The sequence below is a fragment of the Anser brachyrhynchus genome (genome assembly GCF_964034855.1).
Source record: "Anser brachyrhynchus genome assembly, chromosome: 12".
Classification (NCBI taxonomy): domain Eukaryota; kingdom Metazoa; phylum Chordata; class Aves; order Anseriformes; family Anatidae; genus Anser; species Anser brachyrhynchus.
The window spans coordinates 6,838,675-6,910,763 of NC_137707.1; the positions used below are offsets into that span (position 1 = coordinate 6,838,675).

At 38.9% G+C, this 72,089-nt stretch overlaps 1 protein-coding gene and 1 long non-coding RNA gene across 2 annotated transcripts in view; one reads left to right on the plus strand and one right to left on the minus strand.

The window, feature by feature from the left end:
• Positions 1–3,644: 3,644 nt before the first annotated feature.
• Positions 3,645–57,612, minus strand: VAT1L (vesicle amine transport 1 like). Its single transcript, XM_080552303.1, has 9 exons — positions 57,214–57,612; positions 52,210–52,339; positions 48,237–48,452; positions 36,387–36,529; positions 35,330–35,433; positions 34,007–34,062; positions 32,181–32,375; positions 8,739–8,822; positions 3,645–6,681 (listed from the first exon to the last, which is right to left on the minus strand). Exons 1-9 carry the CDS (start codon positions 57,441–57,443, stop codon positions 6,583–6,585), a joined length of 1,257 nt encoding a protein of 418 aa, XP_080408429.1. The 5' UTR covers positions 57,444–57,612; the 3' UTR covers positions 3,645–6,582.
• A 13,325-nt stretch (positions 57,613–70,937) lies between these two features.
• LOC308176586 overlaps positions 70,938–72,089 on the plus strand; it is a 7,482-nt gene continuing 6,330 nt past the window's right edge. Inside the window, exon 1 of the long non-coding RNA XR_013938423.1 lies at positions 70,938–72,089. This exon is cut by the window's right edge and continues 5,064 nt beyond it. This is a non-coding gene — a long non-coding RNA (uncharacterized lncRNA).

Genomic DNA, 72,089 nt, shown 5'->3' on the forward strand with positions numbered 1-72,089 from the left:
TGCTATTTCTCCTAGCTCTGTTATTCTTTCAGGCTAATTGTAGCATCTCAGCATGGTCACTAAGCAAAAACTCCTCCAGACTTCCTAATCTCTGAAGGAAGACAAGCAGGCCCCCACCCCTGCAGGCTCCCACCCAGCCACAACACAACCCTCTCCCCCTTCTTACAGCTTCCTAAACTAACAAGTGCCGGTGGCATCTCTTAGCCTACATGTTTAATCCCAGGGTGCCCAGGCAGCAATTTTGTGGGGCTGCAGGGAGATGAGTGATGTCTGCAACTGATGTTAAAACATCACGGGTGCTCACAAGTTGCAGGATTAAAGACTCTTCCTCTGCCTTTTCAGGTTCTGTTTTCTTTCAATCAGTTTTCAAGATTTTACCAACAACTGTGAAGACTGTACCTTTCTAAATGAAAGCTGATTTCCCATGTTGGCAGGTGTTTGAGTTTTTAAGAGAAATGCCAATCACTATGAAAGCTGGTGAGGCTTGTTTCTGGCCTTCTTTCCTCATCTTGCCCAAAATGCCTGGGGGAAGAGAAGAAAGGTTCACGTAGGTAAAGGGTTAATTACCCATGTTATGTCCTCTAGGATTTTGTCTGTCACTGTGGGGGGTGAAAGTGGACATGATGCGGTGTTCTTCAGGAAGTAAAAAACTACTTTTCCTGAGGCACTAGCAAAGAACAAGATCAACAGTCAAGTGGTGCAGGGCTTCCAGAAGCCCTGCAGGGAAGGCTGAGACCCCCATGCCAACGTGGGGGCGAGGCTCCAAGGAGGATAGGGACTTAAGCAACAGCGGTGTTAGTGTCAGGCAGCCCTTTACATGGCAAAAAGAGGCAGCCTTTGCGCCTTCCCCTTTTCAGCTTTGTGCAGACCTGGCTGGCTGGAGTGGGGAGCAATGGTGCAACAGCAGTGGGCTGTGCTGATGGGTTGCTCTGCAGCTTGCCAAACCTGCGTGTCTTTATACAGTGGCAGGAGCTAAACTGAGCTCTGACCACTTTCCCCGAACTGAGTCAGATTTCCAGAGATGTAGCAAATAAGAGCAAGAACAGAAGGCCTTGGAGGCTGCCACAGGAGCATGCAGACAGGGCAGTGACCGACACACACCGCTCTGCTACCTCCCTGTCACCTGGCTCTGCTTCGCGGGAGCATGGGCTGCTCCACCTGTCCATCTCCATGGAGCATAAATTGGAATTTATTTAAAAAAAAAAAAAAGCAAAACACAGTAAGTATGCCCTCATTTATAAGCAATATACAGCTCCTGACATGAAGAGACTATTATCTCCAATACCAACCTTGAATAGGAGAAGATCCCAAATAATAAGTACCAAAATTTCAAACACCTAATACATACTCTTACCTGTGTTTTTGCAGTCAAAACTTCAATACAAGAGAATCTGTGTCCAAAGCATGATTGTATGTACAAATTTAAGGTAGTACCAACTCTTTCTCAGCTTTCTCTCCTTAACCAGGGATGCAAAGTAGCTACTGGAATGTAAAGTTACTCTTACCAGAGGAAAAGTCTGAACTGCTTAGCAGGCTGTTAGGTTTCCTGAAAAATGCTTTTGATGAATGAAGGAGGGCAGGAATCAGACTGGATGAAGAAAGTGTCCATTTTTACAACCCTGGGAACTGATGGAGAAAGTGCTGAATGTTTGACAAACGGCTTCTTCTTCATCATCCTTAGAGAATATGGATGTGGTCTTTAAACACTGCTGAAGGAGTTTAAGCATCCTTAGAAGAGAAATATAATCACCACAAATATATATTAATCAAATCAGGCATATGGTTAATAGATGTAAAACATACAAATAAATCAACAGATAGTATTCTGCAAATTCTACTCATTTGTTACTCCTGGGCAGAGCTGTACATGATTAATTCTCTTCCTACATTTATACTCTAATTGTGTATTATCTTCACTGTGTTCACACCTTCCAGTTACTGAACAGTATCCTGGTGGTGAGGTGCCCAACACAGCATTGTTAGAAATGGCAGTGATCAGGCCAGTGTTCAGAAAACCGTGCCATTTGCTGCATGTGTTTGACAGAGAGAGCCCAGGTAGACACAAAAGGAATGGTTTAGTTTGGATCAGCTGAAGGCAATCAATCAGCACGACAGCTCCGACTGAGGAGATAAAGCTACATTTGCATTTATCCTCTAACCTGTTCTCTCAGAAGAAAACATTAATATGTCTGCCTAGATGTTAAAAATTGCTTGGAAAAGAGATGTCTTGATGCAGATATCAGTTATAGGGCGTTGATTGTTTTGGCTCTTCTTGTAGTGAAACAAAACACTTGCTCACACCGAGGGACTCAGGGGCTGCAGGGGACACTCCCGCACGGTTCTGTAGGAGCCCAAGCTGTTGTGCTGTGTGTGCTGGATGTCACGTCCATAGTAGGGGAATATGTTTTGGCAAAACCCACCAAGATTAATGACTAAGCTCACAGAAAATGAGTGAAGCACAAAAAGAGGGAATGAGGTGAAGACCTGGGATACTCAGCATACTAAGATGATTTTTTTGCATTTTCTCTGGCCAGATGCCATGCAAAGTCTGCATCCCTGCTTGCCTGGTAGCAGCATCTGTGTGTATGACAATCTTGTATAGATGGCCCAGAGGGAAAGCTGGTAAAAGGCAGAGCTTTGTTAGTAATCACAGAGAGTTGTCAAAAGGCTGTTTGCTTTCAGCCTTATTCTGATGCTATGATTAGGGATGCACCGATCATTATTTGCTTATTAAGACTGGAAAACAGAGGGCAGAAATTTATTCTGCTCCTTTTTCTCCATCAGCATCTTTTCATGCGTGCTTTTAGATTTAGAACTGCCTTTTTTATAGGGCAGATCCAGTAACTACTGAAGTGAGATTTTTCAGGGACATAGGCTTTAGAACAAGTCTGGCATGACAGGAATTAACCAAAGCTAACATTTTCTCTTTGTTCAGATATTAAACTGAAGTTCATCGAACCATTTCTTCCTTTCATGCAGGGAGATCTCTGAAGACATGTACTCAAGTATAAACTTGAGATTACCTGTAAGGTATGGTAACCATAATCAGTTCTCTGAAAGAAACTGTAAGAACTGTCTTCAGGAGAGGTAATCTTAGATCTCATGTGAATTGAACCACCTCCTTGCAGCCCTGAGTTAAGTAAGTCCACGACCCAGGGATAGCAGGATTCATGTCCTTGTGCTTTCTACCAGCTCATTTGGTGGAGGCTGTTTGGATCCTGTTTTTATGATTATTTCCTTAGGGAACCTTGACTTCTACAAGGAACTTTCACTCTGAGAATAACTTACGTGTTCAAGCCTTTTTCTCAGTGCAATCTGAGTGCAAAAATTCTGGATATTAGTTTTAACCCCTATCAAAATAATACTCTTCACTGAACACTTCATGAATGGTGCCTATATAATGTTTTGAAGTTTTTAGATTGTAACATTTAATATTTTATACTAAATTGTTAATGTTCTGTAAAGTAGCACACTCAGCCATTTTAATAACCTTGATGTATTCTGTAATAAAGAAAAATAAATCTTTGTTTATCCCTCAGTGACCAAAACAGAAAATGAAACCTCAGATTTTCCTCTTAACCAATTCCAAGTCAGTTCCCTAATGCGAACATTGTATTATAATAAAACATGTAAGCCACGGATAATGCTATGCTCGATATTTTATTTATATTTTTATGTAAACATAATTTGCTTTGTAGGCACAATATAACAAAAGCTCTAAAGCAACAAATACAGTTAAACAGTGTTTCAGTTCACTTCAATCAGGCTTAAGTTAAAGAGAAGCTTTCACAGTTCCTTTAAGGCAAATTGAGAAATACTTTGTTTCACTTGAAGAAACTATCCAATTGTCTTAGAATTGTTTAAACAACAATGTTAGTAGTAAACACGAACCTTCATTTCTCTTGCAATAAGACTCGTTCAGTAACAATCATTCACCATCATTTTGTATAGCATGCCCTCTACCGCTTCAAACCTGTTTGTGGTACTCTAGTATTTAGGGCTTGTGGGCCAAATTCTGCTAGCTTCCAGAATAAGTACCTGAAAACTTTCCATTCATTTCAGTAGTAACCTTCATATACACCCTATTAACACCAGGAAAACACAGAGTAGAGTTTAGCTTAGTGATTGTAATACTGATCTGTGTAGTGCTTAGGTAGATCTCGAAGTACTCCTTTGTACTCACTGCAATTACCTGACATTCTGCTGATCAGAAAATGGCCCTAAAATTGGTATGAATTAGCATGAAGAGTATTTTTGCCTTGCTAACAAAACCAGAAAGAAATAGCCAAAATGATTTCATTTGATTGTTGTCCCTATGATGTCTGTGGCCATGACCACCCATCTCTATATATCTTGAAGGGAAATTTAACTGTAGAGCCAACCATACTGTGGTTTATAACAGAAGAATGGATTTGCTATTCTGCTTGCCCTACTAATTTAAGGCCTTGAGAATGCCACTTTACTGCCAGCTCAAAGGTCACCAGCAATATTGCTCACTTTGGCGTCAAATCAAAGCTCCTAGTTATGTTAAGGTTTGTTGCAGGACAACATCATTACACTAACTACAAAACAAAATTGGGCATGTTTCCTACTGTTGTCAGCTTATGAATTGTGAAAACTTAATGGCCTTTCTTAAAAGCTCAGTTGGCAATCCCAAAACATGGAAAACTCTCATTGAATATATATATTTTCTGTGTATAGAGTTCCTGTTTGGGTCTGATATGGCACTGGAAGTGTAGATAAGTCCAACATGAAAAGAAAATCAACTATAATGAAGTTCTGCATCAACATCTATAGAAATCTGTTTTTTTTTTTAACTAATATTTCGACAAAAGCTTTTTTGACATTTTTCTCCAGAGTTATTTCTTCTTGTTATTTTTGAATTTGTTTAACTCAAGGGAAACTTATTCAGAATGACCGTTCTGCACAATTATCTAGTATTAGAACAGCAACTTCATGAGCACAGTGTAAGGAGATGGACATTAATACTCAGGCAGCAAATATTAAACAAACGAAAAACAAAACAGAACCAGAGAGAGTCCCCTAAAACCACACATAAAAGTCATCCAGACTCACAATTCCTTTCACATTGAGAAAAGCCTGAGAAGCTCTCCAACTTCTCTTTTCTAATTATTTTTATACTTCTATCACTATTAGATACTTGTAGATTTAGGTGAACTAGCCATGCTTGGAGAAATACTTAGTTTTGCTAAAAATATATTAATTCAAAGATACATGGCATTATACAAGGTCTCTGGTGTTCTTTTAGCATTTCTACTGAAGGTGGTTGCAGTCATTTTAAAATAATTATTTTAACAAGACCATTGAGGACCTGAGTAGCTGCTGCTTGGATAGGTGAAAGACAAGGAAAAATATTTACTTTTGTCATGTATAGACATAGTTTCCACTAGTGGGAGGTAGATAGACTAGCTGGTCGTTGAACACTTGATCCTTCAAATAATCACAGACATAACTGTACATATGGAGCAGAGCTTTTAATGGAATTATTCACCTAGATAAAGTTACCCTGTGCATAATTTCTGATGGGATTAAGGTGTACAAGTAATTTTTTAAAGGGTTAACTGCTGTAAGAGTTCAGCTCTAGCTCGACAGTTGATCAATACATACTGATTTCAGAGCAGTAAACTCTGCCAATAAATTTCTTTCCACATACTGAACAGTGATCCTTACTGATAGGATTTAAAAATGTAATTTAAAAATATTTTGGATTTTAAACACAGATGAGTCAATGTGTCCTAAGCAGAAGATGTTGTTGAACTGTCAGTAACAACGCTAATTGTTCAGGGTCTAAAAAGAGCGCCTCCCTGACCTTTCGTTGCCTAGAACATATGGGGCGATAACTCAGGAGATCAACAGAAAAGCAAGGTAGCTGGCACTTTGAATGAAGTGTTTACTGCTGCTGACGATTAACATGATTATACAATACTAATCAAAGTCTCTCAATTAATGATTTCTTGCACGATTTCAGATTCCACAATTCTAAACGAGGTATTTTTGAAAATGAAGATAGGATTGCTTATAAGATGAGGAAGCATGATAAAGGAAAATAACCTCATCTTTTTTTTTTGCAACTTTTATCTGTGGTTCATAAAAGGAAAACTATTTTAACACTGAAAATCCACAAACTTAAAATCCTCTCTCCATTTAGAAGAATTTTCCAGACAGCAAGTGGGGGATTTTTGTTGTTACTGTGGTTGTTAACTTGCAAAAAAAACCCACCCGCCCCCCTCAAATAACTTTATGCAAAATGTTGGAATCTGCATGAGAAAGATGCCCATCTAAAATTACACAGTATATTAATGAGGCTTTTAAACTGAAACAAAAATCCATGGGACTCCTACAGGGAAAGTGGGTATTACACAGGAATGTCATAATACTGCACTGGATGAGAATGGCACTTGAGTTCAAAACAACAATGATCAACAGCTCATAGCTCAGCTGACTGCAGACAAATACAACACACACTGTACTACAGCATTTGTTCACTGATGCACAGAATAGATTTCCCAGTCTCGTTCCCTTCTACTTAAACAATCTTTCTGCGTCCATCACCTCTGGCTGCTACTGGATGAATGGCATGCGCTCTTTATTCTCATTGTCCCCTTCGTGATCTTCCTCCTCTTCTCCAGCCTCACTCGTCTCTGTGCTGTCATTGGCCATCTGAAGGATGAAAGATGAAGAAAATCAGAGCATCTATCACATTGCTTTATCCTATCTTATTTCAGTTTGATTCACCTGAAAAAGTGACTTTAAAAATGAAAGAAGACAGGGATGCAACAATAAAACAAACGTTCTGTCTGGGCAAAACTGTTGTAGGCACTGTATTGCTTTCAGCTCAAATTTTAAACTGTTATCTCATGGATTACAGCTATATTATGTAACCAAAAGCTGTTTTTTAGGACAATTGTACAAGTGAACTTTGATCTGCATACCTGTAGCAAAATAGTATTAAGGCTCTCAAAAAGAAAATTCAACTGTGTAGGAAGTCCACAAAATGCACGGAACCCCTGTTTCACAAATCCTTCTGCGCTTGCTCTTTCAGAAATAGGTACTATGGTTCTTTAATGAAGCTCATGGATGGGATCTGGTCCCACATGAGGCATGGTGTCATGAAAACTAACTAACTAACTAAACTAACTAACAGCAACTGCTTAATACAAAAAATAATGACTTAAAAACTTTAAGGCAGGGGATATGCAGATACTGGGAGAATCTACCTGACTATTGACATAGCGCATAGCTTGGATACATGAGTGAGGAGAAACTGCATTTCCTTATTTGATTGAAGATGCCTGTACAAGTGGTAGGAAACTGCAGAAATTAGTAGTTCATGACAGCATATAAGGAGAACATCATATTTTTTTATACGAGAATATCTATTACAAGCTGTGTAAAGGTGCAAGACCCTCTTGTACTTCACCTCATCAGTTTGACTTTTATCTGGTGGCACAAGAAGAGTCTGGTTTACTAGACAGGTGATGGTTACACACTAACATTATCTGTTAGGACACAAGAAGATTCTTGTATTACCCTACAACTATTTCACAACCATTAAATTTATTTTTTAATGAGAAATGCAGTCAAATTGTACCTTCTCTGTTTCATTGCTACTAGCCTTTGCTGGAAATAAAAATAAAAATCTCAAAGACAACCTGATTTTAATAGAAAAAAAGCAATGCTCTGAACTTACCCATATCTTTAATTAACACCCTTTCATGGAAGTGTAACAGATTTGTTCTCACCTTCTAACCAATGGCTACTGTGAACGTACAATAATAAGAGGACAGACGGAATGAATGTATTAATGTTGTGTTAGGGATTCTCTTTACAGTTTTAAGGTGCAACTGAGCCACAAAATAATGCCTAACTTTCATATGTGAGGTCCCCAAAGCATTCCTCTTCCTTGCAGGGATCTTGTAGGGGATTTGGGGCCAATTTCAGAGTAAAAGTGAGCAAGAGCTTAACTGTAATTCCAGGTTCTTTTCTGTTCTTTCAGAACAGGAGATATTTCAGGTCTGAAAGCAAACTTCATACTTCAGTGTCCATTTGAAGTCAATTTTTCATTACCTTTTTTACTGTTTTTTTTCCACATCATCAGCCAAGACTTAGGCGTGGGCATGTCTTTCCTTCACAATAGCTCTCTGTAATATTTCACTAACATGTCAAACGCTCCAAAAGCAGTGGAACAGAGCTCCATCACAACTATCCTGCTTCAGAACACTTCCAAAAGAAAGTGTTTAGGTATTATACTTCATAAACTGTCAGAGAAGTAAAAGAAATTCCTACCAAAGGTATTGCCTGACTTTTGTATGGCAATCAGAAAGCACTTCTATGTTCATACACTGAAGTAATATTGATTGTGTCTTTTTCTGTTCCATCTACTTATTAAGACAGGAATTTTGTGTTTCTTGAAACGTGTATTTGTTTTCTGTCACAGGGACAAAAATAGATGTGGTGGTTTTATCCTGATTTAAGACTTGCAGACACTTTCTCAGTGAGGCAGACAGCCATACTGCATAGAAAATTAACTGCTGGGACTGGAAGAATTACAACTTCATTTTACCTTGAGTTAAAAATATAAATTATTATTATTGGTTCTATTTAGGATTTAGAAGAAAACATTACACAAAAAAATTGTGAAGGATATTTCTCCAAAGGTCATTACCACACTTTACCTGGTGTGACTGTATGCCATGTATTTAGTGCTTTGCACTCACCAGGGGAGTGGGTGCTTTCTCCACATCCAGAATTAGTTTTCCTATATTACCTCGGTCATGGATTCTCTGCATAGCCTCCTTCACCTGAAAGAAAGATAACATATTGATAATTTACGGGTACACATTCATTGAAAAGACTGAATTCCATTCTTCCAAAGAGTATGTTTAATGCCACTCAATCAGCTGCTTTAACAAAATTAATATACAGTTATATGGTTTTTAATGAATTTTTAAGGCTTGATTTTTGTATTGTGTTTGCCAAAATGGGATGCAAGTCTTAATGATAGTTCCTGAATAGTGTAGTATGTAACTCAGGGAGTTAATCCTTACAGGGTTTGGTTAGATTATTTATTTTTTCTTTGCAGAATATTTGTGAAGAAATTTTACTTTCACTGAAAATATAAAATGTTTTTTTGAATTGACCTGTGATGGTCAATTAGTATCTTCTGTCTTCCTATAGAGAGAACGGCATGTCCAGGCAGTAGCTGTAATTAATGAAATATTTTGGTTATCATTGCATTAAGTGTGTATTTCTTACCTTTTTTTCCACCCACTTTTTTTTTTTTTCTAATAAGTAGTGTCTTACCAATACCACTAGACATTTAACAGCTGGCAGCAATTAGCACATGCGAGAAAGGAACAAAAACTTCTTTTTACTAATGCTCTGGAGAGGAACTTATTTTTACATGGGAAGTTTTAGAACTCGTGGGGGCTCAGTGTTGATGAACTGAAATTGTGTGTGTGTTTCTCACTATCATGGTGGGAAACCTCAGGAATTGAAAACGTACACATAAAGGCTGTTTCATATCCTCATCACATAATTTTTTGCTGGCATAACAGGATATGTTGAGACAAGAAAGAGTTTAATGTTAATAGGATCTGCCATCTGTGACATAGTTTTATTGAATATTTTAAGAAAAATGACATAGAAGTTTGAAAAAACGTGCTGACTTGGGAACATGTGGGTCTCACAATATACTTAAAAGCTTGAACTGGGGTCCAGGCACCCAAAATCATTATTGAATGTCCAATACAGAAAGTGGTGTGAGATGTTTAAAGATACTAAGCAAATATGGCTTTCAAGTTTCAATTAAATTTAATGGATGCTGGGCACAAAATGTCTCTACCATCTGTCAGCCTTATTTTAAGAGCTGGCTGCAGTGAACTCAATATTATAACCTTAATTTTGCCAAGTGGTTCACTCAATTAGTAAACACCAGACTTAAAAAGATCTATCAGAACAAAAGAAAAAATGCACTAAAAAAAAAAAAAAAGACTTTCTGACTTAGGACATAATTGTAAATTAACCTTGGAGAACCCTGTCCTATGAATCCTACTGGTTAAAAGGTTGACCTCTGAATGTAGACCACAAGATAACAATAACTTTTATTAAGTTACTTTACCGCATAAACAATACCTAACTATCCTATAAGAATTGTTCTGCAATATGGACAATATTCTTTCAAGAATATCCAAAAGAGACTCTGAAACAGCAGCAGGTATTTTTTTTTAAATAAATCTCATTAGTCAAATCAAGCTTTTAGGAGTCTACAGCATAGCACGAAAAACCCTCATGGATAAGACAAAATTGGAGAAATTGGCAAATACATTTGCCTATCTTTGAAATTTATTACCATAACATCATGTAGAAAGCAAAGCATGCAACATTTACTTTAATCTCTACCATATCACAGTTAGCAAGGCAAATCTCAGAAAATGTGCTTTCCCTGCATTTTTTGCGTGTACAGTATCAAGTTTAAGACTCTGGAGAAAGGTTCAGTTGTTTCCAGGACACTCATAAGTAGCTTGCAAATGCAAACAGCAGGCAGAGGAAAAGGGAACAATACGATTTTTAACCATAGTAGTGACTACAGGATCCAGATGAAACTATTAAAATATTTAAAAGGTTGAAGAGCTGATATAACATCTGTATACTTTAGTGTCATTTGCAACTCTCTTACCCTGTTAGTCAAATTTTGTACTAGTGCAACACCATAAGCTATTTCATAAAAGAGTCATTTTTCTGTTTTAAAGTTTACGGCTGCTAACAGTCCACTTATTCAACCATGACTGCAAGTACTTCTTTCCCCAATGTGCCTGAATATTAAAACCATTCCCTCTTCCACTACAGAGAAGAGAGAACATTAAAAAAACCTTCTTTACTAAGCAAGTATGGTTGAGGTTTAAGTTGTTCTACTTAGACTATAAAATCATTTGCTTTTCCAAGTGAACATTTAAGTGCTCAGCATAGTCTGCCTTTCCTGGAGTGCAGTATGGAGCTTGGGCTAAGTCTGTGTCTGAGTGTTTGCCCGTTACCAATGAGGATGGTGGATCACCCCTGCACTTCGGAAAATACTCCAGGTTTCATCAGTAGTACAGTGAGGCATGTGGTAGCCCTGAAATTTAATGGGAATTCACTGAAGTGACTGAGGTTTACTTCAAAAAAGGTATCCCTTCCAGTAGCAAGGATCAAAAAGGTTTCCTTCTTCTTATAGAAGCATGTCCCTACATTACTTTTCACCAATTGTTCTATATTGGTTGTTATTCACATTTGTCAGTTCAAATCAAAGTAAATGAATCAGACTTTTTCTAAATGGATGAGTTAATTCAATTTCTTATGCAGTCGCATCAGCAGAGGACTCAGATTGAAATAGTGCAAGGGAATGCTTATCAAATTTAAACAGTATCTATTGGAATAAAGGACAAAAACTCTGTTGTCCGATGAGTGTAACTCAATCCTTATAGCGTTTGTGTCTAAACTAATGCTGAACTACGGATTTAAGACTTGAGAGGCACCAACTACATACAATATGTATCGTAGAGCTCTGCACTGGAATCAGAACTGTTTTTACACATTAGTGGACAATTGGAAAATGCTTCCAACTTTGTGTTATTTATGTATGTAAAGAAAGTTGGCAAACCTATCACTGAAAAACAAGAAAAAAACATAATGCTGCACAGCCATGCACTGTTCCATGAATCAAACATAAACCCTCCTAGGCAGTAGTAGAGGAAAATGATTAATAGCAAAGGAGAAGTAAAAGGAATCCCAAGTTTGCCTTTTCCCTCAAATGCACTTTTGCATCAATACTACTTTAGGTTGACGTATTGTTTTTTTAAACATTCTCTAGAGCAGAATTAGCTTTCACTATCTGTTCAGTCTAATGGAAAATGATAATAAACACAGGAAGAGAAATTTTCTAACCCAGTTGGAAATAATTTGCATTTGCTTTAGGGAATATCCTTTTATAATTGAAGAAACAATTTTGAACAAGTGTGTTTCTCCCATCCCTTTCAGCTAAACAAATGGCACGGCCGTGGATATGTCCTCATTCGGGTATTTTTCAGCAATGACAATAAATCTGGAAATTAAGACCTATGCAATAATGAGGTCATCTGTAATACAAAAAAACACAGCCTAGACTGACTAAACTAATGTACCTCGAGGTCCTTTGCAACACATGCTTACCAGGCCCTGTAAGAAAATTCAAAATTCCTATTTGCTGTTAAACTCCCCAAGTGCTGCATGGTTTCCGAGTTCTATGAACCATCCTTCTGCTCCTTACTCATACCATTCTGCTGGACCCAGTATATACAGAATATACAGTATATAGAGCTTAACTGGGAATGTACAGAACCATTGCATTGTGTTAGCATTATAGGCAATTGAGCAGCGTTTCCATTTCTTAGCAAATTTTAATCTATTAACACATACCTGCACATTTAAAGAGATGTTATGCTCCTAATGCCCAAGCCGAATTCTTCAGAGAAGTCTTGATACAAACACAGGATAAAAACAACAAAGCTGGCAAAGAGAGCCTGCTGTGACAAAGCCAATTCATGTATATTTTCCTGAGGGGATATTATGGCTGGGATCTCAGAGCTTCTCTTGGATTAGAGCCATTTCTGTCCAACTGCATTGTGTACCACACTGAGAAGAGCAACAATTACTGCCAACAGACCTTGGTAGGAGAGGAAGGGCAGAAATGCCTTCATGTGACTGCTCAGAGAATGTTCTATATACAATCCATTTGCAAATTTGGCTCTGTTCAGCTCTGTAGTATAAGTTTTATCAACATTTTTAGTGAAGTTATATATTTATTTTAGGAAAACAAAATTGAGAATTGAAAGACACTGGTGAAGTAGAAGAAATGATATTCTTTTAACTCCTTGAGGTTTAACCCAGTTTATTGCTCAAACTGCTAGCTACAGGATCACAATTTCATCTTTGCAGGCTTCTTCCTTAACCTTTCACTCCAGCATGTTTACTGGATCGTGGCAGAGGATTGTGTACTTTCTTTTCTTGGGCCTCTCTACTGACAGTAGGTTTCCCTGAAATATATGACATGATTTCTACTTACAGCAAAGAAATCCTTTCCTCTTTTTGGTAAATTAGGCCATAGTATGGAAGGCTAAAGAATCTTATGCCAAAGATACAAATTTCATCCAAGCCACAAGAGTAGTTCAATCATCTCTGTAATCTACCCTGCTCACCAATCGTTCTACCCTCTATATCACCGTATGTTGTAAACAAGGTGACCAGTACCCAAAAAAAGGGTACGTCCCTCACTTCCAGATGGGCACAGCATCAATTTAGTCTATGATCTACAACCGTAATTTTTCCCTCTCATTAGTTCCACACCTTTAGGTTCAATATCGCTGTTTATTTCCACACACCATCTCAAAGAACCACCTTTTGTCCTCTGTTCATACATTGAAAATGTACAAACCTTCCAGCATGTCATGACTGTTCCACTCTAGCCCTGAAATAGTGCCTTCATCCATTGAAATCCATTACTTTAACCGCCCACATATTTTTTCCTGTACTGCGTTTACACATAGGAGATTGTCCAGCAAAGACATCTACAAAGATGCTGCTTTAGTGATTCTGAATAGTAATCCTCAAATTGGCAGTGTCACTACCCCCTTCAAACTCTTCCTAAATTTCTTTTGGTGGGCATATGGGAGGCTGAAACCAGCTGATGATTTGAGAAGCAGACCACAGATGCCATAGTCATTTGTTACCCCATGCTCCCGCACTTACTGGCTCTTGGACAGCTTCTGAAGGAGGGACTGTGTCTTCTTAGGGGTGTGCACCCCATGCCCACAGAGCCCCCACCTGCCCATAGCCCAGCATGCCAATCACAGCTGTACTATGCAGCAATAGGAACGGCACCGTACAACCATCTGTCATTGTACAGCCAATTTCACAGATAAAGAAAAGAGGTGGAACAAACTATTTTGCAAAAGCATAATATCCTTATTCAGGGGCTCTCTTAATTCCGGTCTCCAAAGAATACTGCAAGAAAGGAGGGATCACACATACTGCCTGTGTAACCACCAGAAACAGAATCACATCTTTTCTCTGAGGTTGTCTGCTTTTGGTTTTGTTTGTTTAAAAACCAAACAACCTCTATTGTCAACTTTCAAGTTCATGACAAATAAAGAGCAATAACATAGGGGCCAAATACAAGAAATGCAGGAACTAGTGAAGAGATTTAGATAATTGTCTGAACATACACGCATATACTAGAACTTAAAACGAGAAGCCTTGGTTTTATACCCAGGAAAAGAGAAAAGAGATTATCTCAAGGAATCTTTCTAACATTCAGCAGTCCTTAATTTGGTACTGTTCTGCAGAATAGATCCAAAATATACTTTGAAGTGCTACTGTGAGTTTTGGTAGATGCTGGAGAGGAAAGCACACAAAGGAAATGGCAGCTAGTTTTGATATATTCTATGTATGGGAACAGATTTCACTCCCACTCCTTGAAATTACTGGTGTAATTTCCCTGACACCACTAGGTTGCACGTGCATGAGAAGGGCAGGTATTGGGAGAGGCTGAAAGTCTCAGCTGATAAAGGAATATTACCAGTGTTCAACAGGCTTTGATTCCCTGAACACGCATTCTGTAAATAAGTATCATCCTTCAAACATGTTTTTTGCATGGATCAGTACTTTGTGACCACTTCTCCGATCTCAGCAGAGAATGAACTTGCTGTTAGGAGAATTCAGAATTTTCCTTGTGAAAGTCAAGAGAGCTTCCTCTTAGTACTCTCACCCTACTCTCTTATGCAGCTAAAACAATAGGAAATTTAGCTTCTGCGGTACATCTGTGCAGGCTTGCTCTCTGACAGGGAGAAATGCTGCCTGCAAAAGCATTCCTTACCCCTAATTAATTCCTCTCTATCTCACTGTCGCGTGTCTGAGGAGCCTGCAACTGCATCATGTCTGCAAAATCACATGGACGGGATCTCCATGGTGATAGTGTCACACGGTGTGCAAACATCAGCTGGCTAGTCAAGGTTACTTTGGCAACCCAAGTGTCACAGGTAATGATCCAAATCTTGTTCAGATTTATGAAAGAATAATCTGAATTAAAAATGTGCCCATTTTTCATTTTAAGACTGGTTCTTTTCTGTTGCTGTTCATAAGAGCCACTATTTCAATGAGCCCAGAGCTATCTCCATTAGAATTACAAACACTAATATCAATAATATTTAAGCATCATTTGTATGCAGTAATGAAGAAAAAGATGCATGCTGCAGTCTGTTCTAGCTGAGCTACCCCATAAGCAAAGCTTTAATACTACAGCTTTCATTAGAGCCATAAGGCAAGATCATTTTTATTAGACTTACTGCTGTGGTCTATTATAAAGCTATGGTCTCTTTAATATGAACTGTGAGCTGCATTATAATTGCAGAAACTCTTCTCAGACCAGAAGAGTTTGCTTTCATGTCATTGGAATATAGGGCTTTTTTTCCTGAACACAGCAGTCCATCCAAAGAAAAACCGTATGTAGTTTGTGTCTTCTGGACTATGTTTGTTTAGCTTTGGTCTGTGGAAGGGAGGAAACCCAAGTAGCCAAGGACAATAGTTTTTTAGCTTTCCGGCCGCTCTGAGGCAGGTGAACTGGTTAGTATACTACTCCATGCAGATTTTACCAGTGTGTTAGGGCATGGAGTGCACAGAGGAAAAGTAAACCCCCCTTTTACGCTGCACTTGCCACAGCCCTGTTAATTGGCTCAGGCTAAGCCAAGGGGCCGAACAGGCTACCTGGATGCAGCCCCCCGGGGATGCACACATGGTGAGCAGTCACTGAGCTCCTCTGCACTAATCACTGTCTGCCTACTGCTCAAAGTGACATCTGTCAAAATTTAGTCCTATTGTTTTGCTGGCATATTTCCTCCTCCTCACTAATCTCAAAATGTCTCTCTCATGTTTATGCAACATGATAAAATAGTATTTCACTGGGAAAAATGCTGACCTTTTTAAGCTTCATTTTTTCTGTATTGGTTTGCAATACTTTCTCAGGTTAAGTCTTCTATACAAGCTTTTGAAGAAAAACTGTTTGGGTGCAATTACTGACAATTGCCCTGAGTTATTCAGACAAAAACATCCATTTGCTGGCAGGAATTATTTTATTTGGGGGTGAGTGGAATAACCTGTACAGACCACAGCACATTTTCACAGGAACAATCTGCATTCATGATAGGAATATTCTGCTTGCACCATAAGTCACAGAATCATGGAATCATTCAGGGTTGAAAAGACCTCTAAGATCATCTATCACAACATTTAACCTAGTACTAAAGCCCACCACCACACCATGCTGCTAAGTTCTACATCTACACGGGCAGCAGAACAGCCAGGAGAAGTGCTCAGCTAACCTAACTGCTGTGACAAAATCCTCTCGGAAACTTTGTGCCAATTAACCATTTGCATGGGAGCTGGGTACGTGGATGGCTGGAAAACCCACATCTGCAATTGGCCTGGACTGTCTTCTTTCCCGGGCAGATTCTCCTCTGTTACCTACAGCACTAATTCTAAAGAGACCTCTCAAATTCTTGTTGTTCTGCCTGGAGCTTGAGGGTGTGCAGCATCTCGCAAGACCGTTAGAATAATAATAAAAGTGTAATATTTACAGGATTTTGAATAGGCACCATTCCTGCCCATAGTGAACACAGTCAGTTTCTAACACAGAAATTGAGGACTGACCACACTCAGGAAGACACATCGATCTTAGGGTATTTGGGGCCCAATTCACATTGAAAAAACATGGGGAAAACAGAGATACAACCAAAAGTGTAAGAAGTTAGTATACTTAGCAATGCTGCTGACCTGGTAAGAGAACAGACACAGGAGGAAGATAACCTGGTCTGTTTCCTTGCAACAAAGCTAACAAGTCACATCATCCTGCTAGTATCCCTCTGAAACCAAAATTATTTTCATGACTAACCTGTTTTTTGCTGTTACACTGAACTTTTGCACTAATGGTTTTGCCTGTATACATGCAAATAGAAAGCCATTTTTTGATCCCTTTCATTCCTCCATTGCTATTCACAGCTGTACAGAGCAGCTCTGGCCTCTTCTCTATTCTGCTGCCTGTCAGCATGGAGAGACCTTTTCTCTGGAATACCTTTCAGCCTCACTGTATGTTGCCATGGCAGCAAGACTAAAACCAGACCCAAGATGAGAAAAATGTCAAAGGAATAAAAACTGACACTATAGGCAAATTCTGACTCTTCAAGTCCTCCCTCGGCTACTGAAGATTTCTATAACATTATACATTTTTTAGATGGAGAGCTACAGTTTTAGAACCGTACTGTTTTCAGTCTTTCCTTATTCCTATAAGCTCCTGCTGATGTCAATGAGTATCTGTTTTTGCCTCAGTGAAATTCAAAGAAAAAGAAATTTAAAGTCTTGTAATTACAAAATAACTGTGCCAAATCTTGCCAGCTTTTACTTATGAAGTCAACAGGAATAAAGCAGAAAATAGACAGAACCAACATCAGATTAAATATTCAGAACTACTAAACAGGGCCTAGATTATCAGTTTGGTGGGAGTTTTCTTACACAGTAAAGGAGAAAAGACCTTGAAATTTGATCCCCAAACACAGAGAATTCCTGCTATTTAGGACACCTCAGGGGGTATTCAGGACTTCAAGAGTTAAAGGCTACCCTGTTGGTTAAAAGTGAAGTACTGTAGAAAGGACATCTCTATAAGACTATGTGAAAAAGTAGTTTTATAAAAGACTATAGAAAAGCCTGCAGAATGAGAAGGCAAGCAAATACTGGTTTGAACTAACCCAGAGCAGCTTCTTTCATTATCACTTGTTATTAAGATATGCTTGAAGAAAAAGGAAATCTTTTTGCAATAGCAATTAATAGAGTAAAAAATTACCTTATTACTTTCAAATTCAAGGGTGGCTTCTCAAGGGTAGTGATTTGGTGAAAAAATCTCTAGAACATACTCTAGAAGAAAAGCCACATCTTGTGAATCAAGATGAAGCTTTTGGGATCCAGCAGCAGAATTTCTTTTAGAGCAGCAATAAAGGCAGAACTCCTGAACCCAAATCCAAACCCAAATCTGCAGCAGTCCATCTAGTCGATAGCAAAATACAGTCATATCAACTCCAGGATGAGATAAGCCACTCTGAAGATGAGCATGGTGTCGTGTGGAAGGGACACAGAACTGTTGTGATAAAGTTTAAAAGTTCCCCATACCCACCAGCCATTGATCCCTCCTACATCACACTTCTGGTTGCTGCTATATACCTGTGAGACTCCCAGCTGCTGCCTGACTCTTTGGGATTGCTGGCAGAAATTCAGGCAGCATGGTCCCAAATTTTACTAGGGAGATGGCTTTAAGCACATCGAAGCCCCACATAAAGGATTTTAGAACTGGTCAGCTTTATGGTCCCTTTCTCCATTCTGAGCAGTAACACATTTTATACTACGCTACAGACAACTGTGCGTACAGGGATGCCCCAGCCACTCCTGAACTTTGGGATATTCAAAAGTGAAGTGGTTCACATTCCACTCCAGCAAGAGTCTGGTTTGGTCTGCAGCAGCAGCAGCTCTTACACGGGAAAAGTCCTTTGGCTGCAAAGGAGCTTTGGCAGCTGCAGGCAAAAGAAGTAAACCCTTTGTATTTGGTTAAGATGCAGCAGTCCCCTGCCTAAACAGAATTCACAGATAAAGTTCGGTTTGGTGTATTCCTGTACTCCATCACAACATTTTCACAATTTATGGCATGAAATAATTTATGACATTCATTGCTAAGCAATTAAAAATAGATACGTTACTATTGATTATCAAGCTCTATCACATCAGTTTTTAAACCCTTGCCTAAGCCATGTAGCCTTGTGATCTCTGAAAAAATATTTGGAGGAAAACTGCACCAACCCACAAATATGCCTCATTTTTTCTCTTTCACATAAGCATGTTCTAAGAGTTAGAGAGTCATTAAACTCTCCCCCTCCACCACTCTCAGAAAATGCACCCTTAATTATAAGCATACCGCTTTGTGTATTGTCGTCTTTCTAATTATAATGCCTAGACTACAGAAGGTGAATGTTGTTGATTTCCTCTGCACAGCCTTGCAGCAGCAATCCCGTCTGCTTACTTCTCTGTGGGAATCTGGCAAACAGAGATCTCTCTTCACACACAAGTGAAAGATCAGAGACAGGCTTTCTGGAATTATATTGTTTCATAGCCATATGAGAACTCCCAAGTCTGAAATATTTCCAGAACCACAGCGTTTCACGTGGCCTGTCTAGACATCTGCAGAACACTCTCCAGAGACCGAAGAATCTTTTTCACCATATTCTGCACTGCCTCTGACAGCGAACTAGCTGCAAGGTGTTCCAAGTCAATGCATGTCTTACTCTGCCTCTGGGCAAATGGACACAAACATTGCCACTTTGGGAAAAAAAAAATCAGCTTGCAAATTATTATGTGATTCTTGAACATGTGCTAATTCTATCATTTTTGTACATGTACAGTTATACCAGAATATAACTGAAATATGAAGGACTAGGTTTTGCTGAAGAGACTTTCTGAGCAACACTTAGGACTGTCTCTTTTTTGTCCTGCAGTAATTAAGGATTGTTGACTACACATTGCTTTCTTCTACTTCTTGAACCTTGTACTAAGATACTGTCTCATGAAAACATATGCTGCTTCTCCTACTCTTCCCGAATGGGAGACGATTCTTTTTGGGAGTCAAGTGCAAAACCTGTTACCTGCATCGCTTCTGCCATTGTAACTTTTCATCGTATTTTATAAATATTTCAAGGGAGTTCTGTACGTTTACTCCTGAAGACCTTAATCCTCAGACCCTTCCTTTCTAACGTTGAGCATTATTTCACAACATGGGATGGTTAAAAAAAATAGAAATTTCTGTAGTACCTCTGTCTGCTTATCCAGAGGAAGTTTGAGTATTTGTTTATTACTGCTATAGAGATGAAATAGTGGTCGATTCCAGAACTATGGTATCAAATATTCCAAAACTTAGGAACTAAACTTACTGGTTACAAAATACAGCAGACATTCAGTCTTCTAGACAATAAAGATGTAATCAGTAAAATGCCTTGACACTATCATTTCCAAAGTCTGGGAAGCTTCATATACAAATCCACCAAGTAGGATCAGATTACAAGAGCACGTTAATTTTGTGTCAAAAAACAACTCTGCTTTTTCATAACAATGGATTCTCTCCAATAAAATCCATCCCCAGTCAGTAAGCCAATTATGTAGGTTCTTGAATTTCATCAAGGTAAATACCAAAGGTCTCTGAAGATCCAAATGAGAAAATATTTCTCCTTTGTTTTCTTGTTTAAATTTTTTTGGTTTCAGAAAGTAGTACCATGAGAATTGCAAATCCAATTACTCATAAGTCATTGTCATATTTTTCCATTATTCAAGGAGCTCTCTAAGCCAGATCTGACCATTGTGTGCTGCTCCGTATCTTCATTAAAATTCTACTTAAGTAAAACCAAAAACCACAGATACATTAAATTGTAATATAGTTGTAATGTTAGACAGTATGACTCATGCTTATCCTTAGTTTGAGCTATATCAGTTTACAGTAAGATTGAAATCATTCATCTAGGTAAGATGAAAGATATTTGAGTTTATTTTGTTTACCAGTTGAGTTTTACAATGTATTTTTCAGTCCTATTTGCTTTATTAGTTGATATTTCTTTTGGCACAGTTAAAAATGTCTCCTTTGGAGACTATATTAAAGGTAACTCTGCATAAGTATTGTACCAACATGACTGATATAAAAATTGATTTAGCTTACAAGTTTAATGCCCATGTGTGAATGCTCATTCAGCTTTGCGTTACATTGACTGAAATCAAAATGCTATGTAATTCATAGCAAGGAAGCCAAAGCAGAAATGTTCATGTGATGCCACTGGTTCAGCTAAGACAGTTTCTAATCTAATTTAATTAAACTTGCATGTGTAGATGCACCATAATAATAATAATAAACTGTATAAAAATAATAAAAATGTATAAATAAAAATGTAATAATAATAATAATAATAATAATAAAAACTGTAGCTGTATACTAGCTACAGTTCAGGAAAATAGGCAAGAACTTCAAAAACACACATTTTGTTAGCTGTAGGATAGCACAGCCTTACCTGTAGGAACTCTTACAGTTATCCTGGATGCTACTCGAATTGAAAAAAAAAAAAAAAAAAACTTTTTTTTTTTTTTTTACTTCCACTAAAGAACTGAAAAGTTATGCCCATTCTCCTCAGGAAAGTTTAAGATCTTTAAGATATTTACCCAGGTTGTAACCATAACATATAATAGAGTAAAATTCAGATTCTTCTAAAGATTGGTGGGTTTTTGGCGATGGTAGGGAATTCACTTTTTTATACTAAACTGTACTTTATTATACTAAACCAAATGGTCATAAACAAATATTTGGAGTTGCCTGTGATAACCTGAGGCCTAATTTCTTACATATATGGTCTACATTTTCAAATGCATGCACTTTAATGCCAAATTCAGAAACTGAACATTGATACTCAAACCAGCATATTCAGTAAAATCAGAACAGCTGAAAGTCAGTTGCTCAATTGACTATCTTATATTATGCTGCTTCATTTTAGTACGATTTTCTTTAAGTCAGTGAGCATAACATATGGATTTGCCCTACAAAATATCTTTATGTTCAATCACTCACAGCAAGCTATTTATATGGAAACCTTTTAGTATCAACTCAACATCTGCTTTGCTGCCTTGGTGTTAATTTATATCATTATCTGTCGTGAGCAATAATATCATTATGAAACTGCAATACCAAATAAAACTCTCAATTATAACATTAGCATTGGATTATATTATTCTAAGAGATGTCTTTAAGCCCAAGAGTAATGTTGCTTTTAAAACTTGTCCTTGTTTAAAATGACTGAAAAGAATTTATGAGCCATTTTCATTAGGTGAGAACGTTCATCTTGATTAATGATTGTTGTTCGCTAACATAAAGTTATTTAAAAATTTGGTTTTGCTGACGGAAATAATTTTTCTTTAGCTACTATTACACAGATACAATAATAAACAGATCCTAGAAGAAAAACTAGAATGTTCCCTTTAGAAAGATATTTCTAAAACCAAAAATACCTAATTCATTTCTATTACTCACATTTTGTATGTCTACTGACAGTTAAACATCCTCTAATACAGCTAAAAGCTTATGTTTACCTTATCTCTTTATAGGCCAAGCATCCAAATAATAATAATAATAATAAAGAACAAAATCAGAAAAATGTGAGCTAAAATATACTGAAATGCAGAAAGCATATTATCTACTGATGTTTCTCACCGTAGTAATTTTGCAGTCTCACAAATCGTTTCATTCTCTTCTGCTCTATTTATCTTTTTGGTCACTATCAGCCATGGAAAATGGCCACAGGGACCACTGCTGGCAACAAAGCATCTTTCAGACAAAGTGGACTAGTACATTTAAATATAAGGAGGTATTTTTATTCTTATCTCCCACTCCCTATTGAGTCTTTTTTATCTATCCTTGGATAGCTTTCTAGGCATTCTTTAATCAATGAAGTATTAGACTTGTAGATTATAGGAAAATAAAAAACAAACAAAAAACCTAGTCTGATCTACTGCAAATCAGAGGCCCAAACCTCATAAGAAATCACCAGGGATTCTCTTCCTAGTCTGAAAATGGGAAGGTTTCAAAGGCAAGGGGAGACTGAATTATTTGTATTTTATGTTGTGCCACTCAATGATGACATCTCTCAGCTCTCTCAACGTTACCAACTAGACTTCAGTATTTCTAACTCATTTTTTGTTGTTTTGTTTTTAAAAAAATCCTTATCACCTGGGAAAATAGACTTTTCAAAAATTTGAACAGAGACCAAAAAGTTTCTAAGAGAATGAAAACAATCACTAACAAACCTTCACACAAACATCAGATTGCTCCTTCATGATACTCTGGGAGAAAAGCTGAATTTCTCACAGCAGCAGTACATGCCAGTTCAACTTCAACAACTGAGAGCTTGCTTTCTGAACTAATTAACAAAGAAGTGTGAGTGGCATTTTCTGACACATAGAAAAATCCTAGGTTCCATTCATAGGCTTTGAGGCTTAAACTAAGCACACTAACAGTGTACAACACAAGAATGATATAGCATCTCAATGTGCCTTTGAAAACTTAGTGTCTAATATTTTTCCCTTTGGTACCTGCTTTTTACTTAGTTTTTCATCCATGGCATCCAACAGTCAGTTCTCTGAGTGACAGAAAACACTCACTGAGTTGGTATTACCAACTCTACAGAGCAGGAGATAAAGGAAACTTTCTATGAGATTCCATTTAAAATTATTTCTACTGGTGGATGTAATGTATTGGCATACATTTAATCAACCTTTTTGTAAGAGAAGGCAGGCAGATGTTTCATTGCCATTATTCAGTAGAAATAAAAGGGAATGGATTGCAGCACATGTTTAGATCGGGGTATAAAACATGCAGCTTTTGTTCTCTAATACTTCATAAATTAAAAATTCCAGAAATTGTTTTCAAATAGGAAAAAGCCTCCATGAAACCGTTTTCTTGACTCTTGAGAATAGCTTAAATTCTATGACACAGACAGTAAAAGTGAATTGTACAGCAAACATGCTTGAGTCAAATACTCAAGATAAATACAGAAGAAATAATACTCTTATCTCTCATAGTTCTGTCCTTGATGTCTAAATATATCCACTTTGCTTTGGTAAAACTCTCCCCCAGCTAGGACTCTCATTACTTCCTTGCAAGGGTACAGTATGTCAGTTTAATACACAGGGACTGTGTGCCAATTTATTACTTTAAAGCCAGCTAATGGATTTCAGTAAGCAGACTACTCTTGTAAAATATTGCTTCTTCACAATAATTAATCAGCCGCTTGCTCCATTTAACAGGTTTGTTCTTATTTTCTCAAATAAGTGACAAACTAGTTTAACCCGTATACAATCTCCTGTTTCTAATTTAATTAACTGGAAGCATGTGACTAGTTTATCTTTAATAGTGCACATTTTCTTCAGGGGAATCTATCAGTGCTTCCTATGTTATTTTCCTCTGAGTGCTTTTTTTTCCTCCCTCACATTATCCATCAGGAACTGAGTCTACATGTTGTTTTCCTTCGGCCTGCAGTTACAGCAAGCTATTATCTCTGTGGCACACAAGGGCAAATAGAAATGACAATCTGTCCTGACCCAAAAACACGTATCATGACTCACCACTGTACTTTCAATTTCCAGTGTCTCATGGCTTCTAGAAAAGTATTTTCGGCCTCTGTATCTCCATAACTAATTAATTCTTAGCACAGCACTTATCAGGTAGATTAGAAACGTGCTGTATCTGCGGGCTGTGTTTATGTTAATTGAAAGTGTTTTAGTCTCACACTAGTCTGATTCGGTGTTCAAATATTGCTGTTACAAAGGTTAGAACCTATGTTCATCAGAAATATTGCCAAAATGCTTTTCCATGTCTGGTACTTCATTCCGAAACATTAAGATCTGGTTTCCCTGCAACTAAAGAGCTGACTGAGATTTGGTAGAATTCTGGGATTGCAGCCCCAACAAATGCTTTGAATCACAAAGGCTCTCAGTGATGCTAAGACACAGCCCAGGGGCTTGGTTGTTAAGGGACATAACTGGAAATTAAAGAATTCAAGCTGATCTTTCCACTAACGTGCTACATGACATCAGAGAAATGAAGATATGCATCATGTATCTTTTGTTATCCATCTATTTAAAGAATAGTCTAGTATGAATATTCTCTGCATGCATAAAGCAACATTCTGAAGACTCTAGAAGGCAAAATTGCTTGTTTATACACACAGGTATTCAACTGGCAGGCTAGACAAAGCAAACAATTTCAGAAGCTCTAAAGAAAAAAAAAAAGAAAAGAAAGCAATGAACTAAAATAAATTACTTGTTTAATTAGATTCCATTCATGTAGCTTGAATTTCATGCAGTTTATGAATAATATATAGCAATTGAAAATAATTGACTTCTGCTTACATATTTAACTGACTCGACAAGTGAAGTATGAGTTTCCTAAAACAGCTCATTTACCCAACCTGATTTTGTGCTAATCACAGCTAATGTCATGTATCTGAGGCGTTATTATGGACCCATATCTAAGTCTTGTCTTGCTTCTTTCTATCTCACTCTTCTAATAAAATCATAGTCATGTTACATTGCTATCAACAGCATATAAAGCCAAAGAGAATACTGGGTTACGTTGTCACTTAGTGATAAAAGCTAGGAAGGGCAGAATAAATTATGAAGTAATATAAGTCCTATTAAACAGCACTAAGTGGGGAAGAAATCTAAATGAAATGTTATAGGCATTTGGTAAGAACTTAATAATTCACATAAGAGCAGCAAGAATTCCATGGTCAGGTATGCACAATGTTTTAGAGGGAGAAAAAAAAAAAAAAACAACACAGTACCTTACTGATCCCCAGTACTTTCACGGTATATATTTTCCTCCAAGGTATATTTTACTCCTCTATGCATATTGCACTGATATTACTTGGAGCTTTAATTAATATTTACTTAAGATAAGCATCTTGGGAACAAATTATTTGCAGAGTCTTTATTAAAAATCACCTTATTCATGGCTCCATTTTCATTCATTTAGAACTTGTGCTCATTACACTTAAATGCTACTGAAGTAAACTTTAAGTGGAATAGCTTTCCCTTACCCTAACTTTGAAAATTTGGTCGTTAACTGTGCATAATTTAATCATCAACACAGAAGCAAGCTGCCCTTAGTAATTCACGTTTTTCTTCTCAGTGTGCCTTTCTCTCATTTATATTTTGAAACCTACTGCAACAGTACAACATAGCTTCTTGCAAGATCTGATATGTGCATGAAGCCTGTATTAAACTTGTTGTGTTGGATTTGTTTGTACACAGAGAAGCAAGGGTGATGTACAGATAAATCACCTACCTTTACTTTGATCTATGGATGTTTACTTTATACAGTCAAAGGGAACAGAATCTCACGCATAGGAAGAACAACGGTCTATGGCAGTATCACAGGACACTATACATGCATAGCTGATACCTGCACACCAGGAAAGCAGTTCATGAAAAACTGCAGTTGAAGTACTGTCAAAGAAATATTTGTGGTATCAGAACAAGCAGACTTTGTGCGTTCTAATGCAAGAGAAGCAATTACAGAAAAGGAGACATTGATATGTTCGTAGGAGTTTTCACATAATTAGTTTTCCTCTTTCTCTGATATAATACTGCAAAATAAGTTGTTTTATGCTTATGGAAGAATGATCCTTTTGTTTATTTCGTGGTGTGTTAATGCTTTGGTTATTAATGAACTTTCATTTTTATCATATTACTCTAGATTACTTTGCATACCTTGAAGAAAAAACGCAGGATGTAAATGCTATATTTGTAAATGCTTTTGGCAGAACAGAAGGCATAGTTTCTTCAGGTGAAGAATTTGTTTTCATCTAGCATATAAAAGGGAAGAAAAAAAAAAAGCCTGCACAAGCCACTATTATACTGTAACTACAAAAAAAGAAAAGCACAAGATGCCGTTTAGTATCTATAACAAGGTGCCAGCCTGATCTGGTATTATCAGATTATCCTCTTAATATGTTAAAAGTAACTAATGGGTCAGTTTTCTCTCTGTCTTACTACACTGACGCATGAAAGGCATGACTAGCTTTTGATTAAATTACAGACTCTGGTTTTGAGGGGAAGGTGAAGGGTATCACTCTTTCTGCTAGCACGAACAGATTTGTTTTTTGTCCTTGAATACTATTGATAACTAAAAGCATGCATTGTAATTTATGCCAGAGGATGCATTCAGTAGAAAAAGAGATTTACAATACCTGAATCCTTTGAAGCCAGAGGGCAGTGCTAAAAACAGACATACTGTGGTAGCTCTGCGCCACACCCCCCCCCAAACATAGTATGAATTCTGCATGAAAGTGTTCTTTTGTCCTCTTTCTCACCTCACAACTTGGTAAAACTGTGATATTAGATGTAAGGTTTCTACTGTTTTCCTTTGCATGCTAGTAACATTGAAAGCTAATGCAGAGAATGGAAAGTATGTGAAAACAGAAACATATGAGGAAAATTATTCTTTTAAAGGAAAATATGGTATCAGCAGGTATTCTGTAATGATACTACAATGTGATCAGTTGCACTGCATTCCCTTCAGGTTTAGATTCTTAAACACAGCTTGATTTTGTCTTAGTAATTTACTACAGTGAAAAGTTCTGGCTTCAAGACAAAGGAATCTCACTTATATATAAAAGTATATATATTTACAGATAGCTAGACCTTATAATGATTCAGGATTAAACAAAAAGTGAGGCTGAGGGTGCAGTGATCCTTACAAACTAAATTAATGTGCCCCCTTCCACTCAAAAACATTCTGTGCAGTGACCATGAGGCACAGGAATTAGAGTCTGTGGAGGCTGATCCATAAATGCATGCAGTGCCTTGATTCCACTGATTTCAATCACAGCTGAGTGCCAAAGTATATTCCTAGACCTGAACTACGGTTGTTGCATTACTATTTTCTATGTAAGGAGTTACTGAAGACATTAGTACATCACCACTACAAACCAATGACACGGAGTAACATTCAGTGCCTTCTGCCAGGTAGCAGCCTGATCTAGTAATATAATGGTAGTATTATCCTCTTACCTTTTTTTAAAAAAAGACTAAGTAATCACCCCATTCTATAGGTTTCAGGCTTATCATCATTCTTACTGACCCTAAAGCCATACAAGTCTTTGATGCCTTTATTACTATATAAACAGCACACTCCTTTAAATCATTTCAGACAGAAGAATGCAGTGAATCCTTTGGTACACAAAACCAAACTGTAACAAAGATGTTTTTCCACAATCTCACTGTTCACCCATATGTACCAAAATAGCCCAGATCTGAAGACTTTCTGACACACTGAGTCATTTTTCAAGCAGGTAGCTCAGTGTGAGGAAAAGGGACCTATGGATAGTAGGAAAACACGGTGCATATTTTGCACTGTCACTTTCATGACTGGCAGTTCATGTGCAAGAATTCTTGGCAGTTTTGTTTTACATGTTATCAGTGCTACTTTTAACTGCTCTAAGTCACCTCGACGATGTGCTTATACCTTCTATCTCTACAACCTGTTCTACCTTGAGTATGTATTTTCTTTTACAACTACAAAAAAAAAAGAAGAGAAAACAGAATTTTAATAGAAAAGTGCAGCATGTACGTAGTTATTCAATACAACAGATTTTTTATAAGAACCTTCAGTTTCCATTCTGCTTAATAATCTGGAATAATCTAATGCGTAGGGCTGAAGACTCACAGACCCTCAGGAGAATGCTAATTCATAAATACACGCTACGAATTGATCAGAACAAAGAGGAGTGACTAACTGCAAATTAAAGGTTAGATATGTAGTTACTGATAAAGAAACAACTGCAAATCTCAACAAGTATGCACTGAATACTAACGCTGTTTTAAACTCTGCTATTCCTACTGAAATGCAATCTTACCAGACAATCAACGTTTTACTACACAACAGTATTTTAAGTATGCACCATCTATAAATTATCAAGTCTTTTTAAACACTTGACCTTATAAAGAAATAGCTGCAAAACAGCGAGACTTCTCCATGGCAGCTGCTTTATTGTATGACTTTGTTCATCTCATAATGAGTAATTCCTGTTAGACTTCCATTTGGAAATCTCTGTGGATTTTGTCACTGTTTTTCTTAGTTAGATCTTTCTTGCATTAAAATCATAAAATGGCCCTACTGGCCTACTTAACATACTTTTCTTTATAGGCTTTATGGATGTAAGTTTGAGATAAAAAATTAACCTTTCTATGCCAACACCAACTGATAGTACACCAGTGCAAATAGTTTTACTCCACAGGAGTAGTCAGTACTCTAGAACCTGATCTCCCCTGTGTCAGCAATAATCTGAAGCACAGAAGAAAATGAAGTCACCTCCAATTCCATCCAGAATGATTTCTGTCCCACACTCCCTTCAGTCAATTGCTAAATTTATTTAAGCAGACTATACTGAAAAGGCAGGGTAATCCTCATCCTAAAACAAAGACCAGTGAAACTAGGAGCCCTTTGATTGACCTCCATAGCTTTTGGATAGCGCCCTAAAACAGAAACACTGGATGGGATCATATCCTAATTAGAATGATCTCACTGAACAACGAAGATTTGTCTGTGTCAATGGCAGCAGTATCAAGCTAAGTCTACATAACAATTCTCAAACACAAACTTGAATATTAATTGGCAATCACCTAGTCATCACTTTATGTGCTCTACAACTTGACAGAGAAATGGGCATCTAGCAACTTTCTCTATACCCCATATTACTGCCACTTGAAACACATTAAAATGCAATACCTCATTCCAATTACAATATTCTATAATCAGCACAATCTTACAAACTTAAATTGTGTAATCCTGCAGAAAGTATGTAAAAACAGATGCTGTTCAAGAAATTATACCAGGCCTTTACAGCAATTAAATGTTTTTTTACCATTCATGGGGACCTATTACAATGGCTGCAAACCTTCCTCTGACCGTTTTCATAAGGCCTAGAACATAAAGCTCTGAATTTTGGGCTTATCGTACAGCAAGTTGTCCTGTGGCAACCAGCCTTAAGCAGCAAAGAGGAACACCACTCCAGATATAACATCCTCTTCTAAAGACTGCAAAGATGCTTTTCAGCACTGATACACAGATGACCATTGCAACTGATACAGGACTGAAAAGATAAATGTTTGTATTGTAATATAGTTTTGAACAAAAAGCAGGTGCCTTCCATGCTGGCTTTAGAGAATCTGCATTCATTTATGAATTTCCAGAAAGAAGAAATACATGAGAACAAACACAGATGCAGAATGAATAAAGAAGGTAAAGAGGCATGATAGAGATATGTCTTTCATATATAGATCAAAACTTTTAAGTATGTGATGACATAAATAGGTGATGAATATTATTAAACATTTGGAAAGGTGTCCCATGGTTAAGTCTCCTCCGAGATTTTTCCTTTTAATATTTTTTTATGTCACTTACAGGATTCAAGCTTAACTCTGGGAGACAGTTTCTAGTCAGAGGACAAATGACTCTCCTGTGATCCTTTGAAGAGAGTGACATTCTGCCACAGAAAACTATTCAAATCATTCCTTTTCAAATGCCATGCAGGGAGTACACATTTCTGCCGCTCTCTAGTCAAGCACAATTATTCTCAATGCTTGTGAGGGTCAGGAAATTTCCTCAGGAAACAGCAGTGGTAAAAATTGGTCATATTGATTTACTGTCTAATGAATAAGCCTGAGAACGGTCAAATAAAAGTGGACAGTTCAAGAAAATCAGGCTTACTCAACAGGAAATGAAAAGCAACTAAATATCAAACTGAAGGGTAGGACGATATACAGCTATGGAGTTAAATAATAAATAAATAAACAAACGATCTTTCAAAACAGAACAAAAATATATACCAACCTTTCCTAAGTCTGGTTCCATTTAGTCCTCAGCTATGATAGCAAATTTGTCTATGCATCATATTATCTTTATCTTGATAGTCCAACCTAAGTTATTTCCATACCCACAAAAATATATCCCCAAAACAATAATGCCCAGAATGAATAATAATTCAGTAATACTTTGCAATCAATTGAGGACACCTCTGGCACTGTTACATCCCTGAAGACACTAGCCAGTAATTTCCTTTGTAAATTGCCAGACAGCTCATGAAAAATGAGCGGGCGTGATAAATGAGTTATAGTTTTGTAGACTGCACTCTTTAACAGATGTATTTACACATTTCTCAATCTAATGGTAGGAATGGTGCATGTTACTGCCAAATGTTAGATGAAATGTTATCAAACAGAAGTCTCCCAGAAAATTCCCATCATGTTGACAATTAAGATTGGCCTGCCATGTATAACTTTTCACGTTTGAGCCCAAAATATCTTGATCACGGACACCATTACTATTTTAATGATCCTTTTCTTACTAATACCTGAAAAGTACCAGAACAAAAAAATAGTAGAATACCTCTCTTCAGCCTTGTGCCATTTACCTTTTTAAAACACTCTGTAAGATTATTCAATTCTGTGATTCTGTGAAAACATATCAAAAACCTGCATTTGATCACAGTTCTATTTTACACTGCTCTTCAAAGTGCTCTCCCTTTGACAGGGACAGAGCAATTTCGTCCTGCCTAAGCTCTGAGCCAGCTGCTCTTTATCACAACATCTGATTTCCCTTAAGTAGTTAGACTTGCATTTGGTGATAATTACCAAACAGCTGAATGCCACTCCCATGCCATGGGCTGGTAAGGCCAAGGTGTTATTTACTTGCCATTAGCGACAGTGCAGCCTTAGACAGACATTTTAGAGAGATTCCTTGGGGAAGACACAGATAAAGGCTTCCTGGTCAAAGTGTCATTCCTTTCCATTTTGCTGGAGAGGAACAAACAGAGTCCACATAGTGCTAGACCACCTGCATCTCCTGTACCACAAGAGGTGCCATGTTGGAGTACACTAGGGGCAGATGTAGTGATAGGATGGAGTTACTTACAGTTCCTTCACCAGCATGACCTGACGCAGTGCACACCTTCCTGCCATAAAACCTGGCCGAGGCACCTAGAAGCCCCAGAGCACCCTGCAATGCATCCTGCTCCAAGAACTGTCGCAGGCTGTGGAGTCCCACCACGCAGCCCAGGTATCTTACCTGCATCCATCACAGTGGTGGTTCTTTAGTGTCACTTGAATAAGCAACAAGTTGGCCTCCAAACCCTGACCACAGACCATTCAGAACTATAATACATTAATACAGTATTTTGTTAAATCTGATGATTACTGTTTCCTCATGGATGCATGCTAATACAAGCTGATGTGTTCAGACACAGCCACTAGTTAGTCACAAGTTCCATGCACTTAGGAAACAGGAACAATTTTCTAAGATTGAAAAAAACACATTTTAATTAGTATTTTCAAGAATGTAGCACAGAATATTTGAAACTCCAGAAATATTTACTGAAGAAATGTGTGAATAACTTTTTAGAACTAATTTTACATCTAAAAATGTGTATATTCAAAAAAATCAACACGGGGAAAGAAATTTTTGCTCCTACCTCTTCCAAAGCCCATAATGAATCAACCACAGGCTTGATCTTCTTATTGTTATATAGATTTAGGAGTTTGTCCATTACACCCTTGATCAGGCCACCTCGATTCTGTTTGAAAAGTAGATTCAACAGAGAAAATCCAGCAATGACTTTGTTCTCCTCGTACAGCTTGATAGGATTTACCTTCTCAACCTGCCACCACTGGAAAGGAATAAACAGCAGCAGGTTTAGAAAAACACTCTTCAAGAACTGTACTAAAAAGTTGACAAAGAAAACTGTCTATGCAGATATGATACATGACTCATCTGTCAGTTCTCCAGTAAAAGCCAAGAGAAGCGGTAAGGATTTATTTAACAGGCAAAAAAGCAGGCAGCTGCTGACCGACATGCAGAAATAAAACACATTTTTGTTGTCAGGTTTTAGGACTTGGTGCTAGATATAAAGGATCTGGAACTCCCTTCTTAGATCTCCTGTCCTTCTTTGTTATTTCAAGAGAGCCACGCTAGTTTCCCTAACCTTTGCAAGCAGCTGTTGACTATTCTCAAAAGAAAGCCATGCACTGCTAGCTTCCATTTGCTTTTCATCCATTATCACATTTGCCATTTTTAAGCATAATAGATCAGAAAATTATTTTATCTCATTTAAGCCCAAGAGCCTGAGATTCTGTTTTCTAGCAAGTTTTATTTGAATGCATCAACTTTAATTAACATTGATATAATTTTGATGAGTTAGTTTTGTGGTACTAATTATATAAATATAGAAACTACTTATACTCTATACGAAATTTTATGCATATGAAATTCATTTTATTGACATTTATTTACTCAATAAATACGAGTACTACCTGAAAATTTCAGTTGAAATTTATTTCCTTGGGCCAAGCTACCCTACAAATTATACACATCTGGATACGTTTATATAAATAGTAAAAAAGGCTGAGTAGTTAAGATTATCTTGATTTCATTCTCAAAGGTGTGACAATAACAAAGATTGTGCCACTATAACTATTAAGAAAATGCAGGAAGCAAAAAAACATACACGCTTTTGCTAGAGTCTTTGATTTATCTTGTTTTCAATTACATAGAGACTTTTGAAGTTAATTTCTCCTGGGAAGGGGTTGTTGCTGGAAGCTGTAAATGAGCTCTTGGCAGAAAGATTATATGATAGATATTCAGCAAAGACGTCTCCCTCTGTTTTTCTAATCTGAAGGAATTTCTTTCATACCTGGTTAAGTTATTTCTCTCTAGCAGTTTATTTGATATATTTGTCACCTTTACAGTTTCTAGAATTTCTGAGCAGATTTTTTTTTCAATACACTGAAAAAAAATTCTTTGAAATTTGTGTTTGTTGACATCGTCAACTAGAAAACAAATGTAACATCATAATCTCTTTGATGTTACTTGAACATGGAGACCTGAAAAATGCATTTCTGTATAGAACTAACTTTTGAAAAGCTGGAAATGACTGGCAAGCCCAGTCTTAAGAGAACTATCTCCTTTAATTCACTGCAGTGTTTTCAGAAATGAGGAACATGCAGGGTACGCTTGTCCATATCCATGGATATGATATTCTGCCGTAAGTGAATAAACAATGCAGTCTAGCTAAACTTAGCTGTGATAGGAGATACATGTCTGATAGCTAACAATTTAAATACGTACTGCACACAGCTCCAATTCCTGTCTAGTTGTCATATCAGAATAAAACATGTCACACCACATTGCAGTCATAAAACTTTTTAGCAATATCAGAAGTAACAACTTAATGGAGATGAAGTTCAGGAAAGACTGAAGTCAGAGGAAAGTAGAGCAGAATCACAGCACTAGAACACTTACTGATTTTGCAAAACTGAAGAAGCTTTTTGTCTCCCCAGTAACCATGTTAGATGAACCTGTAAAAGATGAGTACATAGACACACGAGTTAATACATGCTGACAAGCAGACCATTTATTATAGGTAGAATTGTTTCTATTCCAAGAAACTGTTTCCATTTGCAAGAAAAAAAATTCTCCCCAGGTTGAAAAGGGATTAGTAGATGTCCTTTTACTTTGGGAATAAATAACAAAGAGGCCAAGGGACAGAACCCTAGAAGTTAATAGATATTCTGGGATGACAAAAACATAAACTATTAAATCTTTCAAAAGCAAGAAGAGTTTCAGTGCTACTAGGCATTCTGACACCAAATCTCTTCTATAGCTCCCCATTTATTTCCAGTAAAATGCCATTAGTCTCAGACAAATAATTAGCACTGGTCACTACACAGATGTCCTCTCTTTCATCAACAGATACAGTTATCTGACTATCAAAGGCCTGACTACCACGTGTGAACATACATACATCGTACATTTTAACCTGCTAACAAATATAAAACAAATATAATGGCAATTCACTGGCAGGGACTTCATTATAAACAGGCAGCTTGTACGGTCCATGCAGATATTTAAGTCACAACATATTCTTTGTTACTGCCATTAGATGAAAGTCTAAGGAAGCAGGTATGCTTATCAGTGATGCCATTGCATTTTCCACTACAATACGGATGTGTTCTTCATTTGCAGAACTGAGCGATCCCTTCAGCTGTCTCCTACACACAGAGGCTTGGCTGACTGTGGTTCCACCATCAACAACATGGCAACCTGGCAGAACTGCAGGGACAACACGTTTACTGGGTATGTGATCACTCAATGTACATGATTAGAAATTTGTGAACAGAAACCCGAGCTTGAATTCCTCAAAGTCATGTTGAATAGAAACAATAGGTTTCCTCCTGAAAGCTTCCACTAAGTTCTCCTCCCACAAGAACTATGTTAAGAGTTTCCTTGGCCACAGAGCAATTCCTATGATGTGAGGAATGAGAGATCCAAGTTTGCTCCTACATTTCTCTTGCATTATCTAACATTTAACAATCTGAAACATACATTCATTTTCATTTGTTGGATTTATATTTTTATAGACTTTCTTTGTATTAGCTATTGTTTCTCAATAATTTAGTCCATGCTTATCTTCACTAAAATCCTTTACTGGAAATGGCTGAATTGATAAATTATCACACGGTAGCCACCTAGATACACGTCCAGTTTTGGAAGGGGTGATTTTAAGAGATTCTAAGCTTAGCAAAGTTTTAGTTTTGAAATATGTACCTGGCTGTTTCCACTCACCATATAAAATGTAAGTCCCAAGTGGTTTAAGAAGACTGAGGCCTTTCCCAGTATTTTCTCCACACAGACAATCCAAAACAATATCTACTCCTTCTGTTGAGATTCTAAAAAGCAAGAAAGAAATCTCACTTTGCAATAGGAGACATTGCCATCATTGTGAGGAATGAAGAAGTTTGACAGGAAGTCTGTGAACTCTATTACCTTGGGGTGCCCCTTTGAGAAATTTCTTTGTCATGCCCAGTTAGATAACCTAGTATTTTGACAGATACGAGATGCAGGGAAAAACATTCTCTCTTATCTATCTGACAAGCAAAACAAAAAAGACATTTTTTTTCCTAAGATCTTCTTATTAATTCCAAAGTTTGCCACCTTTATCAACGTCAGTATCTAAAAGCAGTTAGACGGACTTGAAAACAAAGTATCTGAAAGCATGTAAATAGAAACAGAAGCACACAGGACTTCAGAAGGCAACAGGATGATTCTAATCTGAATGCAAACAAACAAAATCTAAGGATCTGAAATCAAAACAGACATCACATGCTGTGGTATCAGTCCCTGGCAGAAGGCAAAAACACAAGCAGATGGAATCATACCAGAGAATTCCTCTAAAACCTGGATAACTTACAGATCCACTGAAAAATTCTTACTCTGAATTGAGTACTCTTCTTACCTTGAATTGAGTACTGAATCTGAGCTACTACATATGCAGATTAGATGCAGTGAAGTAGTCTTCTGTTAGCATCTGTATTCTTTTCTACTGTGTTTAGTTTGCTGGCAGCAGACATCCAAGCATGAACATGGACAAACAAAGCTTATGTTGCTTATAAAGAAATATGGAGATGCTTGCTATTTTGTCTCCTGTAGTGCAGATCTAGACAGTTTTATATAGTATCTTTATTTTAATTCAGTTCCTGAACTCAAAAATGTGATCTCTTCCCATAAATATGATTAACCCAGTGTTTTTCACAGTATTATGTTTTTCATAGTATTATGCCAGTTGCTATGGGGAATATATATTTTGCCAGATACTACTTAGTGGGGAGGGAAAAAAGATTACCTTTTTATTTCTTGCACATAGTCTGCATTTCTGTCAAACAGGTGAGTTACTGAGTCTTTGATTGCTTCATGTTTGAAAGATGAAGCTGTTCCGAAAACAGTAACATTGGGAATAGTCGAGCAGAGCTGAGCAACAGCTTGACCCTGCAAGCACATCAGTATGTTAGTTCACTGACACAGAAATTGGTTGACAGACTTTGCAGTTACCAATTCACTCGTGACACGGCAAAATCCATCACCAAATATGTGCAAGCATTTCCCAAACTAATTTCTTACCAGTGCAATGCAATTCAGTCATAGGAAAAAATACACTTAAATCGAAAGGATATCCTGAAGACAAAGTAACTGCAGGAATAAAATTAAATTAATCTATCAAAATTGTATTAGAAAAGTGTTCTCCTTGTTCTCTTAACAAAGACAGTGTAATTTAAGGGAAATTATATTACTTTACAAGGAACACCAAAAATGATAACTGAAAGAGCACATCGGGAATATTTCTCGCTTTCTACTTTGCATTTTCCCCAAGGACTCATCAGTAATATCAGCACCTTATACCTCAGCTGCTTCCACGTGCAATTCTAACCTCCTCTGTTCACAGGAAGGCCTCACAGCACCTTATTCCAGAACAAAATGTCTGGCAGATAATGTGAAATGTACTTGGTTCTGCTGGTACTTAGATACAGCTTTTATTCTTCAGGTTTTTGTGGTCATAATACAGAAGGTCTAGTCGAGTCAGTGCACCATATACTGTTTCTCAGTGATCACAATTTCTTATAGTTGCAGTAGGTGAGAGCAATTTGGTGTGACAAATACTGCATAGTAAAGCAAATCTGTTTTACCTCGTATTAATAACAAAAATTACTACTGATGATTCAGAATGCAGGAATAGCCATGAGTCACACTAACAGGTTCATTTAGGCCAGTGCCCCATCTTCAAAAGTAATCCTTTGTTGAAGGGGAGCAAATGGCCTAAAGCTTGAACAGGGAAATAGTTCTCGAGTACATATCCTCTCAGCTTCCCCAGCGTCCACATTGTGAGCCTGTTCTTTTCTATCCTGATCTTGTAAGAAGTTCTTGCAGTATATAATACGCAAATTTCATGTCATGTTTTTAATTTCTGAGCTTTGAAACAGAACTGTTCCTTTCTAATACCACAAAGAAAATTACAATGCTGAAAAAGAGAAGTCATCTTGCTCCATGACAGGCAGGCCTGACTTCCTCCCTTCTACACAAACATATACATTCGTCCACTGACACACACAGGTATCACATCGCTATAACTACTCCTAAATTAGAGCAACTGGAACAAGAGCAGAAGCTTGTCAGGCTAGAAAAGGGAGCGTGCAAACTATCTGTACCAAAGCTAGCTTTTGCTCTACTTCATGCAGGTGTTCACCCAAACTCATACAGGTGTCCCTTAGAATTCCAACTGATGTGGGTCAAATTCTGATGGAAGCATATTTGCAGGGATAGGCACGGAGTCAGCGAAAGGATTCTGTCTTCACGGCACACTCTTCCAGCCTGTGGTTTTCACAAGAGACAGATAACACTGAGATGCCTCTCTCTTCCTCAGAGCAAAAGTCCGTTTTCAATTCTAATCTTGCAAGCCCTCTGCATGCAGACAGATATCCGATGGAACCCAAGAAGGGCAGTGTGCTCCTGTGAGCTTGCTGGATCCAAACTGCTCGAGACCCTTCACAGATTGACACATGGCCTCTGCGGCAACCTCCCTAAAGATGGAAGACTCTGTGTCTGGGCAAAAATCCAGCAAGGTCAATCAGATGCCACGTCAGTGTTTAAGTAGGAACTGGGGCACTGCAGGATTTGTGCCTTCAAATGTCTGTACTTTGCCTCTCCAGCTTCAGTCCCCAGAAAAATTTAACTTCTAAATTATAACCTGTAAGTGCACGAGGCTGAGAGAAGGGAAGTGCTGCTTTAAACACTGAGTCATCTGGATTTCAAAAAAGATCCTAACAGGTCATTTCTTCCACAACCCTTATTATTATTATTATTTTACACTTAGCACACTAACAAACAGAAGATAGACCTCTGGTAGCCAAATTCTGCCTCTCATTGCAACCACATTGTTCCACTGAAGCTACTACGTTTACATGGATATGCCCAGAAGCAAGAAATGGCACAGTGATTCTGAAAATGTCTGACTAAATTTAGCAGATTCTTACTTATATTTACAGCTAAAAGATTGTCATTTGTAAACTGTATGCATGACCAGTAAAATCATCCGTGGATAAACACATTTCAGTTCATTCCAACCAGAAACCCTGATTATTAGTATGTAAATACCAGTAATCAGTGCTTGGCTTTCATTTACAGTAGAATAATTGGATAATCCTGCATACCCTGGGGGTCTTGGCATCTTCCCATATAATGCTGAATGTAATTGCTAGTGACAGTCATCTAAGTTGAACATCTCAAGAGGAGAACAGTATTATTTTTATATGGTGGCATCCAGGAGTTTCAAATTGGTTTCCTACTGGGTTAGTCAGTAAACAGCTGTACAGCAAGGCACAGTTCTGCGATCTTGGGCAGGTACCAAGAGACAAAGAGAAGGGAGCAAGAGGAGGGATGCACTGTAATTCTTCCTTTACAAGTGAGAAATGGAAATAGCACAGCAAACTGAACAACATATCCAGTGGCTCAGAGAAACTTACAGCAGGACCCAGGTCTGAATGTTGATTTGTAGCGCGATAATCCAACACCAAACATAAATGACCTATTCTTTTTAAAATCATCCACTATCTTCCTGGATTGGAATCCTTAATCTATTAGAAATCATAGGCAAATCTCTTCCTAAGGGGCCTCATCTCACAAGATATAATATCTTCTAGGAGCAGAAAAGGTTTCACTCTTCTCATGCTTCATTTCTCTATTACTTATTGTCTTAGTCTAAAGCCTCCAAAAATATTGTAACATAAAAATGAAAGAAAAAATAATCTGACTTTTGTATCTCTCCTTTTCTCAGCCATTTTCACTAGCAATCCTCTTCTCATTTTCTGTCTCTTCCAGAAAACCACCACCCACAGCAATTTAGATAAATCAGTATTTTATAATGTATGCTAGTTGAGTGAAATTCTGACATTATTGATCTATTCTCTAATTAGTTTTCTGCATTTTCAATCTAACTCAGGAAGACAAGCGATAATGAATGTATCCTGAATCAAAAACAGTGCATGTTTAAAAGGTCAAATATTAGAGTAGAAAACGTGTTGTTTTTCATCCTGCAGAAGATGATTAACATTTAACTAAATGACTGTCAGATAAATAGGAGAAATGCACAAAAAAAACACCACCTATTTTCTTCTTGACTCAAACTGGCTAGTTCACCCCCCACAGAGACAAGATTATCTAAAACCCCAGGTCAGAATACTTACTGTGGGTATTTAAAGCCTAAAACTGATTCATATGACCAATACTTTTATAATTGGATGAACAAGATCACTGAAGTATTTTGAGGCAATTCCATGAAACATTTTTCTACAGCTTTCTGAAGATCTTAACACTGAACTTCTTTCTGAAGATCTGACACTGGTTTGTACTAATTTTAGTGCAAAGTGGTCCTAATATTTGTATTTCAAAAATCTAGGAATAAAGGCTGATATTGGGCTTAGCATGCCTTCCTCCCCAAAGCCGGAGAACTGAACTCAACCTATGAACTCAAACGTTTCACTAATTTCTGTGGAATTCGACTAAGCTCCAAAACAGCACCGTGGCTATGCAAGTCGCTCTTAAGTCTCTTTTCTAATCCTTCAAGTCATTTAGCTACTTTTGGATTAGTACCTTTTGTTTAAAGGGCTATCCATGTTAGTTGCAAGTACGTGGGGTCCCAGTGCTCAGAATGCCCATGGTTCACAAATGAAGTATGCAAACGGAGTTCTGCAGCTGAAAGGAGGAACAGTCTCTTCCCAGGGCCGTGGAGGAGCAGGTGAGATCTCCATGCTGACTCCGGTCCCGCTGCACACTCTCACCCTGACCGCAGGGGCACACAACCACTGTCCTCTCCTTTGGATTCCAAAGCCATTCCCCTCATAAAAACTGCTTTGTGGTAGAAACAGAAAAGGTTTTCTGTCTCCTCCCTGCCCCGACAAAACCACATCATCTCTATTACCCTTCAGCTTTCACCCAGATAGAGAAGCAGGCACCATGCTATCAGAAATAGTATATGAATTCCAAAACCTTCAAAGGGGGTGTCTAAATAGATAGGCATTGTTTAAAACAAAAAAAATAAAGCTCTCCACACATCTGATTTTTTACACAATGTAAATTTCCACATACAAATACTAACTAGATGCTTCCTGAACCTGGGAAAATTCATAAATGGCAAAAAAAAAAAAACTCGCTTGAACACTTAATTTTACTTTTAATAGGATTTAGCAGTCTTTGAATAAATTGATCGATTGCTTCACTGAAGTGATAGACATGGTTACAAAATATTTCCTTGAAATTGAATTAATCTGCTTTAACATCCATCTGTACACACACACAGACACACGCGCGCTTATGCTGCTTATCATGCAGAACTCCACGCAGTGTGTCCTCAAAGAACTGCATAACTTGGATTGCAGCAGGAAATGAAGCATGTCTCCTAACACTGGATTTGACACTGGAGTCTTGCATCTCTCTAGCTTCAAAGTCTGTTTGATTGATTCCTTTTCAAGGGATCCTGTCTCTTTATAAAGCCAGTATGTTTAACCTAATCTAAACATACGATTATTATAGAATCTATTATAAATGGATACACTGCTATCTGTTTTAGTTCCAATAGAAAGATTGAAATTTCTTTACATTTCTTTGCTTTAAAATACAACTTTAAACCTGCAGGATTGGAAACTTCTCATACTGAGATAATCACATAAAAGAAAGGAAAAATAGTTAAAAAAAATAAAAATTAAACGTGTTCTGTTTACTTAAACAATTCAAAAGTAAAAACTAAACGTCATGGACATTGAAAAGTCAATATGAAAAGCATGAACAGAAGAAAACTTACTAATCTAATCATCTTATTAATACTAACTTAACACTGGCTTAAGTATAAATACAGAGCATAAGTTACTGACTTCCTGAAAGGGTCTGGCCTAAAGGCACAGGCCAGGCCTAGGTCTGGTGGCCCAGTTGCGTACTGACTGACAGCACTCACAGCTCAGTATTCTTTCATGAAAGCACCTTTTCTGCTCATTATATTTTGCTGTTGTAAACACTGAGCCCAACCTCATAGCAGAAGAGAACAAATGATCTAAAAGATACCACCCAGCAAAACGACATCTGTGAGAACCAATAGCATCACTAAGAAATGATTGTTTCCAGGGCATATTTTTGCAGCCCAGAGGTGCTACAGTATTTTCAAAAATAATTCATACTTATTCTTGCACAAGAAACCTGTCTGGCACTGAATGTGAGCAGAATCCACACTTCCAAAGTGCTTTGATGCCACATAACCGTATTTGAAGGTGGTACAAAGTACACGAGCGTAGTAAGAAAACTGCAAGAGAAGACATCTACTGGCATCAAGGAAAACTTTTCTGTGGTGTTTGGAGAAGTCAGCTGCACTTCCTGAAGGTGCTATTTTTCCAATTATAGCAGAGGAAATTGGAAACCAAACACTCAGGTGAACATTGCAGAGTAGACAAGCTGAACAAGCATTAAGGCAGCATCTGTTACACTCAGTGCACCACAGTAAGTTTTGGAGGAGAGGGAAGGGGAAAGAGTCACCGCGAAATAACGCCCTCTTTTTACTCTCGGACTCTCTTATTTCCTGCAACAATTGTCAGGGGATCTTTTTTCCTCTCTCCCTTGAAAACTGTGAAGTTGGGGTGCAACCAAGCCTCCCAGCTGGATCTTCATCTGGTATAAACCCGCTGCACTTAAGGGGAGCTACGAGAGTGTACGGCAGCCAAGATTCTTGCCCAGAGCACGTAAACTCTATCCTAAAAGCTGAACGGCCAAGGAAGAGTTAAGCACTGCCTGTCTGTGACATGACTCAGCAGGGGACTCGGGGAAGGACATGTCCTCTGGGGAGTGCTGGGCTGTGAGAGGCAAAAAGAAAGGCCTTCAGGGACTGCAGGCTGCTTTGGTCAGGGAAATTGCTTTTTGCGTATGACTCACCAAGCTTTTGTGTTTGATTAACAGATTATGCTCTGAGGCAGTGTCTGGAAATAAACTCAGGCATGGCACTGGGACTTTCCTGGGCTGCTGAGGGAGCACATCCATGCTTTAGAGGCATTCACATGGCACAGGGCAGCACAATGTAGAGGTGCCCTGTCTGGCTTTAAACGAGATAGCTTGGATACTGAACGCAGCCTAGCCTTGGTTACACAGAGCTCTGTGTGAGCTGATTTATTCTCTTTCTTGTCTGAAGGAGATGAAATAGGAGAAAAGCACTTAGGGTGTATTCATCAAATGCAGAGTGGCTATGAACTGCTAATATGAAAATAGCAAGTGCAGTCCTGGGAAGTACTGGGTAAAGGTTTTAGCAGATCGGGAAGTGGTAATGCCATTGTACAGTACGCTGGCCAGGACCATCAGAAGAGTGGAGTAAATTCCAATTATGCACATTCGAGAAGAACTGACTCAAACACAAGTCATGAGTGCTACTTAATGTACTCCTACCTGCTATGTGCAGACAGACCTAAATTCAATCAGACCATACAATGTTTAAAAGGATCAGGGATGCTGAGAGAGACCTATTTTAGAAGGCAAGACTGGCTTTCATACTGGCCTACTGCTGCTTTGCAGCCAACCAGCTCAAAGCCCAGGAAATAAGTATGTGTCTACGTGAACCAGCGTGTGTAGGATGACCAAGGACATCGGAGCTTTTGGAAAAGGAGTATGAACAAGCAAACCTGCTTTCAACCTGAAAAATACCGGCCAAGGAAAGATTTGATTCTGAGCACCTCCTTTCTAACCACGTACAAATATACATACTACCAAAGAGATCTGAAGGAACTGTCCCAAGATGAGAGAAAAGCTAATTTAAAAAAAGGGACAACAGAAGATAACACAGATACATTAGCTGGCAACAAATCAAGACTGGAAATTGAGAAAGACTTATCCACAAGCAAGACAGAGCAGAGACAATTTGAAGGGATAAATGCAGAGCTATTTTTTTTTAAGAAGAAATCTAATAATTCTTTTGAAGGGGTTCCTGTGATAGCATGTGACCAGATTTACTAAGGAGTGCCAGTTCTTTGTCAGATAAATATCACCACTTTGGTGATTCAGTTTGGAACACATCCTCAAATATTTGCAATTTATGCAGGGTAGAAGCAATAAAAATGAGGGTTCCTGCCAAGCAGTAACCAATCCTGCCAGGATGACCTGAATCTGTTGCCAAGTCAGATTTATTCTTCAAATTCAAACATGAGAGCTTTTATCTGTAACTTACTCTACTTGCACCTCCTCTGCTGCTGAGCCTGAAAGGGAAGGGTCAGATCAGAGCTTCAGGACAGCAGGCAATTCTTCTGCCTTTAACGCAGCTTAGTTCTAACATCTGCGAGACTGAAATGATAAAGAACTGGCTAATAATTCTGCCTTGCATCTGAGGGGTTAAGTGATGAAATTGAAGTATTTACACAATTTTGATAAATTACCAAAGTTTTGTGTTCTAAATAGACAGAACAAGCAGTATATACAAACCAAACAAATAAGCAAATGGGCATAATGGCAGTCTCTAACAGATCTAAATCCCTGAAAGAATTCATTTTCCAGGTAGATATCATAGACATTGTATTTATTATAGATTGTATTTATTATAGCTAGAAGTGATGATCATAAGGGTTTTTTTTTGCTTCATTTTGATTTTTAATACAGCAGTCCTGTATTTATACTAATTCAATTAATCCAGGGTGCAGTTCACAAGTTTATATAGTTGTTCTTAAAATTATTAAAGTAATCTCATACAAGCCTGTGCTGTGGCTTGCACTGACTTACACAGTCTTCATTTTAGAGAACTAATTGCTTCATACAGCAGATCAGTCCCAGTGGGGTGCATGCTAATGCTCAGTTTTCTCAGTCTATTTTCCTCAGATGCCACTTGGCTTCACTCAAAAAAAAGACAATTGAGTGTATTTGTGAAGGGAGCTATTCTACTATTGTCTGACGGTCATTTCAAACTTTAATTACAGAGTTTTACAGTTAAGATAAGCTATTTTCTCAACTGGGTATATACAAGAACATATAGCTTACTGTAGAACAAACTCCTCATATTTTTGAGTATTAATTTCTATGTGAGTATAACACGAAGTTTTTAAAGTTCATTGTTAGCTGACCTTCTCCATATTTTAGCAATCAGTTCAGAAGGGCACTTACACTAGCTTTAAGCATTTAAATTCTATACACACTATACAATTTTATCTCTTGTTAATTATCGAACTGCCCTACTAATCAATGTAATGGTCTGCTTAAACAGAAGTGTTAAGTGTCCTACCAGGCAGAGGCCTGAAAGATAGCATATGACCAGCCTTGTCCTTGTTAGATCTTGATCTGTAACAGTTAGAGCAATGATAACAGAATTATTGCAATATTTCTCATTTACGTCTGATCAGACATGAGCCTATACCACACTTTCCCAGAAGGCCCCTAAAATTTCTCCAGCCTACTTCACTGTCCTGGCTGGCAGCTGAGAGTCAGCCTCTCTTAACCTCCTCTACCTCAAGAGGGAAAAAAAGAAAAAACAAATAAAATCCCCAAAGCAGCCCCCATTGCAAACAATCAAAGTCAACAAAGTGACCCTAGGAAACAAAAGTAAATACAATCTCTCCTTTCAAGCCCCCTTTCTAAGCACTGCAGCGGGGTCTTTCTCTTTAGAGGAGTTACAATGGAAGGCTACATTATGCATTGTCAGAGGCAGAGCTTGTGACTGTCCACATTTCTTCTAGTTCACAGAGGCAAGGTGCTTCCCTATAACTATACAAGTTTCCTACCATGAACAGAGAAGATCATATGATGCCCTGACCTTTTAGATGAACGCGAGGCAGGGAGGGTATTGATCTGGTATATGGAACAGGGTTCAAGTCTCTGTAACTGAAAAAAAGAGGCATGTGCCAGGTTTTTTTCAGTATCAGTTATCTTGGTGTGTTTTCTTTTTTCTCTGCATCATCTTCTGATGTCTCCTGGAACATCTGGAAATAGGTAAACTGCCTTATTGAAAGCATCCTGTCAGATATTAAACAATACCATCCCATACAAAACACACCCCAGGCACAGATGTGAAGGCAATTGCTATAGTTTCCTCACTACATGTACATCCAGAAATACATCTACAACCAGAAATATGGCCACATAAATAAACTGAGGCAATACATAAGTAAAGGTCGTTAAGAATTTTCCCCAATTCATTTTTTTTAATTGCTGCACAATTATCCTAAAGAGGATTGGGGAGCCAGAACAAAGAAGCTCACAAATATTTTTGAAGCAACAAGTTCTTTTTCGTAAACTGCATGAAGTGGCTAAAATAATGATCTTGTATAACAAGAAAGGAACAATTACAAACTTCTAGTCCCACAGGGAGCCTATTGTCTCATTAAAGTATTCTGGAATTTCTATGGCATTTAGAAACAAACTGGACAGGTTTTCCACTTGCTGAAAATGTTAATGGGCCTTGTATCTATTAAAGCAACAGCACAAAAAAATCTCTTCACATAGTGAAGTTTTCTGTTGAAAACTGAAATGCCAGTTTTCTCTTTTATTAGCAAATCACTTTGTGAAAATAATTTCTTCGACTGAGGTTGTTACATTTTTCAAAGGATTAACGGACAGAGTATTAGAGAGGTTTAAGGAGAAACACAGACACATGTCCTCTGAAATCTTTGTCTAGTTAGCAGAAGAGGGAAAAAATCACACATCTCCGGAGTGAGAGCTTACCTCTAAGACCTATCAAGCAATGGGAAACGCATTTCCTTTCCAGTTCCAGTAACACCTGCTCTTCCCTTACAAAGAACAGACTGCACGAGGTACTCTCCCCAGAGTCTCCCACAGGGATCAGCACCCTGTCTTGCAGGCTAGTCAGCTCCAGCTCCATCTTACTTGCAGTCCCCCCCAGATCACACACAGACCTACACCAGTTATTTCCCAGTTTCTCCCCAGATCGCTGGACTTTCCTCTGAAAATGTTGTTTTATTTAATTACTTAACAGGGAAAAGATACAGTTTTCCCTTGTTCTGCTGGGAGCCAGCCACGACCTGTTCCCCCTTCAGCTGCTCTGAGAGGAGGCAGCCACAGCAGAGGACTAGTGGAAAGATGCTCGTTGGGCTTCCATGATACAGAGGGAGGCAGCAGTACCTTACAGAACAGCCCAGCAGAGGGTTTGGACGTTAGTGAGGAAGACTGTGTGTGAGTTGATAGTGTTAACAGTGCTTAAATAAGAGGAGAAGGAAATAATTAAAGGTGAGCAATGTTAGAAAAAGGGAGAGAAAGGAAGAAAAAGGAAGAAAGAAATGTAGCAAGAACATTTTATCCTCACAGGGACAAGGAGTTCATTTTCTCTGAAGACGTGCATATGCACAGGATGTTTTGCTAACTCCATACGCTCAGCCTAGGTCCATGTAGCGTCAGCTGGGCTGACAACCCTTCAAGTAAACGCAGAGTCTTAGAATATCCTGAATGTGTGGCCTCATGTTGCTTTAACAGTCCTAAATTCCACATGAAAAGATTTAATATTAAAGAACAATAAAGTCAGCCATAATGCTGTAGGTTGTACTTCGCCGAACCATAATAAGATTATAAATTCCATTCAGTTACAGAAGTATTCCAAGAGGACCATTTACTACTGCAAGTAGGATTATTGTTAGCTAAAAACATTTCATGCAGGGAACTGGTGAATTTATTCCTTTGATAACAGCTTTCATTTATATGAGAACCTGAAAGAAGGTCAAAGGACACAGAATTAGGCTAAGGTGTTTGGGGCTGCCTACAGGTTTCAGTAGACAACAGAATATTAATTTAGCATACATACGGCATAACAGGAAAACAGAAGAGGTGCTCCAATTTAGAAGGCTGAGATCTGCTAATGTTCTCAGGTCATAAAATCGGTCTTATGGAAAAGGACTGTGCAATTTCAAATGTAAACATACTCCCCTGTTGGTATCTTAATATTTTGTACAAGCTTATATATTTTCCGAAAGAGAGATTTTTTTCCAAAGAGATAGTTCAAGCAACTGGTAACACTAAGTGCTCACTTGTGGTTCCCTTGTGTGGCCTGGTATTCCACCCAATTGATCCAGCTGTTGCTTTGCCCATGCAATGCAACACCTCTTTACTGATGATCTAAACCACGGCATGCAGCAGCCACCACTGACTCAAATTCTGTATTTGTATGGTATTTTCCTCAGTCTTGGGATGATAATATTTTTCACTGCTTTCAATCCCTCCGCAACAAAGGAAAAAAAGTACAGTGCCATTCACAGGGAAAACATCACACATGCACACAGCATCTGAAGGGGTATTCCAATAGGGCTATGCACTGCAAAGAGGATTATGGTTACCTACAAATACCTTATGCAGGGAGCTGATTTATTTAATCTTTTCATTACAGCCTTCTTTCACAAAGAACAAGTACAAAGTGCATAAACTTAGGGATACAAGGTTTGAGGTAACACTTACTTCTCAATCTTTAACTAACTTCTAAAGGCTTTTGGAGGTATTTTTGTGTAGAGTCAATTGTCAGAGCATTTTTATTTCACCAGAAGCTCCTGCCAACCATTTGCATCAGTGTTTTGATGGAGTTCCTGCTCATCACAACCCCTCATATAGGCAAATCTGGTATCAAACCAAACCAAAAGCGGCATCTGGCTCTTTTCAGTGACTGGATGACAGGAAAATAAGAGAAATTCCAACTTACCACCCCACCTCCTGCAGAGTGAACCAGCACAGACATGCCTTCTCTTAGGTTAGCAACTTCAAAGAGCATCATGTAGGCAGTTACAAAGTTCATGGGAAATGCAGCAGCTTCAGAAAAACTCATGTCATCTGGGATCTTGTAGACAAATTCTGCCGGGGTACATACTACTTCAGCCCATGCACTGTAGTTTACAAAAGCCATGACTCTGTCTCCAATCTACAAACAAGGAAGAAAACAATGTTGAGGATATGTCTGCAACTTAAACTGTAAAAAGAAACTTGTAACATCTGCAATTTTCCTGTTCAAGCCGCGACAGACTGTAAAGATAATGGTGATCCACATCTTTGGCAACACAGCAGTTAAGCTGCTCAACTTTGGGCTTTTACCATTTTTTAATTGTATTTAATAACTTTAGTTTAATAACAAAAATATCAAAGTTAAGGCCACATCTTTTTTCCTACGCTGCTTCTCTGATAGAGCAGCCTATCAGCATCGTCAATACCAGCCATCTTTTGCCAGCAGTTCCTAAATAACAAATGGGGCTGTGAATAATCAAAACACCATTCCCATTAATAACCAGAAAATTCTACTTACAGGAAAAAAAAAAAAAAGAGGAAAAAAAAAAAGAGGAAAAAAAAAAGAGGAAAAAAAAAAAAAGAAACCTTACAGTGAGATGCATGGTATAAACAATTACATTCAAGATAAATTTTCATTTTGCCTTCTCAGTCTTCACAATGATTTATACCTACTTTTTCTCTCTGTGAATTGAGAAGGGGAGGACTTGTACTCTGCTAGACAGAGCACAACATGAAAGGGTTCAGAAACCACTCACTTATAATACTATTGATATCCACTCTCTAGTTTTACCATCTTAATAACCAATTCTACCTCTTTATGTCCATAATGACTGCCATTTCTACAGCCATGTGGCAGAGCAGAATTGGATCCTGCAATTTCAAATATGCCTGCCACCTTAAACATCAAAACTATAAGTCTGGTTACTAAGGTAACTGAGGTGCATTCAGAGGTACAATCAGAGTTGGAAAGCAACACTTGAATGAAAGTAGAAACTGGTCAAGCGGGGCAATTTGGGAGAGCCACAGCAAGCAGCATTTGGCCAATACGTAGTAAAGCCTTCACAGGCATGACTCATACAAACTTGAGACAATGCCTTGTCCGCAGCGACTCCTACATGTATTTTGTCTTGCATTTCTATAATACACAAATAAAAATAGCAACCTTTACCATGAGAGGAGCTCTTCAATGGAGCCACAGTATAAGCATTAAGGCAGGAATAGGAACAAACTTTAGGACTTGGTATTTTAACTGCAACCAATAGAAGTTCTCCCTCTAAAATGTGCTTGCTTATCTGCCTGATATTTTCTATCTTACATTCTACTAATACCCACTAATTCTTTGGTGATACTAAAGGTTGTTCTTGATCTACTTAAGCTACATTTGACAGCAATGGAGTAAAGCATAACATTAGTACCTTCAGGCAAATGTTTATAGCACAGGCACATTTTGGTCTCCCAAGCACTTGTCATCACTTTGGCTTTGGGATATTGTGGGTTTGCTAAATGCTAAGGTGCTGCTGACAGCTCTGAAGGGTCTGTCTCTTTTAGAATGAAGATGCTGAAACAGAACTGTCATTCCAATTTCACTGAATGCCGCCTCCTTTTGAAACACACATTCAAATTAGCAATGCATCACTGGTAACCGCTCTGTGGCTCCTTTTGATGTTAGTAAAGTTTATAAAATCTAAAGTCTGTTAAGATTAATTAGTGAATATGTTAGCATGTCCTATATCCTTCCAAACAAACATAACTGATTACCGAAAGAATGCAGAGGGAGAGGTCCCTCTTGGTGATTCCCAAGGGACTTCTTAATAATAATAAAAATCATATTTTACTACAAACTTTATACAGAGCCTAGACATCATGTCAGATTAGGCCTTAGTTCCTGAGAACCATCCCCACAACTATGGATCAGACATGTTACATCTGAGCTCAGTGAAAATCAGTGTTTGCTCTTAATGGGAGAAAGAATAGGCTTTTACTCTTCCATTTCCTTAAAAAATAAAATTAAAAAAGGCTTTCTTTCAATATAAAACATGTTCTTACACATCTCTATCAAAATGGACGGCCATTCATCATGTCTTACAATAACACAATTATAGCTAGTGAAGACAAGAAATGGCTGGCAATATCTCAAGTGTAAGACAGCCCGAGTACAGATTAGGGGCCATTGTTATCAAATGCCCACAACTTGAACAGGATTTGAACTGGAAGGGACCTACAAAAGGAAAGAAGGTCAGAAGATATAGGGTGTAATCTTTGCCATTCCTGCCATCACTATGAACAGGGGTAACAGCATATGTCAACATGACAACGAGCACCTGACATCCTCCTATTCTGTGTAAAAAAAAAAAAATTATAAAGAAACTGAGAGAACATCATTGCATCTTCCTCCTGGAACATCCCCCTGCTGATGGGCTCATACCTGTGCAGAGCAGTTCTTTTGAGTGTCAGACCTTCTAGATGACTCAAACACTACCTTGACTATGCATAATATAAGTGAAAAGTAAAATACCGTGATTTGTTTAGACTTCACGGAGTACACTAGAGCACAAACATGTTTTATCGTCAGAACAAAGCCATAACTTTTAAAGAGACCCAGTATATTCATTCAGGTGCAACACTACTCAAACAAGCACCATATGCTGTAGCCTTATGATGCCCTTTAAAAATAGCAGGAATGTTTAAACTAAGAAAGCTGATGTAGAGCAGAAAACTTCCTATGCTCCTTTCATAGAATATTCTTCTGTATGGATTATAACTACAAAACACAGAATACTAGAGCTGAATAATTGAAGCAGTTGTGTTTTTCAAATAGTAAAGTTTTTGCTCAGTTCTTGTTTATCACAAAAACATTGAAAGATTATGGTTTGTTGCAAGGCAGAGACAGGGCAGGAGGGGGAAAGTGGAGAAATGTCCTAAGAGCAGCTCATCACTGACACCCTACTGGAAAGCAAATTGGCCATTATCTTTACTCAACTGAGAATTTTTGAAGCTTTTCTAGAAAACCAAAAATGTTACTTTTAAATACAGATATTTTAGGTAATTGCCTTCTTAAGATCAAGATACAATGAGAATTCAGAAAATGCAATTATACTTGATGACATGGCTGATTCAGCAAATAGCTAAGATAGGGTTGACATGCATTAACTCAGTTCTTTCCTAGTACAGAATTTTTTGTATCTAGTGTAGGAAAAGTGCAAGATTGGAGGGAATAGAGATGTTTAATATCAATAATGGAATAGGAGGTAGGAGAGAATGCTGTTTATATGTAATACGAGACACCAAAGAGTATATAATGCCAACCAGTTCTGAAAGCTTTATTATATACATTAACTATTTGTCATCACTACTTTGTTGGGCTAAATAGATTCTGATCACTGAGGAAAAGGATAAGTCATACACCCATAATCAGTGTCCCATTATTATCTGTGCCAAATGAAGGCACACAACTGTAAGAAACAATGCTTATCATAGATGGTGTCTTGTTAATTCAAGATCAAAAGTTCGAACTAGAATCAGCAGTGCGTGGGCTTTGAGGAACTTCCCAACAATGACAGCGAATGTGGCAAAGAAAAGAAACTAAACAAGTTAACTCAATTTCTTTTAGTTTCTTAAAGCACATCAGTCATGCTTTCCAGTTCCTACACAGCCCTCCAGATATGCACACAGCACAAATGACTTTTCCGGAAGGATTTGAAGGCGGTCATATGGCTTCAGGAACTAATCAAAGCGGTCATTCTCATGGTTGGGAAGCAGAAAAGAAAAATTGCCCTTTCAGATCTCAACAGGGTAGTGAAGGCTCCTGTTGCTGGCAGTTTAGAAAGAATTAGGGGCAACATTCTCAGTGAAGTGATGACTATTTAGTCTTTCCCTGAAAGCAGAGGAAATATTACCTCAAATCCTTTCACGCTATCTCCAAGAGCTTCTACGATTCCAGAGCACTCAAAGCCAGGAACAAGTGGTGTCTTAGGAGGGTTGTCAATATTCCCCTGTCGTACCATCAAGTCGATAAAATTCAAACCACTGTAAAACACAGGAGAAAGTAAAATCAAGGCTACAGCCACAGATTAAAGCAGAGGGGGAAAACTTGACCCAAGTGATGCGAAAGCCAGAAAACCTCAGGGCAACATTAAAAACCTGGGCTCCACAGCATACAAGCGACCCAGCAGATGTTCACATTCTTCCCGTGTGGAACAGACCAACTTTACACCACTGTGGTACAGGCCTTGGGCAGAAGTACACGTGCAAGGCAACCACACATGTCATAAGTATATCCCCAGAGCTTACTGACTGGTCAGGAGTCACATGTAGAAATTCAAGGGCCATTTACAATTCAGCACAAGGAAACATCATGATTTCCATTAAATTCTGTTTAAGGAAAAAAAAAATAATCACACAACATAGATGCTCTGGACCAAAAACAACCTGATGTAACTGTCCTAAACTCTGAAGTGACCCCAGGAATCTCATGTTCATCTCAGGCAGGTATCCAACCTTGACAAGAGTAAGTTTCAGGTAGGCTATTGTTTTATAACTCTTCCTCCTGGATCACTTTTGTACAGTTTTACAATGGTTAACTAGGTCTTTGGGAGTCCTCAGGGTTGCTGCTCAGGAAGTTTACAGTTCTCCCTTGTAGTGTGAGTTTTACAAAAGCCTTGAAGCATCTTTGCTTTGTCTTTTACATGCTATCCATTTTTAGTTAGTAAGATTTTGTGGTTTTCTAGGCTGCCGAAAACAAATAAGCAAAATAGAAACACGCAACTAAAAGGTACCATGTTTATGCACTTTGTGCATATACTGATTTCTGGCACAAACACCGTACACACAGTTAAAACTTCTAACTAGCCAAAATATGCTCCAGCATTAATCCATTCTTGTAAAACACAGCCCTGTATTTATTGTTAGCTGGAACTGCTGCATGCCAACTCCCCCGAGTCCATGAAGCTATGCACTCAGCCCGTCCTGCTCATGCATATGATACCAGCAATTCCTCTGATACACAGAGTTACTGATGTGAACAAGTATTTATGCGATGGGGCTTTAGTCAGATACTAATCAAGACACACACAGACTGAACAGAGCCAACAAACCAAAAGACAGAAGAGATACACAGCACAACATGTAGACAACACAGCATTCATGAGATGTAGGTCACCAGGGGAGGGAAAAGAAAAAAGGAAATGTCACCAAACAAATATTTGCAATTGTGATATAGGGTTTAAAAGTGACCTGAACGCATAATCTTTAGCTTTAAAAGCAGAATTACTGATTATTTTTGGAAAATTATTATACTCTTCCTAAAAACATTAATTCTTACAAAATAACTTTTCAGACAATATTTAGTTTTGCATATAACTACATGGTACTAGCAATTCAGTTCTCCTCTAGTTCCATTTCTTTATCCTCGACGAAAGGCAGCAATATTAAATAAAACAAAAAAGGAAGTTAATCTCTACAATGAATTTACAAGATTTAGTACTAAAACAGCTGTGATGTAAAGAGGGAAATAAAAGTATTATGTACCTTTTATAGTGTTTAAGTTGCATGTTTTTATTAATTTAATTACCAGCTTCTTCATTCACTTCACCTTTAATCTCTTATAGGTCTATGTGCTTTCACATCCCTGTTGCTCACATATATCCTCTGCACTTTCAAGTAGAGATGGGTGGTTTTACTTTACCAGCCAGATCTCAGCAAGTTGTATCCACAACAGTAGACCTGAAAGCACAACTGAGTTGTGCGATAAGACCAACAAATTGTTTCTTTTTTCTCTGAATAACCTGGAGGGCCCAAAAATGAATGACTAGTTTACCAATTACCTCCAAGAAACCCGACCTTATCAAATCCTTTACTGAGATTCAACCTATAGCAGACATGGGAAAAGGAAGTTTGGCTGCACAGAGCATCACAAGCAAAAGTCTCATGGCGAGTGGTGGTTCTAGACAACACAATTTATTCCTTGTATTAGTATAAACCAGCACAGCCTGCTGTGATGTGCAGTGCAACAAAGTGGGACTCCTGAACTTTAAGCAAGTGCATATGCAGAGGGGGAAGTGTAAAATCAAAGTGATCCAGGGAGGAAAAGCACACAGCTTCCTGCAGTTGTGTGTTTTACATCCTAAAGCAAGAACTGTATGTAAATTGAGATAGGGGAGGATATAAATTACCAGTGTCAGCACATTGACACAGGGGTTCTGCAAGAGTCTTTCTGTGACAGAACTGGGGTACTGGCATGAACTACATAGACTGACTTATCCGTCCATCTCTGGAGGCAGAGTTTATCAAAATTGAATTATCTTTGAATCTGACTTGCTAAGTCTGCAACATTTTGCCTTAATAGTTTTCAGGATCTTGAAGATTTTTTTTGATTTTTGTGGTTTAGCTTCGCTGCATTTTTTAAATGTGGAAAGTCCTGTGGGCACAATATTGTACCCTGGACTTCTTTCATCAGTAGACCAGCAATGGTCAGCTTGGTTCTCTTTGCTCTGTTCCACATACTAGATGATGCCCAGCACCTTCCACCGCAAAATACCAAACCAGAGCTTTGAGGATGGTCTGCAAGGTTTGGACAGCAGTCACATTTGGTCTTTCTTATTTCGTTGTAAGATTCCACTGAAATTAATTACCAAAGTCAATGAAATACAACAGAGCAAAGAAGAGTATTGAGTTCTACATTCTCAGAAGTAGCCTTCCTCTTACACCAGCAAGTAAATTGCCTGAAAATCTCATGCTTTTCATCCAGAAACAGCTACATGAACAAGGCTCCCTTTAAGAATGAAATTCATACACTGTCTGCTATTCTGCTATACTTAGGATTTCTTTTATTTGCTACCAGTTTTTTTAAGTGCTGCTGTCTCACAACCACCAAGTCAGAAGAGTCACTTCTGCTTCATTCCTCATGACGCACATGCATAGCGGCAGAAGGAAGAAATAATTATAACAGAGCAAAGAAAAATAAAGGGAGGTAATTACAGGACACCAGTCCTTACTCACACATCCTATCTGAAATACCTGTTTGGGTTTGTTCTAGCTATTTGTCTCATCTTTTAAACAATATGTATACTAGCATTTTGTACGCTGCAGATTACGATACAAACAAATACAGCAATTTCAACTGCTCTGTCATTATCAATCAAAAATTATTTCAGGGAGTATGCAGAAGCTGTGACTCAGCTTGGACATCGATGGCTGTTCCATTTCTTAGTCACAGAATGAGGCTAACACATGACTCATCACAACCGAGACATTTTCAATTGGATCACTGATATACCAGACCTTCAAAAGAATTAGTCAACTGGCTTAGTGCTAATAGCAACGTATCCCCCATCGCCTCTATTTATAGCACCGTACTATAAAATGTATACATATAATTTAACTGGTTTTACTGATGTATTTTATCATGCATACACACATTCTTCTTAAAATAAAAGTTAATTTTCTCTGCAAGTCAACTTGTATGAGTCAACTACAAAACTGATTCAACTAAGAACTGTTCAACTGAGCATTATTTGGCATCAGTAATGACTTAGGAGGAGCTCATCTCTGACACATTCTGCACTGTATGCATTAACAGGTGGACACCGCGCTGCACTGCCGACAGACATTTCTCTCACTCAGTCTCCCAGACTGGACCACAAGTCCATCATCATCCCGATCAATCTTCTGTATTTACAGACTTAGGTCAAGAAGATTGGCAAATTGATTTTGGCTTGTTTGGAAGCAAAGTTTTGTGACCCGACTACTTTTCAGCCCTACAGCCATTTCCAGCCAGGACTGACGAGCAGACCACGCAGCCTACAGGCTCCTGGGGTGTGGATGAAAGCTTCAGAAACGTACACAGTACTGTGCAGGCTGGCAGTAACTGTGAAGTAGCTGGGCGGATCTACTGATGCTATAAACAGCACGCGTGCAACTCGCACAGCTCCCTAATGATGATATTACCCTGGGAAGCAACTGTAGTTGTAACAGAGCGGAGTATTTCTATTTTACAGCCAAGTGTTCCTTCACAGCTAACTTGCGATCTGTGATACATGCATGCCTACTGCTTTGCTGAACATGGAGTTCATACAGGCACTGGTGTGAACTGGAGCTCACACAGGTAGTGGGCTGTCTAAAAAGGCTGACACACTCCACTGTGCCCCAAGGCTCCAAGACCTGAGGCACATCGTTGTTACAAACCATGGTTCAAACTCGCTGCCCTGTGACAGCATCACTTTTAGGGCACGCTGCTCGAAATAAACCACTCAGCGTTCACCTTGGCCTTTGTCCTCTGGCAGCATCATGTTTTCATGCAACAGAAGGGAACAACGGACGAGAAACCTCTGTCTTAGGTAAAATTAATTTGGCCTCTGTTACACATCAAGTTGTGCAATAAGGCCCCAAAGTTATCTTCTGCCACTTGGAAAAAAAATAAAAATCCTGTTTTCATAAGGAACATGTGCGCTGCGAACTAGCTATCTAGGAAGAACAGCCTGCTCCAATTGTTAGGGGGAAGGAAAAAAAAAAAAAGCCTTCTAGGAAAGCTCCGTTCAGGATCCCAGCAGCCTGCTAACCGTGCGTCGGCTGGGCGAGGAATTAAACCCAGTAAGTTGTCCTCAACACCAGCTCCGCTGTTGCACAAGCTCCGAAGAAAAACTATGGTGATAGAGGCGGGATTCCCGGGAGGAAAACAAGGGGCAGCAACAACCAAGGGGCAGCATCAACCAAGGGGCACCATCGAACAACCATGGGGCAGCACCAAACAACCATGGGGCAGCACCAGACAAGGGAAAGCACCAAACAACCAAGGGGCAGCAGCAGTCGGGAGGGGACCAGGTGCTGAGCGCCGTCCTCCCCCCACCCACCCACCCAAACACACACACACACACACAGACACGCCGGAGGAGATGATACTGGACCAGGCTTTCACGCGGATCTTCAGCTCCCCTTCCTGCGGCTCCGGCATGGCTTTCTTGGACACGCGGAGCTTGTTGAGCCCCCCGAAGGCGGACAGCACCACGGCTCTCATCTCCTTGGTGTCCGCTGCCCGCAGGCTGCCGGCGGAGCTGCCCTCGGCGGCTTCCTTGCCGCCCTCCTTCTCGATCATCTGCTCCGTCTCCTCCGCTCGCTGCGCTCCCTCCTTGGCCATGGCGGGGCTGCGCCGCCGGCTGCTGCCTCTGCCGCCTCTGCCGCTGCTTCGCGGGGCGCGGTGCCGCCGTGTGGAATGGCCGCGGGTCCGCCCGCCCTCCGCAATGCACCGCCCGGCTGCGCAGCGCCCTCCGCCGCCTCGCCTCGGCGGCAGGGGGGGCCCCGCGGCGCCCCAACCCGCCCCGCGCCTCCGCCCCGCCGGGCCCGCGGCCGAGCGCGGCCACCACGACCTGAGGGAGCCCGCCCGTCGCCCCTCAGCCCGCGCCGGGCGGCCGGGAGGGGCGCTGAGGCGGCAGGGGAGAGGCGGGTGGCGTCGTCCCCTCCCCGAGTCAAAGCCGCAAAAAGCCCCCCCGGTGGTCTTGGATCAGGCCTGGGCATAGCCCCGACCCGCTGAAAGCGTGGTATGTGAGCCCCAGGGCAGGGGGCTCAGCTTCGCGGGGCTGGGAGTTGTGCCTGCTGAGGTGTTTGCAGGTGGCGTGCCACCCGTGCATTGTGGTCTTGTGGAAACAGCACGAACCCATCCCCTTGTCACTTCACATGCCAGCACCGCCATGGCTTCACAAGCATGGCAAGGCCCAGAGCCCCATATGATCGGGATGTCCTCACCCAGGTCCGCTCTGTGCCCCGTGCTCACCCAACGGCAGCACAGCTCTGATCGCTAATTAAGGTGCCTGATGCTCAAACTCAAAGCCATTCTGAAAACTGCATCACCTTCACGGCTGCCCTCTTTTCACTGAGGAATTGGGCATGCAAAGTCATTCTTTACCAATTCCTCATCCTTCAGCAGTTTTGGGGGCCAACTGAGTGGATGTGCTTGGAACCAGAAAGAACAGCCCAGTGGACGGTTGCCTCATGACTGACACATCGCTTGTAAGCGAGCGACTCAAGTTTGAGATTCTGCTGTGATGAGTATTTAAGCCCTTACACAACAGGTCTTGCAGCGGTGATCGGTGCTGTCCGCTGGGCCGCAGGTGGTTGCTGGATTCTGTGGGGAGCTTCATCCTTTAATGCGAGAACAGGATGTGCCGTAAGGACACCTCCAGCAGCTGGAGCTTCCTGGGACTTGCCTGGTTTCCAGGCCGTTAACGAGGCTCCGTCATCAGTCAGTTCGTCCTGTGTTAATGAGGGTGGGTGCCCGCAGCGTGTCATGACAGCTGAAGGTGCGCTTGGAGGATCTCTAGTCGTGGGTTCGTAGGTAGCTAAATTTTATTTATCAAGTTCTGCATTAGATGCCTGCATCATTCTATTGATGGTCCCTCAGCCTGAATAAATCCATTGCTTACGTGCCTAAAATTATGCATGTATTTATGAAGTTTCAAAATGCCACGCAGCATGCCGCATGTACAGAAAACATTCCTGCGGTTCTGGGTAGGGACAGAGTTCTGCCAGCCCCTCTGCAGCAACTCACTTCTCTAAGAAATTTCAGGACCTTTCTGACTTGTGACAGGGATTGTCTCATTGGACTGTGGATTCGTTGCATATTCAACCATATTCCTTAATTTTACAATGCATTTATTTCATCCTTGGTTATGGATTTACATTGTGTTTAGAGGAAGCAAAAAACCTTGGAAATGTCTTAGCTATAACTATAATGAGTAGTGGGGTAAAACACTTTCCCATTAACAAACGGAGGAACAGATAGATTTTTCTTATTTCTTTCTACTTGGTATATAACACTTCTGGGTTTTCTGTCTAGCCTTCAGGAGGTTTGCAGGTATAATATTTTTTAAACCCTGTTTCTGAGAATTTTTCATCCAAGCGTGTTATAAATGAAGCAGTAAACAAATACATTTTAGGAGCAAAGGAGAATGAATACTAGCCACAGGGGAGCTTCACTAGCTTCATTACCTCAAGAAGTTCAAACAGATTTTATCAAAAGTGAAGTCTGATGCCTTAAATGATGCTTACATTGTCCTTAAGATATGTTTTGGAGAAGGATTCAAAACCAGCTCATTAACACAATCGAGAATTTTCTGTGTGACATGTTAGAATGATGCCATCCACTTCATTCTAAATAGCAGCTTGTGGAGGCATCTAGCTGCTTTAAAGGTCAGGAAGCTTTTTTTCTTCCCTTGCTCCCCTGTTAATACCATGAATATTCCCCTTCCTGTTTGCTATACATGGCTAATTCAGTGCTGTAAAAAGGAATACAAAGTTCTGTCACTTTAGATCTGGCCATTTGAATGCATGACCAGGCGAGCAGCAGCTGAATAAAGAATAACACACATTTGATTCCAGATGATTCACTCAGCTGGCATCTTATTACAGTTCCAACTTGAATGGTAAAGTGCAGTAGGAAGGTAAGGCAGGTAGCGTATGTCAACCAAGTGACATCCCAAATAATGAAGAGGCCATGGGGCAGCTCACTTGCATCACTCCAGTGGTCTGAAACGTCCAGAAGAAGTGGATCTGGACCTTGTGTGGCAGTTATTTTGCAGTGGTTTGTCTGCTAGTGTAGTTCTATTTCACGTTGATGACTTGGGATCAAGACTAGTAATGATTTAAAGCTGTCTCTATTGCTCCTTGGTCCTGAACCATAAGGAATTTATTCCATGTGGTTTAACCCTATCCTGGTTGCCAGTCAAAATGCCTGAAGGATGGCCATTTCATAGAACTGTGACATCTTGCCTATGACAGAACCAGTACTTGCCCTTGTCACTTGTGGCAACTGAGGGAACATATACCGCATATTTTTGCATAGCCCTGATTCCATTATTTTGATTTAATCCATAAACACTTATTTAAGAATATTGGATGATGCACTACAGAAGTTTTCACTAAATGTAATACACTGATGTAAAGCCAGGATTTATTATGACAGCTGACTATAAATTTTACCACTAGAAAAAGGCTGTGGAATGGCCATTTGTATCACTTAAGACTTACAGTAACAACACACTGAATTGTAATGATGGCTTTGCATTGACTTCAGTGGCTGCTGGATTAGACTGAAAAAGTGAAAATGTAGGACCTGATTTGATGGGTGATGTCAAGTAGTGACCGTATTAATGAATGTGCTATGAGAAGCTGAACAAAAGGGAATTAAGAGTTCTTTGATCACCATCTTTATCTGCCGGTCAAGTGCTGTCATTCTTTGCAATAATGATATTTAAAAATGATATCTGGAAAACATGGGAAAATGGAACGGCATACTTGTGGATGAATGCTGGCAGTTACAGCCAACATTTCTCATTGACTCAGATCCTTTATTTTCAGAACATAATCATCCATTCAGCAAAAGAACCTATGTGTATCAGGCACAAAGCAGTCTTCATCACAGATACTCTTCTGAGGGTTCATGCCTCAGTTTCATGGAGGGGAGTAGCCCTTTGTGATAAATCTCACTGCAGCATATTACCATACTTCTGGAGTAAGATAGGTGAAGAAATAGAAGTTGTTGCTGGAAACACCGACCATGTGGAAGGTCAATGAAAAGCTGAAGTAGGCGTGTTAAATGCAATGTTTGGTTCTACATGGAGAGCTAAAAACCAAACCAAACCAAACAAAAAAAAAATATTTTTTTTTAAATCCCCTTGGACCTTTGTGGAAAAGAACTATCCTGTATTTGATACCTATTCTGTATTCTGTGTCAAATTTTTTGGAAGAAGAGCAAAGAAGTTTGTTTTCTTAGCAGGAACAACATTTGAGACCCTGAATAATGGCTAATCATATTGGTCAAAAGAAGTAACATGTAGATGGCAAGACCAAACCCTCAGAATGCATAATATTGCAGTTTTTGTCTCAGTAGTTTTCAATAAGGCACAAATCAAATCACATTTTCTCTCAAACAATTAAGGATTAAAAATATTTTAAGCTAAGTGATGCATTTACTTATAGTTATAAATAAAAAATAGTAAAATAGTTTTTTGTTTTCTGGCTGTTTTAATGCATAAACAGGGCATGTTTTAATATGGAACACACAATATGTTGTGTTCTAAAACATTGCTTTCTTTACAATCTTCTGTTAAAAAATTTTGTTTAGTGCAGGGATAGAAAACAAATCCTCAGGACTCTCATAACTTTTCCATCTGATTCAACATCTTCTCCCTACAGCTTTGTGTGCTGTAAAACATCCATATTGCTTTACAGAAGATGCATCTTATGTATTATGTTTTGATCGCATGTTCAGAATACCTATTTCAGCTGCTGCTATAACCGTTAGTCCTCAACATCTCTTATCAATAGGAAAATGGTTTTATTGACTTTTTTCCCTTTATCTGTGCATAGAATGTCACAAGGAAATTTGCAAAGGAATCTCTAAGAATATAGCATGCTAGATTTATCTCTCTGGTTTCTGAAAGCAAAGATCTCCCTTTCCTAATGTTAATTCACTTTGAGATAATTGTTTTATTTTATTTTATCTTAGCCAGGGGCTGTTTCTTACTGGTGGAGCTATGTATGAATCATAGAAGCAAAGAAGCAATTCTGTGTTTATAGTCACTGAAAAGAACTGTACATTTCCCTTCAACAGAGAGAAGCAGTTTAAAACTCCTCAGAGTCATCAAGAGTTGCATTTTAAATTTAAAAGAAAAAGAAATCAAAGCATTCACACAGGATTTGGCAAGGCCAAGATTTGCCAGTATGACTTATCCTGTTGACTGCTCAGTGATTTCTTCATATTTTATCATTTGTCTTGTACAGAAATTGTGCTCAGATAATTCAGTGAGGGGTACAATAGAAAAGAAATACATTGATCACATTATTGTTGATCAAGAAATAATACAATTTAAGAAAAATTAAATATTGTAAAATACTTACATGATGTTAGTGATAGTTGTCAATAAAGACAGACAGACCAAAATAATCCCTTTTAACAAAACTGAATTTATGTATTTAATTTTAGAGCCACACTATCCATTTATTTTATTAATTGAATACTTAGTATAGTGAAAAAATTACCACTTAGTATCTTCACCTGTTGTCTGTACAATTAGAGAGAGAGACAAAGTTATGGGAGACGAGTACATTAGGACTTTCATTGCCTAAAAGCTACACTCAAAACGTGAGCAGACTGGCTATACTGTCCTGACTCCACCATTTCTACTTTTTATTTCCCTGTTTATGAAGCTCAGGTGAATCATATTTACCTCATATAAACATAAGCTAGTAACAGACATTTAGAGTACACTTGTAGCACTGTTCAAGTGCTAAGTACCTTTAGACATTTTTAGGATATTACAATGCCATCTGGGAATCCCAGACAGGTCCAAGACATTATTCAGACCTTGTTCTTTAAGGTAATTCACAGGGAAAGTAAAAAAATCATTGCAGGTGTTAAATCTCCTCTTGAAAGTACTGTGGTCAGTAACTGGGCAGTTAGATATCTGGGGATGTGCACGATGCTTTATGTACTATTCATTTTGTGTTGCTCCAGGCATTCAGAAAGAGTAATCACACTTGGCATTTTCACTCAATTTGGTTTCAGTAATTAAGGAACCTGAGTAACTTGTTAGAAGCTTGTGGAAAGCTGTCTCTGAACTGTACAACACAGCTGAAGTGTGCGGAAGGATAGGAATTCAGCCAATAAGTTTGAAAAGGATATCCAGTTTTTTATACTGAATATAAGTAGTTATCCTCGGTTATACTACAGTGCACAACATCATCAGGAGCATCTGTCTGTGAGTGCTGTCTTCCAGCCTGATTGCATCTAACGACGCATTGTATTTTTGAATAGTTATCTTTGACAAACTACCAAGCTATTTTGCGGGTTTGTGATCCATGCTTTTTTCTCATTAAGTATCTATACATGTAATATAGGTAGCTCCTAAATCTGCTCCTCTGCTCAAAACAAACATAAAAAAAAAAAAAAGCGAGCTTTTAGGTTTACTAAGCTGAGCTCTGTTTCTTGTATTTCTGAAGTTACAGTCCAGGAGCACACGACATACGGGTTGGTGCTCTGGAAGCAATGATGTTTCTAGCTTGAATTTAAACATGAAAGCATTATACTTATTTACAGCTTTTGTGAGTGCCCTGTCACAGCACAGAATTTCTACTGCGTTTACAACAGAAAAAACTCTCCTTCTCCCCCCCCCCAACTCTTGATGCAGCTTTCAGTGCCACTTTAATTGTGCCCTCTCTGAGGGGTCTTTTGAAGAGAGGAACAGGATGGTCTTCAGCATAATTGTGCTTTCTTTGGAGTGTTTTATCGTGCTAACTATAAATGACCTCTTTCCCTGAGTTCTGTAGCTGGTAACCACTTTCTAATTCATTGATTTTTGTAAACCAACTGAGCATGTCACTCCATTCTCTTCTATTCTCCATCAAGCGATACTGAAAAACAAAACAGATGGGAAAAAAAAAAAAAAGCACACACACACCAAAAAACAGAACCCCCAGGTTATCAGGAGATTGTTTTGCTTCAAGCATTGTTAAGCAATGGAACTGTTTGTAGCAAGTCTGCTGGGTTAGACCTCACTTGGGCTGGCAGAGACAGGGACTCTGTGTGAAAGCATGCGAGTTTGCAAATCGGGTTTAAAACCTGGACTGGTTTTGACTGGGTTGGAGTTAATTTTCTTCACAGCAGCTGGTATGGTGCTGTGTTTTGGTTTTTTGACCAAAACAGCATTGATAAGGTGTGGTTGTTTCAGCTATTGCTGAGCAGTGCTTACACAGTGTCAAGGTCTTTTCTGGTCCTTGGGCTGCCCAGCCAGCAAGCAGGCTGGGGGTGCACAAGAAGCTTGGGGGGACACAGCCAGGACAGCTGATCCAGACTGCCAAAAGAGATATCCCATAACATATGATGTGCTCAGCAATAAAAGCTTCGGGAAAGAAGGACGAAGCAGGGGGGACATTTGGGGTTATGGCTGAGGCCCTTCTTTCCATGAAAGTGGCTGAACATCTGCCTGCTGATGGGAAGTAGTGAATAAATTCCTTATTTTGCTTTGCTCATGTGCACAGCTTTGCTTCACTTATTAAACTGTCTTTATCTCAGCCCACGAGTTTTCTCAGTTTTGCCCTTCTGTTTTTCTCCCAGTCCCACAGTGGGGGAGTGAGCAGGAGCTGTGGGGCTTCACTGCCTGCCAGGGTTAACCCACAACACAACCAAAAAGCCAGATGTCTACCTTTTGAGCAAAAATAGCTTCTTTTTATAGTAATTTTAACAGAAAAAAAAATAAAAATAAAAAATTAGAAAGGTGAGAAACAGGTTTGAAAAATTTTAATGCCTTTCCTACCTCAGGAAGCGGTTCTTTAGCCTACAGTTAAGCATACTAGTGACATACTTGAGGTAAGCTTATACTATTGATAACCACACTGCTCCCAATATTTGTAATACCACACAATAACTGGTCTAGTTTTATGACTTATTTATTGCATGGGTAGCTGTATTTCACAGTACAGGAAGATAGCTGAAAAACAAGTATTCCAGTCTGAAGTGGGGCCAGTTTGCTGACACTGGTGTGTTTACTACAGAAGAGGACTGACTGTGCCATTCTGTTTCCTAGGGACTTTGAAGAAGTACTGGCTTTTCTGTTTCCTAGGAGCTTTGAAGTAGTGCTGGCTTAGTTTCCAATGTGCTTTTCTATATTAATCAGCTAAATGTTAGACAAAGGTGAATTTCTGGAGACAAAATTGATGGAAGCCTTGCATAGCAAAACTTCATACTTGTAACTGAGATAAATGATTCTTCAGTGCTCCAATATTGTGAGAAATCAGATCTGGTCTGACAGGCTCCATGCTTTATAAGTAGATTTGGAAGTTCTGGGGAAAGAAGAAGTCAGGAGTCCACAGCCCATGCAGCTTTCTCAGTCATCTGTCACTGATAAAAACTCTGTGGTAAGAGACATCAGAGTGGTGGGGAAGGATGTGGTTAGGTAGAAAACATGCCTTAAAAAAAAAAAATCACCAAAAAGTAAACATTCATTCTTATCTCCCACTAGAAATTGTGCAGATATATTCCAACGTTGGTAACTTGTGAACTGTCAGGAATAAGAATTAGAAGAAACTATTTAAACGTAGACTTTAGAAGAACTTGGCCACAGTGGACATTACACTTTGAAGTGCCAAATAAGGGATCAAACTGGGGACTGCTTACTACCATGATCTGATTATATGGTGTTATTGTGGTCACTGTGCATTTCAGAAATTTCCGTCCTTCTGTGATATTGTTAAAGGGCTTGGAAGTCCTGATGAAATGATCATTTTCATGGAAGCTTTAGCTCATAGCAGCTTCCTCACTGTATGACCTAACACAATTAGATATCCTTGTAAACAGTTATTTGCTTGATCTTTTGTCCAGTCTCAGAAAAGAATTGGCCATTCCTGATAAATCTTTTTCTTTCAAGGTAAAATGAAAGGGCCTCAACTACTTTCCAAGCATGAAGTTTCATCTCCCATCATTCTGAGATAATTTTATATCTAAAGTCTAGCTGGTAGAAATACCAGTTGCTTTAAATTAAAATTGGGAACCGTATTATGCAAGACTGTGGAATGCAGCCAGCGAGTCAGTTTTGATATTACAGTACAAGGTGGACCACACAAGTGCTGGCATTTGTCTTATGCTTTAAAGCAACAATTCAAAATGCAGTCTACATCTAGTTAAAAAATAGAAGTCAGGAAGGGTTAACATGGAGAGTGCAGTTAGAATGAAGGAAATCGATATTTCTAGGAAAATTAGTATTTTGTACTATCAAATAGAAAAGTTCTTCCTTTTTTTTTTTTTTGTTGCATAAGAAAAATACACAAATTTTTCAGCTTAATATTTTAGCCATGAGCTAAGCAGTGTCCTTTCATGGCAGGTAACTAACCAGCATCCATCTTTAAATGTGGAGATGCTGAGCAATATCTGGTAGAGAAGAAGGAAATTGTGTTACTAAATCAGATCCAAATATCAATATTTTCTTGGTTAAGCTGCAGCATCAGAACTATTGCTGCAGAATGTCATCCAAGTTTCTTCCTAGTCCTTGAAATCAGTGGGATTGGCAAGCACACGGAGTCCCAAAAGACCATGAAAAATGGAGCTTTTCTAATAAGATGCCAGACCTTTAGTCACCTTGAAGTTACCTCCTTAGTAGGAAGATGGAAGAGGCCTAAATTACTGTCAAGTTTATCCAGATTAGAAAAGATAAAGCTGCTGTTGGCTTACTTAAGTTAAAAGAGGGGCAAGAACCTATACACAATTATTAGCTGGGTTCAGAAGAGAGGAACGCTGCTCCGGACAGTCAGTGCTGTAGGATTTTTCTCTCATTGCCATAAATGTTAACCATGCAATGGGGAGAGGAGGTTGCTATATGGGTGGGAACATGAAGGAGCAAAGAGGTGGGAGGTGTCAAAACAATTGAACAGAATAACTTTTAGCAGGCTTCCTGAACTGTAATTTTTGTAACCAAAACCCCCCTCAAATAACCATGCAGAGCCAAGACTTGAGAAAAGACTGCCAGCTTCTGGAGGGAACTTTGAAGAATGTTAGCAAAGATTCGGATGAAAAAGTTACAGTGACCACAGCCCATGCTGCTAGTGAGCGACATCAGAAGTGGCTTTTTAACTTCGGTTATCTGAAGTTAAAAGTGAAGAGATCATTTTAATAATTAAAATAAGAGGAAATTGATGTGTATGTCACAGTTTCCCAGTTAAAGACCTCTATGTCAAGACCCATAGCAGTATATTAGCCCCATCATATCGTATTGCTGCATGAGAGTTAGCATGGCCCCACAAGGAATAGGTTCCTGCCAGGCTCTGTGTTTTCTGCTCCTGTATCTCAGCTGGGAGCTGGGTTTCTTTGCCAGAGTGGAAAACAGGAGACTTCTTTCTCAGAAAAAAGGCATTCTGAGGGGTTCAGTCAAGCCTAATAACACCACATCCTTATCCTTAGTTACATGTGCTCCTTGACAGAATATACAGATAAGCTTTGTGATATATCCCGAGAGCAACTCCCCTTATCATTGCTCTCCCCTCTGATTAGTGCCCACAAAGAAGGAAGTCCTTGTGCAGTAAGTAGATCTTGTAATACATTATCCAGTGTGTTTATGACCCCTGAATCACAACCTACACAGCATGCATATGCTGCTAATCAGTGGCAGAGCTTAAAGCAGCCCATAAGTCACAACTTCCAGTTCTCTACTTACTGATTTATGTCTGCGATCAATATCATGCCTTGCTGAGTTACTTCCTATCCCCTGAGCTGCTGTGGCAGATTTTGCAAATCCACAGACCTCCCCATTTTTGAGATAAATCCCTTTTTCAATTAGCCTAACACATTCTACCTCACAGCTGGATAGAAAGAGTACGCATATTAGTCCACAAAGAGTTATGGCAGATTAGCTGTCAGGAACTGACAAACTATAAATCAGGCTGCAACTCCTGAAGACAAAGGCTCCAGCAGTTTAGGGTATTCCCACTCACCCCTTCCTCAGGTGCTCGCTGCTCATTCCCACAGCCTGCTGCAAGGTGTTGCCTCCTCAGCTGTGCTGGCCCAGCTGCTTACGTGGCCACGCTGAAACCCACCAGGGGCCTGTTGTGGCTTGAAATGCCCTAGAGTATCAGCCACACAAAAATAAATGTCTGTGCAGCAAGAATTTAGAGGAACAGTTTCCACAGGTTTTTGCCCAATGATCTCTTTCCCAGGCCTTTTCATTTCCCACGTGGCACCGTAGCCTCTCTTCCCTAAAATATCTGTCATTCGCTGTGCCAAGCTGACCACGAGCAAAGGTGTGGGATTCCTGCTGTTAGCTATTTCCCCCCTTTCTGCTTCAGCTGTGGGAGGGAGGAAGCAGAGGGCTGTTACAGGGGCAGAGCAGGACTGTTCCTCTGCCCTCCGGTACCTTCCTGTCACTCACTACCGAGGCAGAAAGTTCAAGGCCAGGAGCCCCAGCGCAGCACGCTCCCGAAGGCAAGGGTACTCTACATTGAAAATCACTCCTACAACTGGTGCTGCTTCGCTGCAGGGCTTAACAAGAGGAGCAGTCCCAGGAGTGCCCGGTGTTGCATGTTCTCTAGCTCCCAACTCGAATTGCAGATATTCCGGCTGTGCCAAGGAACATGGATTTTAAGCTGTGAATACTTGCCAGATTGGGCTAAAGCAGGGATATGCCACTTGCACTGTGTTCAGTGATAAGCATCATCGCAATGAGTTGTAGCACCCTTTAAATGAAACAATATTCAGTTATTGTGAAAAATTATATAATTTTGTCTTGACTCAAATTTAAATTGTTCTGAACTGTTCTTCTGGTTACAGTGCATTTAACCCTGAGCAGTCAGTCATATATGTTATATACTCAGAGGTCCACCTGAGCACCATCAGTCTGTTAAGATTTGATTTTGGTTTATTTTGTAGGTTGAAAACAGCTCCCTGTTGTTTCGCATTTTGTGAGTTACAAGATGAGCCAGAAGAATGCTACCAGCCTAAAGCTGTGGTGACCTACTGTTAAAAAGTAAGTTGGATTTGTTTTGGTGGTGGTGGTGTGGGTTTGTTTGCTTGTTTGTTTGTTTGTTTGGTGGAGGACCGTTAAAACTACATTCTTTAACATTAGTTGAACCAGGCCAAACAGGGTTTGCTGATTTTGTTGGAAAGTACAATGGCTGATTTAGAGTCATCAAGTGCCAATGGCAATCTATACACTGTAGCAGTGTAGATGAAGTAGTTGTCATGACAACTCGATTAACTAAACAAACATATCTGTGTGCAGCAGCAGCTCGTGTCCTTTGCATCATCTTTACCTCAGCACAAAGCATTTTGAGTAGATGTACAAATGAACCTGCCGCACACCCCACCCCTTTTCCCTGTGGTACCCCACAGCACTGCCTGTTTCTCCTGAGCACCTCAGCTGGACTCCTAGCAGGAGCGTTGCTGCTTCTGGCAGTGCAGAAACCCAGGCCAAGTCATTGTCATCTTCCTTTTCCTTCCACCCCTCCCCACTATCCCCACCAGGCTGGCTGATCAGGTCTCATTTCCAGAATTGCCTTCTAGTTCTACTATAATTAAAGGAAAATAAGAGCAGTTTGTGAATAAACATACACTAAACTACCTGCTTGCCAATAAAACCTGTTTCTACATAAAGAGCTAGCACTATCAAATCTGATAGCCAGTCTGAGGTTGTCTTTAAATTAGCAGCTTTTGGTAATGCAGGCACTTTTTGAAATACGCAGCATAGCAACTTAAGTTACTCAGAAACCTCCACTCACTAAAGACGTATGAACTCTGGAATAATTGACATATCTAAGTGAATGCTCAGGTCAAAACTAAGTTTTAATTGCCTTCACTACATAGGAATGTACTGTTGCTTTATAAAGCAATAACTGTTCCAATACCTCCCCCAGAACACAAAGCACCAAAGAAAGGAATAGATAAAAATTGAGGGTTCCTTATTAGAAAGTTGTTAAGGCTACTGCAAGTTGAGGACCTAAATGCAATATAAAGAACAGATAACATCCATCTGCAATCATCCATCACTAGTGGCTTTTTTTTTTTTTTTAATGTTTGAGGGCATCTATTTTCATGCTCCATCTTTTACCTACTATGTATCTGTCAGAAAAGACTATTGTGAGGGACTTAACAATAGCAATAAACAGAGCCCAGGTGAGTAAGGCATAAAACAGAGGAAGATGGAAGAGAAGTAACAAAGCAAAGCACAGGGGTACATGCCATAGTCTTAGCAAAGCACCAGACAGACTCTGCACCATCACCTTTTTTTTTTTTTTTTTCCTATCTGTCCCATTCTGGTAGTTCCCAGACTGATTTTTTGATCCTGGAAGAAGCATCAAATGTATGATAAAGTCCTATTTAGCCCAGGGAAATCCTTGGTTAAACTACATTATAAAAATGAATTATAAAAAGAACCTTAAGTGACCTTTAATGTGGTTTGCACTATTTTGTGCAGAACAGATTACACAAATTTCACTGAGGTAAGTTTTTTTCAATATTGAGTCTGATGGGATACTGGAAATTTTAAATAATATAACTTCTCTCTCAGGAAAGCATTTAAGCTACTTACTTTTGTCCTTCTTGGCCTTTTTTTTTTTTAATGGGATCTAGGTTCATGTCTAAAATTAAACACACTTTTTGATTGTTTTTTCTGACTCAACTCATTAGTGATTTAGCTAGTAAAGTTTTAAACAAGGTTGCTCTGTGATTTTACCTGGCATTGCTCTAATTGAATGTTCTTCTAATTAGAAAAACAAATAATTCTACCTCTAATATTCTTTCTGCTTTAAAAACATAGAGAATAAGAGCAGACCCCCTCCCCAAAACCCCACCTCCAAAAAGCTACATAAAACTTAAATAGCATATTCTCAAAAGATAACATTTCAGTATCACATTTCTGGGCTGTCAGATTCAAGCAGAGAATGATGGATAAAGTTAGCATTTACTTAAGATTACTTACTCACTTTAGGAGAACAGACATGTTATGACTGTTTTTTAAGGTGTGTCATCCCATTGTACTACTGTGAAAGCTTGAAGCCTAAGGATTCAGTCTGTAGTTCTCAGACATATACACCTGAAAGTCAATAGAAAGTGTCAAACTGAAGGAGTTCAGGCCAGAGAAGGTTTAATTATGTAGAATAGAAATAAAAGACTGACAACTATTCTGAAGAATTTCAGAAATGTTACGAGAAATTGTGAAAAGGATGAGTTTTTCTGCCCAGGTTTGTGTGAGGCAATTCAGTGTTCCTCTGCTTTCTCTGCCTTTGCAAGGTAGCCCAGGACTCTTAGTCTCTGGTCACTGACAGACTGACCTCTGTTCAAGTGTAATGGGACTCACTCTGACAGGCACTTGGATTTGGATTACCAATTTAGTAAGAGCTCTGGTCCTATGTATCTGATCAGTCTCACTGAAAGCAAGGAAAACTTGAAGCTGTTGAACAAAGCACATTTTTTGTACTGAATAAAGCTAGAATTTAGCATGACTACTTTCTAAGGGACAGCTTCGCACAGTACACGAATCATGAGTATCTCAAACTGCACTAATTTCCACCAGCTGCAGATCTGACTCACAGTGCCTAAATGTGACTGAAATGTCTTTATACCCTGAGCTCAATACAGCTCCAGGAACCATATGACGGCCCCCCATACAAAATCGTGAACCATCTGTCTGTCCTGCTTAATGTTTAATAAGTAAATGAAATATTTAATATTTACAAAAAGCAGGCCGTAGGCTGCACAGTTGCCAAGTGCAAAATAGCCAACAGAATGTACACAGCTGCATTTCTGCCTCTGTGGATGTAGCTGAGGAACTCGTCCGGTGCCAGTCGCTTTCTGAAATTAACATTTCTTAATGAGCAAGCTTCAAGAGCAAACACTTCTACGGTGTTCTGGCTCAACAGAAATGTGCTTGTATCTTAAGCAGGGCCTCTGAACGCTGATGTAGGCCTTAAGAAGCTGCAATCACAGTGGAAGTTAAACTTCAGAAGGAGGGCTTGTAAACAGAATTTGATTTAGAGGTTGAAAAGTGGAACTGGTTGTGAAGTTTCTATAAAAGTTTAGGCCAGTGGTGTTTTATATCCTTAATAACCAAAATAAACAAAAGATGAGAGAAAACAAGCTTGGAAATGAGGTGATTTTTCACAAAGTCATAGAAAAAGAAATAAATGTCATGTTTTAATGGCAGAATATACAAAACCTAACGAGAAAACAAATCAAATATATAATTATATGTATTTTGTTAAAAATAAGATAGATTCTTCTCGGTTTACAAACTAACAAACAATGCTATTC

Coding starts and splice junctions, on each gene's coding strand:
- VAT1L (XM_080552303.1), bottom strand. CDS start 57,443: ATGGCCAAGGAGGGAGCGCAGCGAGCGGAGGAGACGGAGCAGATGATC. Junction 36,530..48,236: donor ACTCTGCAGGAGGTGGGGTG/GTAAGTTGGAAT, acceptor ATGTGCTTGCAG/GGTCAAGCTGTTGCTCAGCT. Junction 32,376..34,006: donor TCTTCAGTTTTGCAAAATCA/GTAAGTGTTCTA, acceptor ATTCCTTTCCAG/TGGTGGCAGGTTGAGAAGGT.